A 72,089-nucleotide genomic window follows, 5' to 3' on the forward strand; every position below is an offset into this window, starting at 1 on the left:
ATTGTCATTGATTATGCACCGATGAGATGAGATCTTATGTCCAAAGACAATGTTCTTGGGAGTCTTCTTTTCCTTTGCTTTATCTTTAACCTCAACCCTCCTCTTCAGCGTTCACGTGCTTTAAGGCATCAATCTCTTTAGCGCTCTTTTTCTTAAACTTAGCAAACTTCTGCTGCATTTTCGCTTGAGCTTCTATGATAACTATTATGTTGGCCAAAGAAGGTCCTGCTTCTTTCGTTCCAGTCATCCTATTCTCATGGACACCATACATGTTTCTCTTCAAAGAATATAAGTCAGTTCCACGTAGGCGTTAATTGTTCCTACAAAATCAAATATATTATTTGAAGATTTCGACAAATACTCTAAACACTCTAAGCCTTCAACGTTAAAAATATTCGTCATCTTCAAGAGTACTTGTCCACTCTTATCAACATAAGAATTATGCCTGCAAAATATACTTCGACACTCAAGTTAGCCGGATAAATCAGAAGGTAATTAGTGTAGTAACAAATTAACGTAATTAATGTACTTTGTAAATTTTGCTATTTATATTTACTATTCATAGATTCTTATGTGGATGGATTAGACCATATAACCTAATTACTTACTAATATTAAGTTATTCGTAATTAATTATGAATTTTCTAATTTAATTTATAAATTAATATGACTAATAAGTATGACTGTAAACCGATTATGTCAACCTCGTATATAGACATGTATTAGACTAAGACGAAGTTATATAATTAATGTCATAGCAAAAAGCTACTGAACGTATTTTGGTCATCACTCACTATTTCACTCGCATGAGTCAGATGCTCCTTCATTCACATCATGCATTGTTTTCAAATCATATTTTATTTCTTCCTTAAAAAATTATTACCGTGGTACATAATATAACTATATACAATCAGGATAGATAAAAAAATTTCCACGTTCATAGTAAAAGAAAATTAATTATTTTATGAAAATGTAGAAGAAAGTCGTGAGAACAAATTAAAAGTAAACGCAAAAAATAAGCTTTTGAGCTATAATAAACTGTAAAAGGTTATCAAGTTATCTTCATTTATTCTACTTCCATTGGTGCTCGCTTATTTTTATTGTCACTATTTTTTTTTTCCTCCATTCTAAGGTGGGTCAACGGGGTTTATTGTAACTATGAAAAAAAGTTTCATTTACATGTTATTATTATTTATGGGGAAAATTGGTGAGTACACAATGATAAAAAAACTAATAATAGCAAAACCTTATGTACTTGTCTTTTTGTTCGATAGGTATATTCTTTGTGAATGTTAACAGAGAAAACTCAAAGAGTAAATAATAACGCTATTACTAAGATTATCTCCTCCACTTTCTACTCTTTCATTTAATTCATCCCTTATGTGTAATTTTTAAGCAAAATATTAATAAGTAAACTTTAAATTTATTTTAATCTTACAAAACCACCAAAATAAAATTTATATCATTTATATATTATAATTTTTTTTATTATATTGATATAAATTTTTAATAATAATATGATAAAATTTTGATAGTAAATGAATAACCACACAAACAAAAATTATTATTAGAATAAATATGAGATGACTTTGATATTAAGAAAATAATATTAAATCTAATTCATTCTTATAAAATCACATATAAAGAATTATACTTATGTATGATGTAAATATGATTTAACTCTAGGTGATATAGGCTCATTGTACTGAAGGGAATGTGAAAGGAGAGAAATTTATTGCTAAAGTAGTATATTTTAGAGAAATTTCACTCACGAAACAATCTCACATTATTATTTAATCACAAATCATCACAATAAATTTATTACATGTAAACAGGTATAGTATTTTTATATCAACAACGCATAACCATTAAAATACAACTTTTATAACATAAAAATTTAAAAAAAAATGTAGTATATGCAAAAGTAAAGAAAATTTTATTCGTGGCATTCTGCATTTTATTGGAAAGATGAAGAGGTAGAGAGAGAAAAAGATAGGAAGATCCGTGATGAGAAGACAAGAAGCAGCAGGCATGTGCGTATGAACAGAAGATAGAATTAAATTAAGAAGAGTGATTACAGAGGCGAAGGAAAGTGACTACTACAAGTACAGGTAGCAACAAGAGTATCTGTAATTAATATTCTTAGATAACCACGAAATCTGATACATTCATGTTTTCAATATCCAATAATTGATGCCTTATTTACCATACCAGAAAGATTCTGGAAAGTTGAGTAAGGAATGCGAAAGCACAAAAACTGAAAAGGATGGCTTATAGAGACATCACATTTTCAGTGTTTTTCTCACTTTTTTCTTTCTTAAACATTCTTTATCTTTCCTTAGGTTCATCATTCTAAACACATTTTGTACATTAGTTAGGTTAGTATTTTTTTTAATTAAGAATTAATTTGTCTTTTAAATATTTTTTTATATAATTTTTAATGATAAGTTAATTAATCTGGTTTGTGTCAATTAAAAATTATTATTTTTTAATTATTTTGATATGATGCATTAAAAATAAATTAGATAAATTTATAAATTAATTTTTTCTTTCACATTTGTTATAGAATATTTTGTAAGTATGAGTAATAATTACAAATACTTCAAATATTATTTATAGTGAAAATAATAATAACGAAATATATCAAACCATTTTTATGTTATGATATCAACTTAAGCACAATCAAACCACTTTTTTTCTCATTTTAGCTTAGGACCTTCCTAGTTTCGTAGTTCTTATTCCTAGTTTTGTGACCTTGTCCATTATTTTTGTTTGTGACCCCAGTTTGTGGTTCTTGTTTGTCGTTTTGTTTGGTTTCAAACCTCATTCTTTGCTCGTTCTTTTGATGGTCATTATGACTATGCCAGAGAAAAAAATAATTATTGTGTTTACTTCACTGACAACAGTTATTTTGCTTGGAAATTTCAATTCAAAATGTAGTCAAAGGAAAAAGATTATGAAGTCACTTCAATGTGATAACGTCATCACCAAGGAAGAAGCTTCCTTCGCTACATGGTATTGGATCCTTAGCATTATTGATCCCCAAATGATCAACCATTTGCACACATTTACAATTGTTCAACAAATATGAGATTATTTAAAGCGCATTTACAACCAAGAAAATACGACCAAGCGTTTTCAATTGGAAATGGAGATAGTCAATCATAACCAAGGTAATTTGTCTATTTAAGAGTATTATTCTTTCTGAATTTATGCACAAAAAATTATGCCATTTTATATGGTGTTGTTCCCCAAACTTCACTCCAACTATGCAAGAAGTGTACAACATTAGTAAGCACAATTAGTTTCCTATGAAATTTCGTTATGAGTTTGAGGCTATCATAAATGCTTTGTTGAATACAAGTCATGTTCCATCTTTGGATACATGTGTTTACATATGTTGGTGAACTTAGAGAAAAACAACATTTACTTACCTAAGGATCCATGACTTATGATGTTTCTCTTTTTGAACCTGCTCCGGTTGCATATGTTACCTATAATAAAAGTAAAGATTGTGGTATGCAACAAGTTCAATGCTTTTCCTACAAACAATTAGGTCATACTACTCATAATTGTCATAAGAAGTTTTGGAATTATTCATGCAACATGGTCATATCATTGTTGACTATCTCATGCATCCCTCACAAGAACACAACGCCTGTACAAGCGTTCCATGTCATTGCCAATGACCTAGTTGTCCTCCTACCCAATGTTCATATGATGGTGGTGCTCTCTAACTTGAAATGATTCAACAAATGATACTTTTTGTTCTCTCAACCTTGCGTATTCAGGTTAAATTCACTAATTTTTCTCACTGATGGTTTCTTGATTCTGGTGCATCCAATCACATGACAAGTTCTCCTAAATTTGAATAAAATGCATTTTTATAATAGTACTGAGAAAATACAAATTGTTGATGATAATACTCATTCTATCACTAATATTTGTGACTTGATTTTTGTAAGATTTAGAAATAGCTAAGAATAAAGATGGAACTTGAATACTTTTTTCTAAATTTTTTATCACTATCTTTATCCTTTCAAAGATCAAATCTCGTCATTCAGATCCTAACATAAATTAGAGTAATCCTAGTCGATCAAAATATTCTTTTGAGTAAGCTCATCTTTAACCCTTCTTTTGAGTGAAAATTTTAAAATTTTTGCATCTATGTGCTTTACAGCTATCACATGTGGTTCAAATAGGTTCAAGATGAATGTGTTCATTTAGAGTAGCTACAAGATATGTTTATATAATTGATATGAGTTTTTATATACAATTATAGTATCTCATGAGAGTTAGAGCCTTTGGATCTTAGTTAAATCAAAGCATAGTTTATGTAAGGAAGGCTAGTTGATTTTCTACTATTACGATAAGTTAAATGATTTAAATGTTTGGATGTTATAGCTATTACACTTGAACTGATTTGTTTGATGTCTTTTAAGGCATGGTTATTGAATATTGATTAAGGTGTTGAATTGAAATATATTTTATGACTTATGAACAAATTCAAGATAAATATATTAGTTTGGTTAAATTGACTTAATATACTATATTTTAGAACTAAAACGTATTTGTTGTGACTTGTAAAATAGATAAAAATATTAGTTGAAGCTAGCTTAACGTTAAAAAAAATGTAACTATGAGAATATTTTAAGTAGAAGGACTAAGTTGTAATGAGTTAAAGAGAAAATAGTTTTTTGTGATGTTGATTAATATGTATGTTTGACTTCTTGTAAATAGATGAAATTTTATTTTAAAAGATTTATTTAAAGAAGATTATATATATATATATATATATATATATATATATATATATATATATATATATATATATATATATATATATATATAATGTGTATGTGAGTATGCATATAATATAACCCTTAGAAGAGAATATTAGAATTTTCAATACATATATTAATTTATGCTTCTGATATTATTTAATCAATGATAATAGATAACAAAAACATACATTTGTATAATCTAAAATATATGAACAATAAGTCTACATGTATCATTATTTGATTTTAGGAAATTAAAATATAAGCCTATAAATTTTATAATATCTTCATATACTATAGCTCCATCCAAACATAGTATTTCGACCACTATAATTTTAGGATATTTTTGGGCTTTCCTAAGCCCATCCTAAGAAAAACTCAGCCGATGGACTTTAAAAGTTTGGACTAGCGTTGGGAATTTTGGATTATTTCGTTTGCACCACTATGATTTTCTTCTTTACTTCATAGAGTGGTAAAAGACAAAACTATTCTCTTATTGTTACCTTTACCGCTCTTGCCTCCTTATCCATCTAATGTGTCATGAACTCTTGCAAGAAACTTTTCCACTCTACTTAAAAAAAATTAACTTCAAATTGCATAAAAAAAATGACTTTCGAATTATATGGTATAAAAAAATGTATTTTGGATTAAAATGTAAAACATTTTTTTCTCATAAAAATATTTTTATATTATTAATTTAAAAGTACCTTTCAAATTACATAATTCATAAACTCTCCTTTTTATGAAAGAAAAAACTATTAGATTGTGTAATCTAACAAATACAGTATTAAATTTTAAATTATTCTTAAGTTTCAGATTACACAATAAAGAAAAAATTTAAACAAAGGACAAAGTAGAGATATTGATATTTATGGGGGTGCAAAAGAAAAACAAGCTGTGCAAAAACAAATTCGAGAATTTAGAAGCCTAAAATTTGTACATGGCCCAGATTGCGTACGTGAGCAAGAAAACTCAAACAAAAAACCAGAAAGGATGTTCTTCTTGCAGCCCGTTATTTTCTTCTTGCACCACAAAGTTTCCTGTGATTTCCATTTTACCCCTACTAATTAACAAGAATCGGATTATGTAATCCAGGTTTGCTTTGTGTACATGGGAATATGAAATCCAATTTCAAGCTCTAAATCCAGACATGATAACCGGTTTGCTTCGTAAACCGGAACACACAATCGGAGGTGATGTTTAGGACTACCGAACTGCAAAATCCGGAAAACATGAAACCTCATGCAGGGCAGCTGGAAATTATTATTACACAGCCCAATGCAGTGCTTGATAGACTTTTCCCAACCACTCAATTAACACGGATTGCAATCATAGAAAAACAAGTGGAGAACAGCTTCTCAAGGACCGAGAAGTAGAAAACGAAGAGGCAGCGGAGACTTCAAATTCTCCACTGGGGCAATGAAAAATTTGGAAGTGCAGGAAGCTCCCAACCACGATTCAGATCGCAGCACAGGTTGGTTACAAATAGAATTACATTTTTAACTTGGCCTTGTAAGGAAAAATTTTGTTTTTTTTTCTTTCTTAAATTTCGAGTGTGTGGAAACTTCTCAATAGGTGTTATGTCGCATCACATCCATAATCATTCGGATATTATATGGATACTTCAACTATTTTTCAATCTTTATTTTTCAACTTTGAAAGCAGTTGAAATTAGAACACTACAATTAGTAATTTTTTTCATATCTTTTCATGTATATCAAATCATTTTATTTTTCAGACATAAAATCTTTCTAGTGTGTTGTGTTACTAAAAAAAATTGTATTAAAAATTCTTATTAGATTAAGTTTACAAGTATATATAAACTTTTAAAAACATTTAATATTTTCTTAAATACCCTGATTTAACGTATAAAAATACACACATAAATAACTGTAAGATTGTACAACTAAATATGTCAAATTTACCTAAAACTTTACATTCGTAATGGCTAAGTTTAAAGTTATTGAATAATGAACTGAATGCCTTCAAAATTTTATGTAAACTTGTAGAACTTTATAATATCACAGTTAACAAAAGTGTAATGCGTACAAATTAAATCTATATGTTGTCTTGTTCAAAGCTATCTATATTTTGAAATATTTTATGAGTTAAATTACACTTATTTAATGAAATATTAACGAAAAAAATTGTTGTTTTAAAATATAATTATATTTCATCAACTAGTACAAGAAATATAAATTTTATGTTATACAAAAACAGAATGTCAATTTATATGTAATATATACTTATAAACCAACCTATTTTACACATGACTTTAGTTTGAGATTCAACTATCGGTAGTATATTGAATTGAAACATTTATTTATTAGTTACATTAACAAAATTAAATATGTAAGAGTTAAAGAAAGTAGTTTTACTACGATTTCTCCATGACAAAATATAATAAAACAATCTTTACAAAAAAGAAAAGTAATATGTAAATATAAATAAAAACTATTCAACCATCATTAAAAAAGAAAACTTCTATTAAGCTTATAATATTTTTATTTTATTTTAAACTGTTTTGGAATTTAGCATCATTTTAAAGTGAAATTTATTTAGATTTAAATTAAAAAAAATTGTAATTTTTTTATTTAAAAAAAAATTATAATTAAGTGAACTAGTGAGTTAACCCGTTTAATCCACCAACCCGTGGTGGGTCAGACCGGATTCGGATTTTTTCAGCTCACTAATAAATGAGACGGGTTGGGTTGACTCACTAAGTGACAAACTCGTGGTGGGCAGAGTCGGGTCAAGCTGGATTACTCGTTTTGACAGTTCTACCGATGACGATTATCACACTAACAACAACGACAACATTAATAAGGTCGATGAAACCAAATCATAATATTTATTGAAGAAAAATATTTTATAAATAATTACCCACAAATATTTATCCACGAATATTTATTGATAGATTTAAACCATCAGTAACTATCAATAAATTTATAAGGCTTAAATGCTTACTTCGTCCCTATGTTAAGATGTGAATTTCTGTTTAGTAACCGATTTTAAAAATAAATCTATTGAGTCCCAAAATTGTATAAATAAAGTCCCCTCCGTTAAATTAGCATAAACGGAGTTAAGTTCGTGCTGACCTGGATGCACTTTTTTTCTCTTTCCTCTGATGTTGCTGCCATCTTTCTCTCTCTCTCTCTCTCTCTCTCTCTCTCTCTCTCTCTCTCTCTCTTTCTCTCCCCAATCAAGGTTTCTTTGATTCTTCTTCGTATCTTTATCACCCAAAGAGCCTTCTTGAAACATTCAACCTCAGCCATTAATTCAACAAATTCATCACAATTTTTCAATTCCAATACCCATGCCCATATTACAATCCCTGCTAAATCAAAATGCAGACCCTCCATAAACTACACATTACTTTTGACTCAACCACTTCCATCATCAGCACCTAAAGTCCCTCAACACTACCCTTTTACTTCACGCCATGGTCAAGTCCAATCATCTCCTTTCTCACCATCTAATTACTATTGTTACGCTTTGCTACCTGAGTATTTTATCTCTGTTAGGGCGTTAGTACCCGAAAGAAAAACTCCATCACCGTGGAGATCATAGCTTTGTCATACTCAATGAAATTTCTCAACATTAAAACCCATCACCAGATCTCACAACAATAAATAACAAAATAGCAAAAACAAACCCTTAATCCCTGGATCAAAGTTAAAAGGGAGAAAGGGTTTCTCCTGGGCTGTCATGAGGGCGCGACATGCTTGCCGTGCTGTGGAGATGATTCACGTTTTTTATGGTTGTGTGATTTGGGATCTGGATTGTTTGGTTTCTCTTCTTTGGTGGTGCATCTGGTTCGTGCAAAAGATTGGGGGTGGTGCGTCTGGCTTGAACAACGGCGCAATTTAGGTTGGTGAAGGTTTCACAATGGAGGTTGTTGTGCGAGAATGATGGAGAAGGGGGTGGGTCGGTGGTGTCCTGGTTACGCGAAGCTATGGAGGTTTTTGGTGAAGAAGATGAGTGTGACGGCTTCGCAGTGGCTTCGCGATTGGGGTTTTTCTGATTGTAGGTATGTGTTGATGGTGGTGAGGCGAAATAAGGTTTGATGGCGGTGAAAATGATTAGCGGTGGTGCTAGGTTGCGGTGGTGGCTTGTGGTGGTCGACTTCCCACAACAGACCTCTCTCCATTGCCATCCTCTCCCTATTCCTCCTCATCCACTTCTACATCCTCGTCACCATCGCCCAGGACCACTTATCCCTCGTCACCACCAAACTGCAAAAAGAGAAAAAGAAAAAAAAATGTCCGTTTATGAAAATTATGAAAATCATTAATATAGAAAGAGAAAAAGCTGAATGTTGCAGAAAGAAAAGATGATAAAGAAGAAAAAAATTCAGATTTTATAGCCACGTCAGCGCGGAGTTAACTCTGTTTAAGCCAATTTAACGGAGGAGACTTCATTTATACAATTTTTACAACTTTGAGACTTAATAGATACATTTTTAAAACTGGATACTAAACTGAAAAAATTCACTTAACATAGGGACCAATTAAGCAATTAAGCCAATTTATAATTATTATTTATTGTTGAATTTTTTGATTTTTCAAATGATGAATTTTTTTAATGGAAGAGGTGGCTTGCTAACAAATTTATTTACTTAAAAATTAAAATAAAAAATAGACTATCATATTATTAGTAATGGAAATATGCAATAATATATTAACTTATATTATTAATACTTTCAAAGTTCAAGTTCTACCTATTCATCATAATAAAGTAATATAACTTTGAAAGATGATAATTATTTTAATTTATTAAGTTAGGAACATTAATTAATCAATTTAAAATTAAAAAAAATAGGTATATAATTAAGTGTAAATAATATATATATATATATATATATATATATATATATATATATATATATATATATATATAAACTAAATTTAGAAGAGAAAAAATAAAAAAATAAAAACTAAATTATCAAATATAATAAATTTAAAAAAAAATGGTGGAATGGGAGGGCAGATCAAAATTTCAAATCTGCTTTATTATACTAGATATGTTGAGACAAAACATGTTACAACGGATTGATCTATTTTAAAAGCTATATAATATAATACCTTTTTAAAAGCTTTTTATGATTATTTGTTTTGCAATTTGAAGTTTAAAATATTTATAAAATATGAAATCATAATATTTGAAAGGATTTTATGGATTTAGAAACATTCAAAAGATTGCTTGCATGTCTCTTTACGTTTCTACCATGAAATACATATTTACATATTATCCTATTATACAAAACTGTACTTTCATGGCACAATGAGAAAGATAACAAAGAAAACATAAAGTTTGGATAAAAAAGTATAAAATTCAAGTAAATTATAATGACTCGTTGACTCTAGTTTATTATTATCCTATATAACATTTGTCTACATATCTAAATTATAGTGGTCCTTCACGTATTAAATTATTCTCACTTTCTCTTGGATCTAAACAACAAGTTCAAAATTATAATCTATTTTTTATTATCTAATCATGCACATTAGATCTCCCTGTTTAGTAATATGAGTTTAACGAGGGTTGTAACTTACGAAAGAAATTATGGGTTTAAACATCATATCACAAATTTTTATTTTATTTTTCATGGTTTCTTGGATTTTCTTACAAATATTAATATCAAATTCTTGTAATATCAAATTTTAAATTTTAAATTGAAGCATAATGGAAAGAAAAAAAAAGAGTGAGAAACTTGTAATATCAAATACTTTACAAAAAACAAAGTTAATATGCATTTATAATGGATTAATTGATGAAGTAAGCATTTGTTTGATTCCATGTTAGGAAAAGAGGATTAGGTGTATCCTTGAGGGAGACAACGAAGGAAAAGGTTTTTGTTCTCTTTACCAAAAAGGTTCAGTGAAGGCTTGCTTTCATGGTCCCTACTTATTTTTCAGAAAAAGGCTGGCCCATGAGAGAGATTTGTTTAGTGACCCTTACATAGTGGGCCTCACGGTTGATCAGAGTATGATAGGATGAAACCTTCTTGAGGCCCATATGGTTAATATTTTGTTTAGAGTAGGGCCCAGAATGGCCCATATCTGAGCTCGTTACTCATCAACCCAGCAACCCTGTCTCCATAACAACAACCATAATTGAAGGAACTTCACACCTAGTCTACTCTACGATACAAATGGAATCTAGTTTGCTTTCTGATGCACCCCAATCTTTTTCTCTTGGAAAACTAACAAGGATAACTTATTTAAGAGAGACATTTCAAATAATGATATCTAATGTTTGGAGAGATTTTTATAGAAATTGTAGGCATTTGCTTTTTTATTTTTATGGCAATAATTGCAATATGGAATTATGAAAATTACAATGACACACAACAACCTACGAATCATGAATGTTTAAAAGGACTTCAAGAAATATTGACTATTGTGATTATGTTACGTATTTCATGTCTTGATAAAATTTGCATGAACACAATTCCTTTTATTATGTATTTTACTTCATAATGATGGTAAATTAAGAGATATTCTGGATCAATTCTCTTTCGTTGTATCTCCTGCAGTTGCTATTCAACTTTAGAATAACTGGAATCCACTATATTCAAATGTTTGTAGTACCACTCACACAAGCAATTACAAACTTAAGATAATAAACAACTACATGATCAACTCTAATTCAGATGTAATTTTAGCACAACACAACCTTTTGAATCTTGTAAACTTGGAAGCACTCTAATTTGTAAAGAAAAATAGTTCAAAAAGATCTCAAATAATTTTATTTATAACTAATATTTGTTGTTTAAATGAGTGAGACCAAGGTTAGAAAAATGCTGAATGAAAACTAATTCAAACATATGTAATAAATTATTCTTATTAAACTTTGAAAAATAGTTACTACGCATTCTTTTTGCAATTGATTATGCTACATGTTAATTCAAAAACAAAGTGAATTCATTATGTAACTTTTTCTCAAATTAATAAACACATAATTATTCTCTATGCTTTAATTAGTTAACCAAACTTATAATCAATGATCATTTTCTGAAACATCTCACGAACAATTACTGGTTACATTAAACTTGAACCAGTTAAGGTAATGATATAATCTTTTTCTCATATTTTTTAACTTTTCAAAGACAATTTTCTTTTGATTAATTTTTATATAGGTTTTTGTCATGAACTGAAAACCATATGAATATCTTGTGTGAAAAACTCTCAATCCTATAAAATGAAAGCTAAATCATCATTTTCGAACATCATAATCAAAACAACTTCTCTTTAGACTTGAGTCTACTCTTCAAGTTTAACAAAAATAATTTTGGTTGAGAAAAGAAAAGAAAAAGAAAAGAAAAAGATAATAATAAAAGATAATGATAATAATATTGGGAATAAATAGATTAGTGTTAGTATCTACATTTATTCTCAAAACAAGAATTTTCTATTTACTTTTTATTTATAATAAATTAAAATAATTTTAAATTTTTTATTCTCGCATAGAGTAATCTCAATGCAAAAGATTATACACCATAAGTGTATTGTTGCTTGTGAAAAAGAGTGTGCTGTCAGTAAATAAATTGTTACGTTGTGTGTAGGCGTATTCTAATATACACATTCCATATGTAGATAAAAATAAATAAAATTGATGTATAAGAGATTAATAATAAGATTTTTTTCTAACAAACTTGTATATACAATTTTAGTGAAGAAATCAATAAATTTATTTTACTCATAACATTTTTTCTTTTACAAATTCTGATTGGGATGATTTTTAAACTTAATTCTAGGTTTTCTTACCAAAAATAATTTACACTAGTACAGGCAGGTGAAATGGCAGCGGTTGTTTTTCGTTATAGGCACCGGTTCCCGAACCGAGGCATATGCAGGCGAGGCAAAAAGTGTACTACTTTTGGCCTCGTGCTTGAACCAAGACATAAAAAGAGACGATTTGACATCAGTTCAACCACAACCGAGGCTGTATGTTCCACCCTACTGCCTTGGGTTAGGTGAACCGAGGCCTATGTTCCACCCTACCGCCTCGGTTGTAGCTTGAACCGAGGCAGTAGAGGTCTTTTTTTTTTTTTACGCAGTACTTTCTGCTCAACCAAGGAGTCCTATCACATAACAAAAGTTCAAAATCATTAGAAAAATCTATGTAATATATATAACAAAATTAATGTAAAAATATAAGAAATGACATCTTACAATTCTTTCAGATATTTCTCTGGCAGACTCGGAAGTGTAGGAGCCCGATGGTCTTATATGGGCTAACTTCCACTTCTCGTGCCAAGATGGTGGTGAAGGAGGAGGAAGAGGGTCACCACCCTTAGAAAGTGGAAGTCTGCTATCTGACTTCTGCTTCATTATTTTTTCTTCGAGCTTCCTATATCCACCACGAGACAGTAGGTGTGGATTTTTATTCTGAGCGCTTATTCCCTGTGCTTTTGACCTTTTTTCCTGTGACAATATGAAACAATTGTCATAGTAGAGAATTATGAATGATGAATTGAATGATTTTACTGTACTTACCTGCCACGCCTCGGATGAACGAAGCTGTACAAACTGACGCCATGTTTCTTCGTCAATTGCTGAATATTTGGAACATGGATTTTCATTACTTTTTGGTCCAAATATATATCTAGACGTCAATTTTGTCTTAAACCCTCGAAATCTTTCTGCAATTGCAGATAAACACTTATTCCTTAAGCTCTCGACGTTTGGCATATCAAATGTTATCTGCAACAAAGAAAGTAATAACCTTATATCAATACAGATTTATCAATATAATGAATATAGAAGATGGAGCAATATTGCTTAACTTACCAATAGAGCTTGCCAGATGAGATTCCAATCAGCCTCAGAAACATGGTCAAAGGATGGAGTAAGTATAGAGATACGATCACGTGCCAATTCTCCAAGGTAAGACCTAAATACATCTGCATTTGGGCCAGATTCAACTTCAGTGACCACGTCAATAATGACAGGTGTCCTCTCACCTGCATTTCTTCTAAGTATAAGCTGTCGTAACCTCGTTGCTCCTCTCGTCCGTCTAGAAGTGGTGGGGACTTCTTCGCCTGACGAATGAGGTGACTCATCCATATATCTGTCACAATAAATAAGATAAAATATAAATAAAGCACTTATAAAATAACATATATTATTTAACAAAAGCCATAAATATTTACACAAACATGAAATTCATACATAATCATATGGATTGGTCATATATATATTCCCTCATTGTGATCTTCTCGTATTGCTTGTATATCATCAATTAGAGGGTCGTCATCCAAATTTATTGTCGTTTTAAATGGATGGCTGTCAGCGATATGAAGATTACTTAGATTCTCTTCTTTATCTTCAATTTGCCTTTTTCCTTGGAGAGCAACATACCAATGGTCAAACGCAGGATCTTTGACATAAAAAACCTGACTTGCTTGATATGCCATGATGAACGGTTCGTCTCTATAACCAACCTTTCGAAAATCAACAAGTGTCATACCAGATTCATCTATTTTGACACCACTCTTATTGTCTACCCACTTACATTTGAAGAGTGCAACGGAAAACTTAGTGTAATCAACTTCAAATATCTCTTCAATTCTACCATAGTATCTCATGGATCCAACTATAGGATTTTGATCTTTGGATGTGGAAAACTGTAGCGACTCAGCTTCTAGACTGACGCCACTATTTTGTACTGTGCTTTTATCATCCAAAGTCTTTGTATAGAATGTGCAATTATTAATTTCGTAGCCTGTACAACATACAACATCAAACTTCAAGCCATTTGCTAACCACAACAAAGTCTCAGAGGACCGTGATTCTTTCGAAACTTCAGATTTGAACCAGGACAAGAATGTTTTGTTATGCTCCATCAACTGCCATTTCTCTGATTGTCGTGGATAGTTGTCCCTTACAACGGCTTTGTGTGCTTCCAAAAATGGGATCACTTCATCTGTGTTGTTTAATATGTACAGATGTGCTTGCATCAATTCTTCATGACTTTTCGTCACCACATTCACACCTCGGATGCTTTTACTTGTAGAATATCTACTCAACCATGATGTCCGAGGGACTCCTATCGGATTTGCTTTAGTCATATACTCAGAGCAAAACTCAATACTTTCTTCAGCAATATATCTTTCAATCATCGAACCTTCTGGACGATATTGATTTTTGACGTACCCTTTCAAAATCTTCATATAACGCTCAATAAGGTACATCCATCTTAAGTATACTGGTCCACACAACTTTATTTCTCTGACCAAATGAACAAGTAAATGCACCATGATGTCAAAAAAGGATGGAGGGAAAAACATTTCTAGTTGACACAAGATGATGATAATTTCGCTTTGAAGTTCATCTAACTTTGTAGGATCGATGACTTTACTACAAATTGACGAGAAAAATGAGCACAATCGAGTTATGGTTAGCCTAACTTTTTTTGGCAAAATTCCACGAATTACCACTGGTAACAACTGTTGCATTAAGACGTGGCAATCGTGAGACTTCAGTCCAACAAGCTTTAAGTCCTGCATTGACACTAAGCTCTTGAAATTTGAAGAGTATCCTTGTGGTACCTTGATACTCTTTAAACAAAGACAAAAACTTATCTTCTCTTGTTTGGACATTGTGTAACATGCAGGGGGCAAATAAGTACGTTTACCAATCTCTCTTGGTGCCAACTCTTCTCGGATCTTCATGTCAACCAAATCCAAACGCGCATTCACTCCATCTTTTGTTTTTCCCTGGATGTTTAGTAGTGTACCAATCAAGCTATCACAAACATTTTTCTCAACATGCATGACATCTATGCAATGTCTAACATCTAACTTTGACCAATATGGAAGATCGAAGAATATTGATTTCTTCTTCCAAGGGGTCGTTACAGAAGACTTCTTCGACGTTTTCCCAAATATATGATGTACTCTATTAACTTTCTCAGCAACTTCAAGTCCAGTAAGTGGACTGGGTGCATTGTCTTTCTCTTGTTCTCCATTGAATGCTTTCTTTAACCTTCGATACGGATGATTAGATTGTAAAAATCGTCGATGACGCATATACACTATCTTCCTTCCGTGTTTTAATTGTTGAGCTGCAGTGTTTTCTTCACATATAGGACATGCTTTATGACCCTTCACACTGTACCCCGACAAATTACCGTAAGCTGGGAAGTCATTAATGGTGCAAAATAACATGGCATGCATCATGAAAGTTTCTGAAGCAAAGGCATCAAATATTTCAACCCCATCAACCCACAACAACTTCAAGTCTTCAACTAGTGGCCTTAGATAAACATCGATGTCATTTCCAGGCTGCTTTAGACCAGATATCAACATTGACAACATCATGTACTTTCTTTTCATGCACAATCCAGGAGATAAGTTGTAAATTATCAATATAACGGGCCAACAACTGTGATTGGTACTTAAATTACCAAATGGATTCATTCCATCAGTAGCTAAGCCAAACCTAAGATTTCTACATTCTTCACCAAATTGGGGGAATTCTTGATCAATAATTTTCCATTGCTTTGAATCAGCTGGATGACGAAGCAGCCCATCAGTTGTTCTCTCATCTGCATGCCATCTTAGGTTTTTAGCGTCTTTGGGATTCGCGAACAAACGCTTAAGTCTGGCAACTAGTGGAAGGTACCAAACTACTTTCAAAGTAGAACCATTCTTTTCTGTGTGACCACCATCTTCACCGTTGTTTTTTGACTTGTATCGTGATAACCCACACTTTGGACACTTTATCAAAACTTCATTCTCATTCCTATATAATATGCAATCATTCGGACATGCATGTATCCGTTTATATTCCATACCCATCGGACAAAGGATTTTTTTTGCATCATAATTACGATTGGGTAACGTATTTCCATCTGGCAGCATTTCATTCAACAACGACAACAATTTTGTAAAACTCTTATCACTCCATCCACTGCTCGCCTTTAAATTCATGAGCCTTAACACCACTGACAACCGTGTGAACTTAGTTGAACCCGCATACAAAGGAGTCTCCGCATCAGTGGACATCGTTTCATACACATGCGCTTGGGCAAAAGCTTCTGCACCAACATCGCGGATCATGTCCTCTAAGTTGTCTTCTTCTGCTTGATCTTCCATATCCATTGTGGAATCATAAACATTTTCAGTTGGAGAGACAGTTGGAAAGTCTGTTAATTCGCCATGCCATATCCATGTTGTATAACTTCGTATGAAACCATCATAGATAAGATGTTCCCTAATATCACTTGCGTTCAACTTCCTCCCATTCAAACAGTTCACACAGGGACATCTGAACTTCACTTCATTATCACCACTTGTACTCGCATTACGTTGCGCAAACTCTATAAATTCTTCTACCCCTCTCTCGTACTCAGTGCTGATGCGTGGTAAATTAATCCACCCTCTATCCGTACGCATCTTTACTGAAATTGTTTACACAATTTCAATAATCTTGAATGATCACTTTGATCGTGTTTGTATTCAAGGTGTGACCCTATCCTATTCAAGAAGCTTCACTTTTTTTAGTTTATTAAACATATCAATTTTAAACAACATATCTCATATTTCACGAAATTTTACCAGCATTTCGCATTGGTCTTCAGGTTACACGAAATGAAAGTGATTATAAATCACAATCAAATATGCACCCGAAGATCAATACAAAACACAACGACAAATTTTCGTGAAATTTAAGACATGTATATTAAAATTGATATGTTATAATAAACTATGAAAAAGTTATTACTCTTCTTAAACTGTCCAACCGGACAATTCAAGATTCAATACTTGTAAATTATTATTACCATCTCTATTTTCATTTGTAAAAAGTATGTTTGTTCAAAAAATCTAGAGATAGTAAATAATTTTTGTATTGAATCTCAAACGGGAAACTAAGGCTAATTCACAACAAAAATATATATTCAAGCAAAAAAATAAATACATATGCAACATGTAATATATTCAACCAACAAACAGCCAATACACTGTCAACAACAAACAGGCAATACACTGCCAACAGCAAACAGCCAATACTTCGCATACCAAAATTAAAAAAATCAAAACAACCAACTCATACAATTTGTTTCTCTTTCAGCCTCCACCAATTATTATCAGCAAAAACACAATGAACCAACCTCAATGTAGACAGCAAGATTGAAATAGCGTTGGAGGCAGTACCGGTGGAGGCAGCAGTGGCGGAGGCAATAGTGGCGGAGGAAGCAGTTGCGGAGGAAGCACCGGCAGGCCAACGGTGGCGCGACGATGAAGGCAGGAGGCGCGGCCAAAACCGAGGACGAGCAGCACTGAATGCGCGAGCACTGGCAGCAGCAGTGGCGGAGGTAGCACCGGCGAGGCACCAATGACGTGACAGCGAAGGGAGAGGGCGCGCCAAAAAAGGACGACGAGTATTGGCACTACAAGCACGGAAGCCGGCGAGAAAACTGGTAGCAAAGCGGTGGCGTGGCGAGTGAAGGAGAGGCACTGGAAAATGGATAAAAAACCGTGTACGAGGAAGAAGAAGAAGCTGTCGACGAAAAAGGAGGTTCTGCGCGATTTGAAAATATGAAATTGAGATACTACCTCGGTTACTCATACACCCGAGGTAATATCACAATACGACATCGGTTAAAAGCATCAACGCTGTAGAAAGTGTGGAGAATCGACCTCGGTTCAGTGTCTAACCGATGCCCTAGGCGTAGCAGCAGTTGAACAGGCGCGTAGTAGTAGTTGAGGCAGGTGGTTTGGGCCTCGGTTCATCTTCAGACCGAGGCAATAGGCTACGCTTTAGGCACTGGTTCAGACGTTTCAGTGACCAGCAAAGGCTTATAGGCTTCGGTCTCGTCCTAACCGAGCAATAGGTGGGCGTTTACGTTCCGTTGCCCTAGGCGTAGCAGGAGTTGAACAGGCGCGTAGCAGCAGTTGGACAGGCGTAGCAGCAGTTGGGGCAGGTGGTTTGGGCCTCGGTTCACCTGCAGACCGAGGCAATAGGCTACGCTTTAGGCACCGGTTTCCAAACTAACCGAAGCAATAGGCTATGGTTCAGACTTCTCAGTAACCAGCAAAGGCTTATAGGCCTCGGTCTCGTTCTAACCGAGGAAATAGGTGGCCGTTTACGCTTCGGTTGCTGGGCGAACCGAGGTAGTAGCGTGTTGTCAGACTTCCCAGTGGCTTTTCAGGTTTTTCAGACTGAGCAGCAGGGTTGTATAGGCCTCGGTTGTGTCGGAACCGAGGCAATAGGTCTGTTCCACAACGGGTTGACTAAGGACCGAGGTATATAACGTTATACGCTTCGGTTTTGGTATAACCAAAGCCTATATTGAGCGTCAAAATCTGCATTTTTTACTAGTGTTAATTCTTTGACTGAGAATCATCAAATTTTTTTTTTTGAGTAATAGTACCATGACACATTTTTAAATTCATTTGACATAGAGTACAAAGGTAAAATGGTCATAAAAGTGTAAATTTTTGTATTTTTTCAAAAAAAAGAAAATAAAAAGTAAAAAAATGATAGTGTCAAATGAATGTAAAAAATTTAGGTATGTCAAAGTATCATTTTTCTTTTCTTAAGTAGGAACTTGAGGCTCAAAGACCTAAGGAGGATCCTTGAAAGTAATTCTAGGAGAAGTCAATGTCATAACTTCATAACATCCAAGGACAAAGATTTGAAAGGAGGTCTCATATGAACATACACACCACAAGGCTATTTGAAAGGGGGCCTCATATGAACATACACCACAAGGCAATTTGAAAATCAGACCAATGAAGATTCCACACAGATTTGGCCCATTATAGAAAATAGCCCACACAATTTTCAAATATCAATAAAAGGCTAGAACATAAAAAATTAAATATCCTAAAGTGTTTCTTCCTACACCTCCCTAGATTTCTCCCTACACCCCAAATTCTTTTAAAATCTCAAAATTATCCTCTATATTTCAAAAAACCTTACACCCCACTTCTTTATTTTCAATGAATTTCGAAATTTATCGAAGAAAAAATCCTTCAACGGATTTTGAAATTCGTTGAAGGATTTTTCGAAAGCTTTAACTAATTTTGAATTTCGTTGAAGAAGGTTATTTTGGAATGTGGAAGTGTAGGAAGAAATGTGTGGAGGTGCAGGGAGAAACACTCAATATCCAATTATATTCAAAACTAAAAAAAATATTCTCCTAGGACCTTGCCATAGAACGAGATGGATACTTTTTAACTTGGTGAGTACTTTTCCCTACACCTCCCACGCTTCTCTTTACACTTCCAAGTAAAGGAATATACACTTTAGTAAATAAAAAAAAGTAGGTAAGCAACAATTACTGTTTAGAAAATGCCATTTAACTCTACCACTATATATTTACTACATCTTCCACCCTTAAGTTCACTTCGTTCTTCTACTTCTTCTTCATGGTGGTTTCTCTAGTTTTTTTCATGGTCCTTTCTCATGTTGAGTTTTGGTGGTGGTCCAAGATGGTCTATTCATCTTTTTGCTTTGAAATCAGATATAAACGTTCATTTAAGTTTCTTCCACTTATGATGCATTTCAAACTCTTAGGAAGAAAATCGGGTGTCAAAATCTGGTTTAAAAGGTCACTGAATTTTAAAATTTGATTAGGAAAATCATCATATTTCAAAACTAACCAGATTTTGAAATTCGATTTTGGAAGACATTGAATTTTGAAATTCGATTTTGGAAGCCATTGAATTTTGAAACTCGATTAAGGAAGCCATCAAATTTCAAAATTCGGTTAATGAAGTCACCGAATTTTGAACTCTGGTTAAGGTACTAGTTGAATTTCAAAATCTAGTTACTTAACAGGATTTCAAAATTGGGTTACTGCTTCGGATTTTAAAATTCAGTTACTAACTTCATCGAATTTCAAAATTCAGTTACTACCATCATCGAATTTTGAAATCTCATTATTACATTCACCAAATTTTGAAATTCAATTATTAGTTTGATTGATTTTCGAAATTCGATTACTACCCTCACAAAATTTTGAAATCCAATCACTTTAATTTTTTTTTTCATTTTTCTTAGTTTTTTGCTTTTAATTTTATTCTTAATTTGTTAGAAATTCTTTAATAATTTGTTAAGATATTATTATTATCAATGAAGTGAGTTATTAAGTAGTGGAGATGTTATGTTATAGGTGATTATATTGTAAGATGGAAGATTATCCTTTCGGTTTGATGGATTCACAAATAAATTTGAGTTTCGTATCAGATTTCTCTTTTTTCATCAATGAAATGGGCAAGGGAGATTATACTAATAATTTTACAACTGATCAAATATTTTTCACACATGATGACTTAATTGAATGAGTTCATGGGATTGCTTTTCATCTTGGATTTGTTGTCGTAATTATAAGATCTAATAAAGCTATTGATGAACTTGGGAGAAAGATGTTTATCTTGTTAGGATGTGAAAGGGATGGAAAGTAAAAGAAATACAAACCTAATGATCAACTGAGTATATACGACACAAGAAAATGCAAGTATCCTTTTAAGTTGACGGGCAAGCCAAATTATAATGAAGAGGGGTGGAAATTGAAGCTTATATGCGGATATTATGACCATGATTTGGCATAAAGGTTAGTTGGTCACTATTTTGTTGGGAGGTTAAATCCCACTAAACAGTCATTACGTGTTGATATGACTAAGAGTCAAGTGAAGCCTACAAATAATCTACTAATTCTAAAAGAAAATAATGATTATAATGTCACAACAATCAAACAAATATATAACGCAATGTATACTTACAAATGATCATTGAGAGAGTCGAGAATTGAGTTGCAGTAGTTGATGATGATGTTGAATCGTGATAAATACATCCATTGGAATTGTTAGAAAAGGATTGCCTTGTTTCTCAACACCAAATAGATTATGCTAATAATATAATCAATTAAACTGCGTTAGGATTTGAATTTTCTATATAAACCTGACTTGAGACCTATTTCATTAACATTCTAATTTTCAAATACTAACAAATTTGCTGAGTTTTGATTACAGGTGCTCTTAAGAATCGTTCTTGGAGAAATCAAACTTCTTTGGTGATCTCACCACAAGATTTTATTCAAGATCATTTGGACTTTCACTGGTTTTGATTCTTATGCACTTTGGGAGTGTGATTTGATCAGATCCTTTAGCAATTTGTGTAATTGGATACCTATGCGAGGATAGCCAGGGTTGCGAGCTGGGATTGCTCTTGTATGTTGTAAGAGGTTGAGTGATTCATCTCTTGTGTTTGTTATTTTTGATTTGAGTGGTGTGAGGAGTGGAATTGAGAGTGTTATTGTATTCTTATAAACTCAAATCACTATCAGTGGATTTCCCTTCAACTAAGGTTGTTGAAGGAAGACTGGATGTAGGCTTGTGATTAGCCAAACCAATATAAATTGTTGTGACTGATCTTTCTTTCATTGTTCTTTACTTAGTTGATTCATTTACTTTTGATTATTGATTTCAAGATTCAAGAACTCATAAAGATTTGAAAAAGATTTCGAAAAATTATAAATTCAATTCACCCTGGTCTTGGATTGAGATATAAGGCCTCTCTTTTCTAACACATATGGATGTGATACCCTTCTAAACCACTACAAGTATACCATTTACAATTACGTAATCTGCAGAGTGCAACAAATAATCATCAATGGATGCTATATCGGCCTCTAGAATAGCGTTTAGCGACCGTAAAATGAACTGCTCATACCCAAACAACCTTAACACGCATTCAAATAGGTATCAGTGAACCATTTGACCAACTTTGATCCAGCTAGAAAACATAGTCATGACCAGAAGTGGACGACTAGCCCGATGTGACTAATATGGGCACTAAATGAACCCATCATATGTTTGTTCATCCAAATGAGTCCTAGCCTCAAGTAGGCTGGAAATTTGCCTCTATGTCACCTCGCGTGCGACACGAGATATGTCTTCATCACAAATTGATAGCATGTGCCTCCTTCCCATCCCAAGGAAGTGCTCATAAATCTAAATCTACAAAAAAATTAATTAAAGGTTGGTGAAGAATATATAAATAAAGGAAATCAAAGTGGAAGATATATGTGTACTTGTAAAAGAGTTAGATATCTAGTCCTTTGCTTTGTCTCAACAAAGTTGGCATCTCCGAGCTGCTCATACAAGTGGGCCAGTTCAACAACTCCTCATGCATATCCGCCACATGTGTGAAAGTCTCTAAAGAGCACAAAGTAGGAAACATGATAAAGGTGGCACTCATATCCGTGAAAATAGTGCATCCAACGAGATGCAACAAGTATACACGTGCGACGCACTTCCATTGCTACTACTCATAGAACTCATTATAAACATCTCTCAACCAATTAAGCCTAACATTAGGAGCACATGCTTGTCTCATCTCAGTTGCAACCCTCTTGTGGTCCACGCCCAAATGCTCCACCATAGTAGACTGAGCTTATTCATATTCCAACACTTCAATTGGACATAATTATCCACTATAGGTAGGTTTAGCAGCAAAGACACATCATCTAGTGTGACACTCATGACCCTAATTCAGTTATAGATGATGTAAGTCTGTGAGCAATTATTTATATAAAATGGATTTATATATCAAGTTACTTATATCAAATGTAATTTTTGATTTCAGGTATATGTTTGGGATAAGTAACAATTTGGGGTACAATGATGTCTATGGGTTCGTTAATCCCCAAGTCACTCACGAAGCCAATAAATTTGATGACATCCAAACTTACCTCACTAGTTGCTTTGGAAGGGGGAATGAGATATATTTTGTCCCTTATATAGTTGGGTAAGTGAAGTTTGTTAACTTCAAAGTTTCATATGTGATTTTAATATATATGACAAGTTAGTTATTATAAATTTTAGGCATCATTGGCCCCTACTTGTGGTTTTCATACCGGAGAACACTGTTTGTGGTTTTTCTCATTGCACAAGTCTCCTCCCAAACATCTCAAAGAAGTAGTACATTGGTAACAACCTCAATGTTTGGACTTTCTTTGTTATATAAATGTATCCTAAAGCCATTTTTTTCATAGTTTCCTTGCAACACATATGATGTTGTCTAGGAAATCAATTGCTAAGACTAAAAAGCTTGCATGGTTGGCTCTCAAGGTTTGATATTTTGGTCCATACTTTCTTATAGTTGTTTTGTTATAACGATTTTCATTAACTGTTTATAACTATGATGATATTTAGTAGTGTAATAGACGAAGTGGGTCATATGAGTGCAGATACTACGTAATGTATTGGATTGCACACAATACTCGTGCCATATTACAAGTGGCTGAGAAACGGTAATATTTGGATGTAATGAATTTTGTTTTTCTCCATTGTTTGAAATTCATAACACTAATTAAAATCATGTGTTTTAGTTGAGTTGATTTATAGTTATTAGACTTTTAACATTCTTCTTTAAATATTATGTGATATAAATATTATAGTTGAGTTGATTTTGTGTTGTAAATATTATACTTTTTATATACAGGTCTACTTTTCTGATAGTGGATGTCAAAAAATAGACCCGTGTTTTAAAAAAAACTCATAATTTAGGCAACAGTTGTGACAAAAACCGAGGTAGAAAAGGGTTAGTGGCCCCGATTCAAGTCACAACCGCTGCCATAGAGTGCACCAGATTCAAAAAAAATAAATTTAAAGAGATATGGCCTCGATTCCTGCTTGAACCGCTGCCAAAGAGCCCCCTTTTTTTTTCTTGTTTACTACTTCAGTCTTTAAGGAACCGAAGTAGAAACCCTCAATGTATTACCTTGGTTTGAACCAAGGCCAAAAGTCCACGCTCTTTTACCTTGCCAGTATATACCTCGGTTCGGAAACTGCTGCACTAGTGTCATCTCATCTACCAGGATATGGAAATTCCTTGTCTCCCTATGACATCTCATAACAAATGACAATATCAAACCCTTGTCGACATAATCATATGAAATATCACAAAGGGGCATCAAACTAGAATTCAACACAAAATGTTGAATTGCCTTATGACATGTTCCAAATTTATTTATTTTTTCCCTATAGGAGGCTAAATTGATCACCCTTCAATCATAATTACATATAAAGTTTGTTCAAACAACTCATTACACATTAAAATTCAAGTACTGTACTAATCTGGCCTTTCCAGTACGCATATGCAACATGATCTGCATAGCTCGTCAATACTGATGTATCATGTGGACCCCCTAGAAATCAACCTACTTCATCTTTCTTTTGAGCAATATCCTCATGTTGTTGAACAACATGATTGTTAAACTGATATTTGGTCGCACAAAATCAGAACAAACTAAGTTTCCCCACTAATGAACTATAGGGACAACCTAGGTATCAATCCACGGACTCGACTAGAATTAAGTTTAAAGTGTTTGGTTAATTCTTGCTTTTTTTTAATTATTTACTAACTACTAAACAGGTGGGGAAAATGAAATTTAATTGAAAGAATGAAACTAACACTAAAGAATTAAAGAATTTAAGATGAAGAAAATGAGACTCTAATATGAAACCTAAACTAGACTAAGAAATTAATGCAAAAGAAAGAACCTAAACTACTGAACATTGCTACTTCCAGAACCTAAAATCTATAAATGCAAAATCTAAATGATGCAACTAAACTTACAAATGAATAGTATGCATATGCTACACTATACTATGAATCTGAATTACATTGAACTATGCTAAACTCTCAAGAAATCAGAATTGAAAACAAATTGAACAGAACTTAAAAGTCAAGATTGAAAAGCATCATATCAATAAGAATGTAAAGGCTGAAACAAAAGTAAAGCAGATTATAAATTCTAAAATACTCAAAGTAAACAACTAGAACAACAAAACTCAAACTAAACTTCAATTATGACTGTCAAAAGCAAAGAACAGATGCAAATATGCAATAGGTTGAAAGATAGAGTCTCAATTACTCTTCAGAAAGACATTTTGACTAAAGTAAGCCAATCCAGGGTCTTATAGTTCATATTTCAGAACTTGAATTGGCAATTCTCACTCAAATTTCCAACCAATGCACACTTTCACAAGAAACAAAAATACAACACTGAAATTGAACTTAGTCTGACAATTATGAAGCTTAACATCTCTTAAGAAGACCTCTTGATAAGTCATGCTCACTATGGAGTCATATTAAATCCAAAAAAGATGTAGAAATGTGGATGTCTTCCTTCACATTTGTCAAATAGAGTTCAATTACAGAATTAAAATCATACATAATAGAAATAATAGAAGAAAAAAAAATAGAAACACAAAACCGAATGAGTCTTTATGCATTGGACTCAACTCTGACTCGAGAAGACATCTCGAAAAAGAATGCTCAATACAAAGTCATTTAATTACAAAAGGAATTATAGAATGCAGAGATGCATAATCCAAATCATTTTCTCAAAACATAACAATGGCAAAAATAAAAAAACAAAGAACAAAATCGAAACACAAACAAGAATAGAACAAAAACACAGAACTGAACTTTATTAACATGACAAAGAAAATTACACACCACCGGAAGTCACCAAGACTCTCGCGGCCTGTCACCCTCGCGACCGTCTCAACAAAATCCAAAAGTCAAGAACTCTAGTTCTACGAAAGCGGAAAAAAACCCTAATCTATAGATAGTAGAACTATAAACTGAATGTGTATAAAGTGTAGTCAAAGTATCTATGTACATGCGCTTTTATAGGGTTAGAGACAGAGGGAAAAGGGAAAGGGGGAACCATGGCAACTTGGATGCTTCGTGCTTCCCATCGGACGGTCTCCGTTCTTTCTTTGTGAGCTCAATCTCCAACCATCCGATCATCTTCAACCTCTAAGCCGATTCGGACTCATCCACACGTGCACCGGTCTCTCAACATCACTCCGAGTAAGTGGCACCAAGGATATCTTTTCTTCTCGCACTTTACTCTGCCCTAGCTCGAGAATGTTCTTCTTTTCTTCTCTTATGCTCTCGCCAACTTAGCTCGAAGGAATACTTCTACCCCAATTGAATGTCTCGAGCAAAGACCCCTAAAGGTAGCAGCAAACTCAGCACCAAAATGTTGCGTTTCAATTATGCTCAACCTATGCAACAATAGCTCAATGATGCAATTAAATCAACACTGGCCCATCTGAATTTGGCCCATTTAAGCACTTATAGACTTCAGCCTCTGCCAGCGGATTGTAGCGCATCACACTTCTTTTCTTTTCCGCACAACATCATCCCCATTTGACTCTAACAAGCAAAGGCCCAAAAAAAAATCTTCATTCCATTCCCTCACAACAGGCTCGTGGGCTTGTGGTAGCTACTGCAGCCCAGCCATCATTACAATGGTGCAAATCTGCTCTCCAATCAGTGTTGGCCCATTAGTGACCTGACCCAATATATTTTCTTCACCATGAGCTCACTTTTATTAATTCCTGCAACATTATAATAAAGAATTGGTAAAAGAAAATGAAAAATAAAGCCTAGAAAAATGAAATTTTACTTTTAATTTTCTGAATATTTTTCTAAAAGTGAAAACACGTATTTTATTTAACTAAAAAGGAAAAATTAACACAATTTTTACAAAAATCAATTTTTATCCTAATTACTCTAAACTATATTATTTCTAATGAATTAAAAACTAAAATATCTTAAAAACATATTATTATCACACAAAAATGAGGAAAATTTAAGAGTTATCAATGATCTTGCTGCTTATTAAATTTGTTGTGCTCTTCTTTAACATCAACATCATGTAATGCCACAACTTCTTTGGGACACCTTTTACGAGCTGATGTCTTAGGCCTCTCTCTTCGTTCACCTTGTGAAGAATTATCACCTTGATATGTCGATGCACCCTGTTTTCTTGGCATATTCATGACAATTTTTTTTAACAAATACTAAAATAGAAAATTCGTCAAATATTAAAAGAAACATAAACATATAAATAAAAAATACATATATACAAATCAAATTTTGAAATTCAACAAAGGCTTAACCATACCTCAAAATTGGATGCAACCTTAACTGAATTTTGATACCCGCTTAAGTTTCACCAAATTTTGAAAGTGTACCTTTGGTGTCGTAATCGCATCGATGAAGAACAAGCTTTCCCCCATTGGTATAGTGGAGAATAAAGCTTCACTATGTAGCCTTGTTGAGGAAGTCGTGTAGAGGAAACGAGGTGCAATATGACAAGAGTTTCAAATTTTCAAACTAGAGAGTAAATATGTGTGGTGGGTGGTTGTCTTGAGTGTAAGACGAGAGAGAAAAAGTTAAAAACTTTTTACCTAAATTAGATACATTTTACCCTATGTGTTAGAAGGTTAGTGTTGGTGTTATTCAGAAATTTGGAGGTGTAGAGAGAAACACTCTAACTTGGTTTCCTTAGCATGTAAAGAAACTTTAGTAAGAAAAAAAAATTCACTTTAGCTCTTATAGTATAAGGGTATATATGGGTGTGGATTTAGAGAAAAAAAGACAATATTTACGCTCTTTTTTTATTTACCTTTTTATGTTATCTATGAAAGGAGAGTGAAAGGAGTAGAATTTTCTTCTCAATTATGCTAAAAAAATTTGTCATGAAACAGATTTTAGTCATATAATGAATAATGCTTGCAAAATAATCATTCTCTTATTTTATTTTGGTTGATTTTTGAGATGTATGATAAATGGATTTATGTTTGTTTAATCCATTCGTCTGAATGGATTAAATCAAAGAGCTTTGTTACATTAATTGAAAATTTTAATTTGCTACTAATTTAAGTATTTGGATTATTATTGAAAATTCATAATAAAAATAACATTTTAAAGGATAAATGACTAACTTATAATTGAAAATATTTTTCCTAGTAACTTAAGGCAATCAAATATTTTTATTGACGTAGAGATTTTTATTCTCACTACAAAAATTTACAATTTTAGTAGGGATTATTTTTAGTGTTACCGGGGGTTTTAACCCCCGGAAAATGCAATTCCCGCGGTTGTAAAAAACCCCTGGGAAAAGCTGCGTCGGTAAAGAATTACCGGCGGTTTTTCCAAAACCGTCGGCATTTGCAGGGGTTTTGCGAAAACCGCCGGAAAAGGTAGGGGTTCTTTGAAAACCGCCGGGAATGACAGGGGTTTTGCAAAACTGAGTTTATAAACCTCTAATACTAACCGGGGTTCCAAAACCGCCGGAAATGTATATATATATATATATTAATTTCTTTTAGTATTTTGATAAAATCTTCTTGGAGCTTGATTAACATCTTCTGTGATACTTTTATTGGGATTAGGTGTCGTAAGAATGAAACAATAGTGTCAGGATTGGTGCAACTGACCCAAATCGAATCTTTGATATCAATTACCATTAAATTGGATTAGATTTGTCTACATTTGTCCTTATCAAATAATAACACTTACTCATTTTTAATTCATTCATTAATGCATGATAATCAGAGGCAAATGTAATCAACCACTTTTGTTTAGTTGATAAAAAAATATATGAAATAAAAAGAATTAGCTGACTTTTCAAAATTACTAATATATGAAAAAAATAATAAACCACTTTAGTTGTCATGAAAAAAAAATGAACCCATGAATATCAATAATAAAATCAAAAAAATGAAGACCCAGAACCAGTTTTCTATCAGGGACAAACCAGCCTATAAAACAATCACCAAAATTGAGAAAATAATGTTAGTTACATTGTGATTCAACGTCCAAAAAGTTTATCAGAATAAAGATAACTAAAATTCTGATAAATAAAAATCAACTCATAACACTAGAACTGATTGACCAAGTTAAACATCAAAATCAACCAGCCAAGTAAGCAACTTTGAGATGAATTCTCTCTTTTTTCAATAGTAATTTCTACTTTTTTCTCACCTAAGTTCCCTAATTTCATTTCCATCATGTGTCTTTAAATGGTTAAATGGTACTCTAAACACCTGGTTCGTTAGGATCAGCAGGCTGCAATTCTTTAGTGGCATCATCATCTTCCTCATTCATCCTGCTATTGGACAAAGACTGACCTTCTTCATTGGACTCAGAATCACCATTAAAACACTCGAGAGATGACGAATTGGATGCATTCTCAAGCCAAACAGTTCCTTCTCAAGCAACCATAAACCATGTATAAGACAACATTCCCAATAATCTCTATTAAAACTTAAAAAAGATAAGTTGATATAAAGTCATTAACTAAATAAGAAAGCAGATGACCAATAAGAAAATTATTGATAAAAAATATGCAAAAGAATGCCTTAATGAAATATGCAAAAGAATGCCTTAATGAAATTATTGATCTAAATTGTTAACCTACATTGTACAATTTTCCTTAATGAAATATGCGAACATCTAAAATCAGAGGTTGAGATTCCCTTTGAAGCAATCAAGAAAATATATCACTACTCAATAACTAGATATTAAAGTAAATATATTTTAAAAAATAGCAATTGATATAACCCAAATCCTACACTAAATATATATATATATACATACATGGTTTGGTTCTTCACGTGCTCATCTAAAATTTAGAGGGATAGGAATCTTATATGCCATAAGATATGAAACATGCCAGACCAATTAAAAGCATGGAAGGTGTGGCCAATTGACACAGGTGCACGACTTAGGTGAAAAACATGCTAGACCAATTAAAATCAATAACTTTAATTGGATTAAAATAAATGAACAAAAGAATGCCTAAAGTATGGCAACATACAAAAGTAAACAAGGTCCAAGAAGGAATAACATTCTGCACTCTTAAAGCTATTTCATATCAGACACATGAATTAAAATAAATTTAAAGAATTATTTGTTAGAAATCACTCACCTGTTCTGGAAATGCACTCAAACCAAAATCTGAAATTTTAATATTTCCTTGTGAATCAAGTAAAAGATTTTCAGGCTGCAGCCAAAAAACAATACTAATTAGCATAAATCATGATAAATATGAAGACAGAATTCTAGAACCCATTCAACACAAACCTTTAAATCTCTATGATAAACACCTTTACTATGGTAATAATTTACACATCAATAAGTTGTTGGAAGTATCTTCTACAGTCAGCTTCGTTGAGACATGAAGAAAGCTTACCTACAACATTACTTTATTTATTAGCAACATCAATACTAAGAAAATTATTGATAAAAGTCACACTAAAAGCTTATAGCATAAATCCACCTTGAGCTACTCACAATTTTATCAAACAATTCACCGCCTATAATAAACTCCAATATGATATACATCTTAGTACGAATAGCTAGAACCTGAAAAAAAGTCATATATCAAAGAATAATGAGTTGTGAGTATTGAGTGACGATAGCCAACAAGAGAGAAATATTAAAACACTTATCATAGAAAAAAATGTACACATTATGCACCTTCTTCTGTAACATTCCAGGGGCAAAAGTGTACCAAAAAACCAAGACAGATTCTGAAATGATTTTCCAATATTATTCCTCTCTCAATCTATTAATGAACGAAGATTTCTATAATTAAAGATTATGTGTAAAAAATCACCTACATTGAACATAATTAGCAATTGATAACAGTTTTGACTTACCACTTCCTGCTATGTCACTGTTGTTCCTTGTGGTCTTTATTTTCCTATAAAAATCACAGATAACCACTCAAATCTTTGGTTACTTCTATTCAATTAGAATAGCCACAACAACACTCATTCATTTTAATAAATCCAAATATGTGAAATTACATGAAAAGGGAAAGGAAGGAACAATGTCTACATTGCACGCATCATTGGAAGTTTGATTAAAAATAAGAGCACAAGATTAGCATTATTGTACAAATAGCATATAAAGGGGAGTTTGTGATGTGTTATTGAACGTGATAATGTATCACTATGCTAGTTTTGTGTTTGTATTATAAATTTAACGTGATTTTCTACTTTTGTTATTAAAAATCGTGCTAGATTTCCATATATATATGTATGGCATTTGGGAACTTGTTTAGGTTCTTCCTCTAAGAACAAAAAATGCTAAAGGTGGAGCCAAATGAGTTGTGATGAACTAGTAATCCACAAACATATATATGAAAAAACCAGAAACCTACTACTAAGCAACTGTCACTCACTCATGATACTGATTGGTAATAAAAGTCTACCCCAGTATCAGGTTTTAGGTTGAGTGGCCCTTTTATTTAAAGTATCTAATCTCTTATACACAGTGCAGTTTACGAGAGTTTTCATAAGAGGGAATAATAGCTTATTTTCACTGCAAAAAATAGGTTAAACATTTGAATAAAATAATAAGATGAAGCAAACAAATAGTTTCTTTTGGCTTGAATAATCATGAAAATTAATTCAAGATACCAAAGAGCTCTTAAGGTGAAATTTAAACCCAAAGATATATGGTATGAATCTTTATTAGAATCAAGTTGTTAGAAAAAGGAAAAAAGCTTTGCCTTCACTTCAGAGAAAGATACACAAACCTTCTGTCAATTTGAGAATGTCACGCAAACCAAGAGAGAGTGAATCAGGCAAAGCTTCCAATAATGGTGCTAGAAGTTGCAAGTCTGACCTGCTGAACGAAGTAGCTGCCAAATTTCAGGGTTAAATACATTTCCCATACCAAATATTTTCTTGCAGTAAACTATATAATGGAAATCTTAGCTTGCTTCACCTAGAACCTATTGTTTACCTGAGAAAGTAGTGGATCATGAATATATCGTTTCAACTTCATCGTATATTGGTATCTGTTGATGAACCTTGCTAGAATGCTGTGATAGAAACATTTTTTTCCGAAATCACCACCAATCAGACCCATTTGATTCATCAACCACATGTTCCTCCCACTCACAGGCACCGATCCCCAACCAATCAGCTTCCCAACACCCTTGGAACTCAAAACCCCTTTCGCAACCTTAATCCTCGCATCCCTAAAGGGAACCAATTCTCCCTGGAGAAGCCAACACATTTCTCCTTAGCCACGACGAAACAATCCGCCATCTTCCACACTGCGTACTCCTCCTGTTCCTTTAGATTGTGAATGTGAGGCCCACTAGTTTGACCTAGTGGTTGGATTGAAGTATTTTACACAAACTTACAGGTTCAAACCTTATACTGCATACCAAAAGAACATATTGAAGAGATAACATGAACATACCAGGGAGTATTTGAATTTGAGGGGTTGGAGACGGAAGTGATAAAAATCGCCTTCAACAGAGTCCTCGACGCCTCGTCGCCTCAACCTTGCCGTCTCGACCTTGTCGTCTCGACCTTGTCGTCTCGACCTCGCCGCCTCGACCTCGACGCTTAGCCCAAGCAGGGGAAGACACTCCACGAACACGAAGCAGGGGAGGATTGTGGTGTGGGGAAAGGGTTTGGGGGAAAATTTGATGAATGCAGTGGGAAGAGATGCTCCACGAACACAAAGTAGGGAAGATTGTGGTGCGGGGATGGGGTTTGGGGAAAATTTTAATGAAGGCAGCGGGGAGGGAGGGAGAGAATTAGGGAACATTTAGGGAATTAGAAAGAAATAAAGTACAGAAGGGGAGGGAACAATAGTATTTAGGGATTACCGGCGGTTTCACTAAATAACCGCCTGAAATATTCGGGGTTTTTAAAACCCCCATAAAATAACCTCTCCTAAAATTAAATATTTTTGTAGTGTCTATATATTGAAAAGTCATAATAAAAATAACATTTTAAAGGATAAATGACTAACTTATAATTGAAAATATTTTTCCTAATTTAGTAACTTAAGGCAATCAAATATTTTTATTGACATAGATTTTTATTCTATATACAAGTAAACAAAATTAGGCGAGAATGGGTTTTGCTATCCCATATCCATGTCCAAAAAAAAGGCATTCTCATGCTTATACCCAAAATCAACGGGTATTAATTTTTTTTTCATCACCATCCCCACCAGGCAATAGGTATTTACTCATACTCGTACCCATATCCTATTTCTTTGAAATTGCTAGAAAACACGATAGGGGGATGAATAGTATTTTTAAAACCTTTTGCAAATGGCGTCAGTGACTCAAAAATTGCAAGTTTGTGCTGTCATATTCACTCAGCGAGCTGCCACCTCGCCCAACGAGTCAGTCTAGCACCCAATGGTGAATTTTTAGTCTTCCAACAGCGATCCATGGCCATATAACCTTATAGGTGAGACTTTTCTTCATGTTTGCCGCACTGGATTCGATTCTAGTGCCTCTAAAGTGAGTATTTGTCAAAAAATAATTCTTTCTAATCCAATCTTGCTTCCCTCAGTTCCAACTTGTTTTCCTCTACAATTTTTTTCCCATAACTTTATTTCACACTCTCAAAGAGAGATTAGAGGTAAAAAAATCTTATACTAACTAAAACACAAAAAAACATGAAAGCACACTGAACATGGGGATAAAACAAGGTAAAAGTTACAAAGAAGTTGATTCATTCATAAAAATATACACATAAAAACATGTAATATCAACTATTATCAAAAGGATTGATAACAAAATATATGCTCAAATGATGTTTAAAAAGAGCTTTAAGAAAAACGTTTGTAGGAGCAAAGCAATAAAGTACACTTTTTATACTGGTTCATTCAACCCGAGCTACATCCAATTCTCCCTTAAGAACTCTTAAGGGGTTCCATTAATCTTTAAGAACATTACACGAGCTTGACCTCTTCAAGTTTACAACGAGTATTAGCATCACTTATAGTATTCTAACTACTTATGGTATGCAAGTTGTTGATGAATGGTTAAATGATTAACAATGGTTTCTTGCACAGATAAAATGGCATAATAATTGTTTATATCTTTAACATGTTTGTGCTATTTGATTGAATCCATAAATGATAAGTGAATCAAGTCTAAAACTGATTAGAAATCTGGTTTTTGGTATAAATAATCGATTATATAAAATGTATAATCTGTTAAATTTAGCCAAAACACTTAGAGAGCTTAACAAGGGCAAATTACTTTGTTATAATTTGTTATATTAGTTACATAACCAATTAAAACAGAGAGAAAGTCATAATTTGTTATATAAGTGAGATAATCTGTTAAAGATGACAAATGGAAGACTATATGGTTTTGTATTAAAATAATCAATTACATAAGTTTAATAATTAGTTAAAATAGAGGACATAGTCTAATCCATTACATAAATAACCTAATGTGTTAAGACTGTTCGAAAAAGAATTTAAAGCCATAAGTTTCAAAATAATCCATTACACACATAGGGTAATATGTTAAAACAGAGAGAAAAGCATAACAAATTATGCAAATAACATAATCGATTTTTCTGCCTCACGATTTAAAAATCCTATATATATGTGACTTGAAACCTGTTTCAATAATGTTACAATTTTCAAATACTAACATTCATGTTTAGCTCTAATTAAAGGTGTTTTCAAGAAACATTCTTGGAGGATCTAAGCTTCAATTGATGATTTCACATCAAGGATTCATTCAAGACTTTGAGCTACATTGGTTCCGATTCAATCTGCGCTTAGAGAGTGTGATAAAGATCAGGTTCATAAAGAATTTGTAAATTATATACCTGTGTGAGGATAGTCAGGTTTGAGAGCTGGGATTGCTCTTGTGTTTGTAAGAGATTGAGTGTGTTCATCTCTTGTTTGCTATTTTGATTTTGAGTGGTGAGAGAAGTGCAATTGAAGGTTGTCATTGTATTCTTTCATACTCAATGATTATAGTGGATTCCCTTCAACTAAGGTTGTTGAAGGAAGACTAGATGTAAGCTTGTGATAGCCGAACCAGTATAGATTGTTGTGTCTTGATATTTTTTGTCTTCTCTTTATCTTTGATTGATTCATTTGCTTTTGATTATTGATTTCAAGTTTCAAGAATTCATAAAGATTTCAAAATGATTTTGAAAAGGGTTAAAACCAATTTCCCCCCTCCTCTTGGTTTGAGATATAAGGCTTCCCTTTTCTAACAGAAGTATTATAACCACTTTTGGTATCAACGCTAGACAATTGTCTAGAGACTGTTTAACTCAATTGAGCTAAACACCAAGTATTTTAATTCTCTTCAGAATGCACAACACAATCATTATTTAAGAGAAAATACATTTTGCTAACTCTCAAAAAGAAGATAAAAACAATACAATGAAATATGAGATTTTGCTAAGGTTGTTTTTCTAGAAATTTTACTTCAGACAATATATGAATAGAGTAAGAGAAAGCTTGTGTGATCATTCAAAAGTTATCTATAGTATCCTTCTTATCTTTACTTCCGTCTATTTATAAATTTTCTTGAGAAATCAGCGTTAGACAGAGAGGTTGACTTCATGTAGTGTTGATAGCCTTTTAGGTGAGAAGTCAGACTCAAGTCTACTTTGTAGATGTATAATGTTTTTTTCACAGCCTCTATCAAAACATAGCCTCTATGTTCTAAACAGTTTATCAGTTGTCAATTAATTAATGAACGCTTCATTGAGTAAAGCATTCAACATATATGATGATCAGATGGTGTAAAACATTAGATGCTTTATCAAAGATTGTTTGAGATATGCAGCATTTAACGAACTTTTGTTAGACGATACATTTCATAAGACACTTGCTTGAATTAACATTGTTTTGAATAAAACATATTTTAAGCTTCAATGTTAACATCGAGATAGATGCTTCTATTCATAAAATGCTTGTTTGTAAGACATTCGTTTAGACATGTCATCTATTAGATGATTATTTAATAAAGATGTTTTCTTCCATTATACATTGTTCCTAAAGCTTTTTCTATCAGTTGGTATAGTATAGAAAACATTATTATAAGCTTGTTTTGGTTTAGGAAAGATGTTCCAAAACTTTTTTATGTTAGACTCTTTTTCTTTAAAACAAACTTCATTCAAAGTGATATTTCGTTTAAAGCTCTTTGTTAAACTTCAAAACTTAAGTTGCTAGACGGTTTAGTTTCTAGACAATCTTGTCTTAACATTCTTATTATTTTAATATAAATTAATTAATTTTTATAAAAATAATAAAAAATTACAGCAAAAGAAAATAATATTATTAAATATTCAAAATTAAAATGGTGATATTTTCATTTCTTGTAAATCAAATATTTAGAAATAAATTATAATTCTATACATTTCAACTTATAGTACCAAATAAAATCACATGAGAAACAAATCATTTATTAAATTTGCAAACCTTAATGAAACCTAGTTGATAAATTTTAAAAATATTTTTAAAACATATAAAAGGAAAACATATATTTAAATAATAAAATATTTTAAATTTCTCTTTATTTCAGTTTTTGAAATTCTAATTAAATATCTTATTTCATAGACTAATAAAAATTATGATACATCACATGATAAAATCACTCACTCAAACAAAAAAGATTAAGCTATTAATATGTTAAATTCAACATAGATTTCTCATCTTTTGAACTTCAATATATGTTAGATAGTGATAAAAAAGATTCATGACAATTATATTAAATTATTATAATATATAGTAAGTAAATTTTATTTATACAATTATAGTAATAAAATTACACTTATAATAATAAGTTAGAAAATAAAAATAATAGTCTCAAAAATATCAAAACAATATTCTACTTGATAAAAATTAACAACAAATAAAAATATTAAAAAATAATTAAATGTGTGTCATAGAAACAATTTGATAAACAGATGAATAAAATCACACAAAGAAAAACATATGCATAACTAAAGGATATAATCAGATGAAAAATACTTTAGAGATATACGAAAACTTTTCAAATATTAACTTAGTCAAATTGTTGAAAGTTAACAAAAGATTTTTTTATCTTACTTAATAAATGAAAGATTTATTCTATTGAAGACTAAAATTGAAAGTTGAACATTCTCATAGATAAAAAAATATTTAATTGACATAAAACATTTAAACAAAATTTCACAAAAGTTGAGATAAGGGAAAAGTATCATGGAGATGTGAATGAATTTCATGACAAGCCAAACAATTAGAAGAATGAAAGAAAAAAAAGTGTGTTAAAATGTTGACTTTGAGTATTTTAATAACAACTTAAGACTAGATTCCACACAATATTAAGCCAGTTAAATAGGATAAGTGATCAGTTCATCCAACAAAAAACATAAATCAAGCAACCACTTTAAATCAAATAAAAAACTACATAAATGAAAGTGTCTTTGAATCCAAGAGAGTTTGAATCTACTACATCAAGCTCCAACACAAAGAGGTTTAGCTCCTCATGAATAATGAAATAAGTACATGCAAAGAGGAGGAAAACATCTTCTAATCCTCTAAAGATATGTCTTTGAATTTTAAGGATATATGTGAGAAGACTCACTAGAGTCTCTCTCCAAAATCACCCTAAGAAAGGATAGACCGAAATCTTTCTCTCTCTCCTTTTTCACTCTTTTTTGAATCTACCAAAGGTGCTTGTATATATAGACATTCATAGCACAACTCAAGCAGTGGTTCATGACTCCAACGCTGAGGTTTCCTATGTGGCTCAACCTATGAAGTTCTGGGTTAAAGCTACCTACAATTGCTTAATAATGAAGTACTATCACATGGCTCAGGCTTCGATTTGTGCTTAAGGAAACCTTCTTGAGTAGGTTTTCTATGTGGCTCAAGCTCTCAGGTGGCTTTATAGCCATGACAACAAAATTCATCAAAAAGTGTTAAATTTCTTTTATTTTCTTCTCAATTCACAGATTAACTCCTTCGATTCATATGTTCCTGCAAAACCAGTGGAATTGGGGTAGATATCATATATATTATGCATAATCAAAACAAGATAAGTTATATTTTACTAATATCAAGAACTTATAAGTAACGAGTATACATTTATACTCGTGCCCGTGCTTGTACAAACTTTCTTACTATTTCAATATCAATTAATTAATTTTTATAAAATAATAAAAATTTGTTGCAATGAAAATATATATTATCTAATATTCAATATCACAATGACATATTATTGTTTCTTTAATATCAAGTATTTATGAAGAAACTATAATTATATACATAACAAATTAGATAGCAAAATAAAATTTCATAAGAATCAAAATGTTTATTAAATTTTCAAATATTAATGAAACAAAGTTCATAAAATTTAAAAATATTTTTAAAAAATTACACAAACAATTTACATTTAAATTTAAAAATATTTTAAATGTCTCTTTACTCTCATTTATTAAATTATACTAAAATCGCGTTTTTTATACACTAATACAAATTATAATACACCACTTGAATGAAATCACACAAAAAACAAAGATTAAACTAATAATAATTGAAATTTAACATACATATTTCATCTTTTGACCTTCAATATATGTTGGATGGTGATAAACAACATTTATACCAATGACATCAATTATTATATTATAATAAACGAAATTTTTTATACAATTGTAATGATAAATTACAATTATGAAAATGAGTTAGAAAAATAAAATTATTACTTAAGAAATATCAAAACAATATTTTACATGAAAAATATAAACCAAATATAAAAATACTAAAAAAAAGAAAAAATAATCAAATGTGTCTTATAAACAACTTGATGCACTATTGAATGAAATCGTACAAAGAAAAGAAATGAATAATTAAGTGTATGATAAGATGAAAAATACCCTATAAAGATATCATATTAATAGAATTGTTGAGAGATAATAAAAATTGTTTTTGCAAAACAAAAAAAATATTATTGAAATAAAACAAAAATTCAGAATAAGAGACAAGAAAATAAAGTTTTCATATTACATAGTAATGAAGGGTTTATCCTATTGGTCAAGAGAGTTAAACATTCTCATATAAAAAACAATAAAAAAGAAATAAAAATATTAAAATGAGTATAAATATTCAAATATGTGACATAAAAAATATTTAATTTGCATACATCATTTGAACATAATTGCACAAAAAGAAAATATTTAATGATAAGTCAAACAATTAAAAATATCTTATGAGTATTAGATAAGATATTAGAAAATATCTTAAAGATGTAAAATATCTTAAAGATGTAAAATTATTTAATGATAAGTCAAACAATTAAAAAAGAAAAAAAAATATATTAGAAAAATATATATTAGATTACGTAATAGATTATGAGTATTTTTGTAGTTTAAATAGAGATGATAATAAGGGCGGAGATGAATATTAAGGTGGGTATAGGGATGGGAACAAAACAAATAAATCCATCTCCATACTCAATTGAAAAAATTAGATATTACCCATACACAGTCAATGCGGGGATTTCATCGTCTTGACATCCATTAAATGTTTTTCTTAATGTCTTATATGGAGGAAATTTTTTAGAAATCTTCATAGATATATAATCTTTCTTTCATATGTTCAATTTCTTAAATGATGTGTTTTTTTGACATACTTATGTTTTATGATCCTTCAAATGATATGTTAATAAGTTCTCACATACACAAAAGTAATTAATTATACAAAATGACACAACATGCAGTTGTAAAAAAAGGAGAAAAAAAAATCAAACTCATCAAACACTTGAATACCCTCGTCTCACAATAATCTTAAATCTTAAGTCAACAAATTGAGATAAATGTTTATATCATTTATAAACTCTCTTGGACTAGAGACATCACATCATGTTTTTGTTCTTTATACACAAACTTGGAGGTAAGTTGTAAATAATTAGTGAACCAGACTATGAATCATTATTAATACTTAAATTACCAAATGGATTTATTTAATTTGTGGCTACTTTGAACCTTAAATTTGTTAATACATTTCAAAATTACATAATTTTTTTATTGTACTATATATGACTAAGTACCTCTCGTCCTTGGAAAAGTACATGTCGGACTACTAAGTGGACATGTACTCGGCTCATTCTTATTCGACCAGTTCAACATCACACAAGACACTTAATCACCACAGTCCATAGTTAACCAAGATGAATAAAAAACCAACAAGTATTTAGGCCAATGGGACTAGGCCCATTCAAGTAAAAGCTCATAAACAATATGTATAAATAGCAGATTTTATTTGATATATTGATTACGTTTTCATTAATTACATAGTTATTGCTTTATGACATAAGACACTAACTTGAGTATGAGAGTGTCTTCTATAGGCATAAGCCCATTTTGTCTTAAAGAGAATGAGCACTTAGGAGAAGGACAAGTACTCTAGAGATTAAAGTTTGGAAATATTTGGAGAGTCTTTGAAGTTTTTGCATGGTACATTCTCGACTCTATGAGAAAAATTGACACTAGTCATGGGGTCGACTTGTATTTTGTGAATAAATCTTTTATGGTATCCATGAGAAATAGGATGGTTGGAGAAAGATATGTGAGACCCTCCTCGACTGACATAGCTACGATCCTAGAAGCCTATGTGTAGATGCAATAGGAGTCAGCCGAGTTTAAAAAGAGAAGTGTTAAGGAGAAGCACGCTCTAGGGGAGGAGAATACAAGGTTGAAAAGGACGGTTGAGGCTGAATTAACGACTTAGGAAGAAACTGGGAAGGAAACCCATGAAAGCATGCAATTGGTGTAGAGAACCCCACCTCGCATTAGTCTTGTCCATGGAAATGAAGAGGAAAGTGAATACAACCCTACCCCTAAGACACACAACTCCTCGACAATAGTAGGGAGTCGCCAATAACCCTTCATAGACAGCACAACTGATACCCCCTTCCTAAGCATTGGAAAGCTTTTAACCTGAACCGGTATGATAGTAACACTAACCTAGATAAGTATGTTTTCGTCTACACCACTTAAGTTATTTTGTACTCGACTAATGACGACATCATGTGCAAATCTTTTTCCACCATTTGAAGAGGGTAGCCTTGGAGTGGCTCAACCACTTTCCCCTATATTCCATCGATTGTTTCAACACATTGGCATTGTCTTTTAGAACACAGTTCGCCATGAGCCACCATCATTACCTTACCTCCTCCGCATTCCTCAACATTTGGCAAGAAAGCGGAGAACCTTTGTGAACCTTTATTGAAATGTTCAGTAAAGTGGCCCTAAAGATAAAAATCTTGAACCTTAAGGTGGTTCTTCTGTTTATGATCATGACGCTAAAGTTGAGCCCTTTTGTTGATGACTTGTGTATAACCTTGCCTGCGAGTACGAATGTGCTAAGGCAATGAGCCACTAAGTTCATGCGGCTAGAGAATGTAAGAGAATGTCAAAACAAGATAAGAGTTGAGACCATGCTAGTTGAGAAGAAAGGTGTCAAATAGGACTTGCATAAAAAAGGTAGTTCCTGTTGTAGAGAACCTAGACATGCCTGATTCTCACCTTACACACCCTTCAACGATCCTAGGTCCCATGTGTTGGAGGAAGCGTTGCAGGTACATCTCATAGCACCGCCCAGGAAATATCAAAACTTGTTGAATGCTAACATGAACAAATACTGCAAGTACCATTGCAACAATGGTCACATAGTAGATGAATGTGTCGCGCTTAGAGATAAGGTCAAAGAATTTATTCGAACAAACACCTGAAGTGGTTTGTAAGGCACAATAGTGAAGAAAGTTTGTGTTTTGTATATCGAAGGTCCAATGACTGAAGAAATGGTAGGAAATATATGGAAAATGAAGAGAAGAGAAATGAATAAACCCAACATGAAGACAGGTGTTCTGATGCTAGACCCCCTTTGAAGGGTACAATAAACACAATATATGGAGGGTTCACTGAAGGGGGATCCTCATGCTCAGGCGGAAAAAGACATCTAAGGTAGTACAATTAGTGGACATGGATACGATATCCTGAAACTATCGATGAATGAGGATGTCGTCTATCACGTTCATGGACGTGGACATTCAGTGAGTAGATCAGGATCAAGATAACCCTGTGGTCATAACATTTGAAACAAAGAACTTCGCTATCAAGAAGGGCATAGTCAACCAGGGTAGTTTAGTTATATACTCTACTAAAAGACCTATAAGAAGTTGGAGTTACCAAAGGAAACAATAACACCTTATGATGAACTTGTATACAACTTTTGTTGAGAAAAGGTGTCTACCAGAGAATACATCGACCTTCATACTACTTTTGGCAAAGGAAGTTTAACCAAGACCATATCAATTTGGTATTTGGTCGTAGATGCCAACACGTCCTATAATGTCTTGTTGGGTTAGTCATCACTTAACCTGTTAGGTGCCATGGTGTTTACCCCTCACCTTGCTATAAAGTTATCGTCTTTGTCCGGAGATATTATCATAGTCCACTATGACCAGAAGACGACCCAAGAATGCTACATTACAAGTCTACGACTATTGTTGAGTACTATTAATGTTTAATGATAGAGAGCAAATGGCACAATCATAGAAAGAGATTAACTTGGCCCCAAAATAGGCAACCATGCAAGGACAGAGCCTGTAGGTAAAAACCAAAAAGTTGGCTTTACTAGAAGACCAAAGTTTGAAGATAAGAGTAACAATGGGAGAAGAATGAGAAAATGTAAATAGGCAAAGTCCTATATAATAATGTCGACCTATTCGCGTAGATAGGAATTAACCTCTATTAACACATTGGAAAGTATACCAAATCGTATCAAGTAATATAAAATGGTAAGACCAAGTATCGTATCCCATAAGACTCACGGCACTAGACATTCATGTAATACCTTAACTAATTAAGACTTAAGAGCAATTTCATTTGTTTAGAATGAAAAATGCAGAAAAAGTAAATATGAATGCAATTTGATCAATTGGGGCAAAATACAAAAGTGAATGGATGATTTTGATAATACGAGATGAGTATGTTGTTGGGGTTTAGATTTCACCATCCTTACTCTCATGTATATAAGAATTCATCTTCTTCATTCAATTATTAACGTCACTATCTAAATTACTTAAAACTCGATCCCTCGGTAAAGAAAGCCTATCCTTGATTATTAGACCACAATCCCTTTCATCCCTAATAATTAATTCTGCATTACGAATAGAAGCTTAAGACAACCAAACCTCCTATCCCCATCCTTGGACAATATTGCTTTTGGTAGAAATTCTCCAAATCGTGGTTTCTAGGTATTTCCCAATAACAAAGAAGACCATAAAATCATGCGATGAATGATCAAAACATAACAAGCATAGAGCAAAGGAGAAAATCTCTAACAATTAATGAAAGAAGCATATAATAATTCAGAACAAATTCAAATACATGAGAGTTTAGAGGTTACATTTTCCCCAACAACAAATGAGTTTAGTTCTCCATAATCATGGAGAAACTAGGTGTACAATGGAATGATAGTGATAGAAAAACCCTAGAAACTGAAGAGGAGAGCTCCCGCATCCAATTCTGCCTCCAGAGAGTGGAAAAATGTGTTTATGCGTCTCTGCTGCCCAAAGATACTCCCTCTAGGACGTCCAAGTCCTTATATACAGCTGAATTGGATCATGGGCCAACGTTGTCAGCGCTCACCACCCCAACTTAGGGCGCCCAAGCGAGCTTGCGAGAGAACTGGCACTCAGTGCCCTAGGAAGGGCGCCCAAGCTTTGAGCGATACATGAAACTGGCACTCAGCGCCCCTTTCTGGCGCTCAGGGCCCCTTTCTGGTGCTCAGCCTTGACTGCTGACGCTCAAGGCCCCTTTCTGGCAATCAAACAAACTCTACTCAACTCAAGGCAAGGATTTAAAAAAAAAAAGGTTTTTTCAAATTTCAAATTTAGGCTCAAGGTTCAAAGGATAGAAAAAACATTGTTCTTTGTTTGGTTCACATATTGGCATTGCCTTATATGGGAGAAGAACAAATGGCCTTGATCATGTGTAACAAGCAAGCAAGAGGTCTAATAATAGAAACTTAGGCAAAATCAATCATGCTTCGAAAGCAATAACATTCAATCAATCAAAGACTCTGGAGTCCAACATCTCACAAGTTAAATCAAGTTCCACAATTTAATAAACATCCTCCCAGCATATTAATCACAATTTAACTTCATGCATCTGTTTTTAAAACAACTATGAGCAACCACCATCTATGCTTAAAAGCTAAACCAATCATTACTCAACATGCATCATAGAACAATAGAGCAAACACAAGAATATTACTCATCACAAACAACAGTTTATCACATCATACCAAACCATTGCAGCACAATTCATTAAACCAAGTACATAAGCAAGCTAAAATAAAAACAAAATAAATAAAATTCAAATAAGCAAAATAAAAATAAAGCAAAATAAATCCTGATCTAGTAGCATCTATCAGTAGATGCTATCAGTAACATCCATCAGCAGATGTCTAGTAGCATAGTATCCATCAGTAGATGCTTTCAGTAACATCCATCAGTAGATGTCTAGTAGCATAGCATCCATCAGTAGATGCTCAATCTAGTAGCATCCATCAGTAGATGCTCTCATCTTAATCATCCTAACATCCATCAGTAGATTCTATCATCTGAGTCCTCCTAGCATCCCTCAGTAGATGTTGTCCAACATCCATCAGTAGATGTTGTCATTACTGCAAAGCAAAATCAAATCCAAACCACACAATACTCAATTAGAAAGAAAAAGTCAGAAACTGGGTTGCCTCCTAATAAGCGCTTGTTTAACGTCACGAGCTTGACACCATTAAACACAATCCGTATTTTTGATGTTGGTTCTCTTCTCTCTTTCATCACACCAACATAACTTCAAAGCTTCCTAGTGACCATCTTTACTCTCCTTGAATAAAGATCCTCAATCTCAATAGCTTTAATCACCCATAACCTGTTCTTGTAACTCACTAGTGAACTAGCTTTTCTTCATTATCTACCTTCTTCATCTACTATTAGCAGTCTTCTCTACTTCCATACCTAAAAAGAAAAATTCTGATGATGTTGTGCTCCTAGTACAGATTTTCGGATCTTATCCTGCAGACACTAAAGAACGCTGCACTAGAGCACCCAATTAGCCCAAAAATAAAAACAAAATCAAATAAAAAACAAAAGTTAAAAACAGAAAAATTAAAGATAAAGTCTAACTGGTTAAGAATCACACAAAAGTATAGTTTAAACCACGAGTCCCCGACAACGGCGCCAAAAACTTGTTAACACATCGGCAAGTGTACCGAATCGTATCAAGTAATAATAAATGGTAAGACCAAGTATCATTCCCAAGAGATTCACGACACTAGACAATTGTGTAATTACTTAACTAATTAAGACTGAAAAGATATTTTGTTGGTTTTTAAATGCAAATGCAACGAAAGTAAATATGAATGCAAATTGATTAATTGAGGCTAAAATACAAGAGTGAATGGATGATGTTGATAATATGAGATGAAAATGTTGTTGGGGTTTAGATTTCACCTAATCATTCTCATGCATATAAGAATTCATCTTCTTCATTAAATTTTTAACATAACTCTCTAAATTACTTAAAACCCGATCCCTCGACAAAGAAAACCTATCCTTAATTATTAGACCACAATCCCTTGCATCCCTAATAATTAATATTGCATTACAAACAGAAGCTTAAGACAACCAAACCTCCTATCCCCATCCTTAGGCAATATTGCTTTTGGGAGAAATTCTCCAGATCGTGGTTTCTAGGAATTTCCCAATAACAAAGAAGACCATAAAATCATGCCATGAATGATCAAAACATAAGAAGCATAGAGCAAAGGAGAAAATCCCTAACAATTAATGAAAGAAGTATATAATAATTTTGAACAAATTCAAATACATGAGAGTTTAGAGGTTACATCTTCCCCAACAACAAATAAGATTAGTTCTCCATCATCATGAAGAAACTCGGTGTACAATGGAATGAAAGAGATAAAAAAAAGCCTAGAAACTAAAGAGGAGAGCTCCCGCATCCCCAAATCTGCGTCCAAAGGGGCAAAACATGTGTTTCTGTGCTCAAGCCATCAAGAGATACCAACCATAGGGCATGCAAGTTCTTAAATAGAGCAAAAATAAAGTTCAAGCCCAATAACGTTGGCGCCCAGCACCTTAGGTGGGGGCAAGCAGGGGAAACTGCGAGAGAAATAACGCTCAGCGCCCCTGGAAGGGCGCCTAGGCAGTGTGCGATACATGAAACTGGCACTCAGGGCCCCTGGCTGACGCTTAAGGCCCATGAGGGGGCCCTCAACTTCAGCTTTACTTTTCTGCACTACGTCTTTTTCTCTTTTTCTGCATTCCAACTCCTTGGTATTTTAACTCTCTTTCAAATCATTCCAATAACCTACAAAATCAAGGGAATTTAGTGATAAAATCATCAAGTACACTCTCTACTCACTTATTCAAAAAACTAAACTAAAAACACAAGTTCAAGCAAGCTTCTAAGTCTAAAAGGGTTGATTTAGTATCTAAATTGCATCACAAATAACAGTATTTTCAACCATTTTCACCATGGCAGCATGAATCCTACAAGTTGGATATGAATCTTTGGTCAGACAATTAAGTTGTGTTAATATGAAGTGTTGTGACATAAGTTCCAATTTTTTAATGAAATCGGACTAGTCCAACTAACTCATAGGACTGACTTGCAAAACTGTTGAGCTTGGCAGATATGATTGAATTCGGACACCCAGATTGAAAATGTTGTCTCGACCCACCTTTTTTTTAATGGACTAACGGGCTACTTGACTCATTTTGCCATATCTAATTTTTTTTCTATCTTTTTCTTTATATAATCATTTAGATTGAATTTATATAAGCTTGTTTAGTTCATTTATATATAAAATTGCACACATAATATATATATATATATATATATATATATATATATATATATATATATATATATATTATTGCCAACATAAAAGACATAAGGTTTGTTATATGACATTACATGAAAATCTTATGTCTAAATACATTTTTAAAATTTAAAAACTTAAAAATAATTTTTTTATAAATAAAAATGATTTATTTGAAACTGTATGATTATTTTCTTCTTTATATCTAATAATATTATTCTTGTGCCTTTCTTTTTTTTCTTCTAAGATTTAGTTGTAAAACGCACTATATATGTCATTATTTTTAAAATTAAGCAGATTGATTTGAAAAAGAAATTGGAGGCCTATTTTGTATTCATTTTAAATGCATTGAAATTGGTTTTAAGAAAAATATCAAAGAACTTGGTCAAATAAATCAGTAAATCCGTGGAAAACATTATTGTTGAGACTTAAATCTAACTATTATCATACATTTTACATGGTTTTTTTTAAAAAGAAAAAGAATGAATTGGTGTAATGTTTTTGTTTAAAAAAAATGATAGAAACGTTGTGAAAACAATACCAAAAATAACAAAATTGGACAATAGAATGATAAAGCCAATTATGTATATTTGATATGGCTCCTGTGTGTATTTTAAGATTAAGAAATTATAAAGTAGTGTATTTTTGTTTTTTTTTTTGCAGCTTATGGTAGTATAAATTTATGTTTATTATGAGTAAAATATCATATAATTATTACTAAATAATAATAATTTGTCTATGTAAAAGTTGTAAATAGTTATTTGAACTATTTGAACAGGTATCGAATTTGAAAAGTTGGAAAATAAACAGAAACATAACTTTTTCATGTAAACAAGTTCCAATAACGTGTGTTGAGGGGTAATTCTTTAGGAATGAATAGTTGGAAACATAAATGCAGCAGAAGGTTCAACGTCATGTCTTAACTAATACATGAAGATGCATGTTAACGTGTGGATGATGTTGCAAGTGGCAACCTTACCTCAGTTTTGATTTGACCTTGTCGTGTAGTAAGACAGTGTACCACTATTATATTATTGCTTCTTCCCTTACAATTACAACAACTCCATCGAACAGAACAGTGATGGTACCACTCTGCTGCTAACAGTGTTCATCGATCCATTCAGCCCAAAAATGATCAAACGGATACAGAAAAAGAGAAAGGGAATGTATGACCACCTTCTTCTACTGTTGTAATCTGTAAGCCATTCCACGACATGCTTTCAACTTCAAAGACAACTGTTACTACAGTTCCAAAACTCAACAACAAATTTTAAATCATGCCAAAATATTATAAATAAATCAAATATATCTCCTCAAATTTATTTATTTATTTATCTGCTGCTATTAAGTTCATGCATGTGTCCTAAACCTAAATGTTCCCAAGTTACAATGTCCGCTGCAGTTGATCATATATAGTTTTATGAACAAACTGTTATGATCTCTAAACAAAGCTGAAAGAATGAATAGTTGTTTTATAAAAAGAAATCTGGATAGCATATCTATGTTCATTTACGAGTAATTAAGGTTATTTTATGATAATTTTCATATAAACACTTTTTTTTCTAATTTAAGATATTGTTTGTTTATTTCCTCCTTTCTCTGAAAATAGGGTTGTGACGTGTTTAGGCGTATGACTGAATCCAGAATACTCCTACTAAGTCAAGTATATGCTTTAAACAAGTCTGGTACATGTTTTTAGTGTTAAAAGGAGTAAGTTTCAGTGCGTTAATTACACATCCAACATACATAAATTAATATAACTAAAATAGTAATAATAATAATACTTATTACAATTAATATATATGATTTTTGTACTGTAATAATTTCATATTCTATACTTGTTATAATCTGAATAAATATAATTATTGCTCTTCATATATATAGAAGTATGGACATAATAGCCTTTCTATTTTTTTCTTTTGGTTTTGTTGAAGCTGAACCACTACTGTAATTTATTTTCTCTATCCTTGCTTGTGTAAAAAACTTGCAGGAATGTTAACAAATATTAATACCCTTTCTGTATTAATTTATTTATCCCCAAGTTAACCACAGTGTTTCAGTTTATTATTGATGATTTCATATTTTTAAGTATTTATTTGCTTAATAAATACACATAGTCACTTTTTTTTAATTGTAATGCAAATTTTAACATATAGCTTTTAGTTAAAATTAGTTCAAAAATATATATAACGAAATTAATTTTACCCAAATTTAAAAAATAAGGAATCTTGAGGATTAGTAAAACTCACTTACAACCATTTCTGTATTTAACCTTTCAAATTCAAATTGTTTCTAACTCTGAGAGAAATATTTCTTAGTTCAGTGAGTTGTTTTTTCTTTTATCTGAAGGTAACCCACCAAAAACCTTTGTATGTATACAATAGGTAAGAATTAATATCCACTATATTGAGCTTGTTGGAGTGATTATAAGGAGATCACCAGTAATTCATGATAAGTACATATCCATAACTAAGCGAACCGTAGCAAAAGGTAGCAATAAAACTCCCATGTGCATGTTACGAAACCTCACTAGATTATATATAAATCAAGATTTATACTTTGTAATTATGTTAAATTAAATTGAAGATGAAGGTGGATTTATTTTTTATTCTGCGACTTATAATTTAGATGTAACTATCTATGTAATTGATCCTCTCTTTATCTGCATCACCCCAAGCTTGAGCTTTCAAATGCATGTAAAATAGAAGCTTCATTTTCTTTTTATTTACACTTTTTGAAGTCTTATTTAAAGTTGATCTTTAACAAACTGACCTTGAGGAACTAATTCGATAATTCAAGAGCTAGGAATTCATAAAGTCAACTTCATTCTTTGTTCAAAATGAAAATCATCACTCAAACAGTAAAACAGTAATAAACATCAGCAGTTTGTTCAGCTAAATTTCGAAAGGAAAAATGATGCCAATCAAACTAATAAGATTTTTAAATTAGTCACAGAATAGAATCAAATTAAATCAAATTTAACTTATTTATTTTTAGTTGTTACATGCATAATATAAAAATAACTTATTTTTTTAGATTAAATAAGTTTTAATATCTAAATTTGAACATGAAATTTAAATTCTGTATCCAAAAGTTTGATATATTTTAATCCTCTACTTTAAAAATAAATAAATATAATCATTAACATTAACTTTTTCTTTACATGCTATATACTGTTATCTAAACTATGTCAAATTGTATAAATAGTTTAAATGTAACATGAAATACAATATAACATGTTAAACATTATTGAATTAAAAAGATTATGTAATATGAAAATCAAAATGTATCGTAGCTTTAATATTTTTCTCATAAATAATAATGATATGATAAAAAATCATAACATTATTATTTATAGAAACAATTAAATATACATTTAGCTCACGTAAAGTTAACAAAGTTTATTCCTACAAAATATTTTTTTAATTCATCCCTACATAATTTTAAATCACTATTTTTAGTTTTGTATTTATTTTAAAGCATGTAGATAATTCTTATTTTACGAATCTTAAGACATTATTTCAGAAGTCAGATGCTCACTTTCCTATATCAAAACATCAGTATATATTACTTAAAATAATTATTTGACCGTTTATTCCTTTAAAAAAGAATAATTAACCAGTATCATATACACTAAAGATAAAAAACAAAATTCAAAAACGAAAAAAAAATGAACTTATTTTCCCGACAATAAAAACATGTTTAACTAAAAAAGAAAAATGATGGAAAATCATAAGTATGTTAAGTTTATGAAACCTCTTAAAAGGGTTTTGGCTTAACTAAAGAATGGCATTTTGAGAAAACATAAATAAGACAGCATTTGACCTGTAGTTGTAGGTGGATAATTTTAGTAACAGAGGCAGTAAAAGAAGAAAAAAAGGTCGATGTAGAGCAGTGAGGAAAGGAGAATAAAAGGATTGGAAGAAAAATAAAAATAGAAGAAAGAGGTTGCATGCAATATTAGAGAGAAATAAATAAAATATATTTAATTTGATTATTTGGAAAATGGGAAATGATAATGGGAAAAGGGGTGGAGGAGGGTTCTGCACTTCTGTTCTGCAAGTCTGTAATCTGTGCATGACCCGACAGACTAACACTGTACGATATTGCCGCGTGAATACCCACCCACTCCCTCTCCTATAGTTTATTTTCTTCTTTCATTACTTTCTCGCTTTTCACACCGCACTAACCAAACATATACGAGAATGGGATTGAATCATCGAACCCTCACCAATTCATTTACCACCCTTTTCCCTTTTTCCCTTTTCCCACTAAAAAAAATGCCAAACAATACAACAACAAACTCTAACTCAAACTCTCCCACCAATTAATATCCATCTTCCTCATATCTCTCACTATATTTATCGATTTCTCACCCTTCACCCTAGGTTGAATAAATGTGTCCAAAACGGGAACAAAAATGGTTGGTGGGGACTTTCAGCTGTTAATGCAAACAACAAATTAAAAGCTGCTGGTGCAGTGAATCTCATCCAATGCACAAAAATATTACAAACCCTCAATTAATCACTCATAACATTTTCCATTTGCATGTCTTACACGTTCGCTTTATCTTGCTAAACCTCATTTATCGCTTCTGCTAATCTTTCACATATCATATCATTATACAATGTACAAACGCTGTCTTTTTTTTTTCCATAAACTTCGCTGCCTTGTCTTTATTTGGTCTCGATCTCTTTACAGACAAACTAATCACCAGAATTAATTCGCCATTAATGTACAATAATAGTACATGTTAACCTAATCATGCACTTTAAGCACTCCTTACTTCGGCAACACGGGAATAAACTCAAACTAAAATTAACGAAAGGAAGAGCCCTAGCTTCGTCTCCATTAATTAAATTTCAAATTACAGTTTTCTCTCTGGAAGCGAACGGAAAGATCGAGAGAAAGAATATTATATATTATATTAATAACAATAATTCCGAAATTAGGGTTTCTTACCGAGAGTGTTCTTGTTATTGTGCATCCAAACTTTGAGAACTTTTCTCTCCACATTGGTCTCGGCACAGAACTGTTCCACAGCAGATTCATCGTGCTTCTGGATTCTCCACCCCACCTGTTCCGCGAATGCCAGCATCTTATCCTTCTGTTCCTGCGTGAACTTCGTTCGGAACCGTTTTTTGGATCCTCCGCCACCTCCGCCGCCGCTGCTGCTCGGATTCGAGATGTCTTCGTCTTCGCGGCTGAGTCCTCCGCCGGAGGCCGCTGCCGGGAGGGCGAGCGGGCGGTGCTGCGCCATTGGAGGTGTGGCGAGGTGGTGGTGAAGGTAGCCGCCGGCGCCGGGGTGCTGCGGGACTCGGTGGTGGTAGTACGGGGAGAACTGATGGTGGTGGTGCAGAGGCGGCGGTGGCTGCGCTCGGTGGTGAAAGGAGGTCATCTCGCCGTCGATCTCCTTGCGGTGAAAATTCCGGTGGCAGTTGCAGGCAGCGCAAATCACGGCCTCCAGAGTGCCGTCCTCGCCGGCCGGCATGAACTCGCAGCATCCGTCGACAGCGTGGCCGCCGAAGCTCACGGCGTGGTTCTTCTGGCATTCTCGGTATCGTACCGCGGCGGCGCCGAACGCGCCCTTCCGTCCCTCGGCGCCGACTTTGGAGCGAGCCGCGGAGTTTCCAAGCGAGTCGTAACTTGCGACCGGCGCTGGCACCGGCGGGTCCGGCATCCCCATTTCCTCCTCCTGCTCCTCTTGCTCGTCGAATTCCATATCGCTCTCCACCTTCTCTCCCTAAAAAGATGATTTTTTTTTTTTACCAACGAAATTGAGTTGTGTGTGTTAGGGTTTCTAGAACTGAGAGGAAGTGGAAGTAAGTGGGGGAGAAAGTTGAAGATCTATTCTACTATACTCTACATGTGAGTTTGGGCAAGGGAGTTTTGAGTTTCACCAAGACAGAGTTTAGGTAGATTTGAAGATAATAATAAAAACTAAGCTAAGTAAGATTGTGTTTGTGTATATATTTATATGGGATTTAAATTAATGAATATATTTAATATATAATGATGGTAAGAATTATTTAATAAAATAATGTTATTATTGTTGTTTGAAGATAAGAGATTGAAGAGGATGTGGTCATGAATAAGCGGTCTGAAGAAAAGAGCTGTTTCACTCAGAAAAGGGTTTCAAATACTTGCCATTACATAATTAACACCTGTACCATTCTTGTTCAGACATTTACTTTTTACTTTAACTGACCATAACCCATTTCTGCACCCTTTTTCCAACCTTGTGTCTTTTTTTATTAAAGATATTGCAAAATGCAAGGAAGCTACATTATTAAGAATGTAGAAGAGTGGAAGGCATAATAATAATAATAATAATAATAAAAATGCAGAGATTAGAGAAAAGGTTTTATTGTGGGTAGGATGTTTGGGATGATAAGGGTAATTAGTTGAGTGGAGAGAGAAGAGATAAGAGAGAAGAGAGAAGGGAATATGGTTGGTGAGAAAGCAGGAGGAGAAAAGGAGGAGTGGAAGTGGAAGAAGGAGAAGTGAATGTGGTTGAAGAATTTGGGAGCAGAAATGGAACCATAAAAATAAAACTTAAGACACGGACTTAACATCGGACCAATTAATCTGTCTACATTTATGGGAGCTGCCTACGTGCCCTCCTTCTCCGACAGGACATGACATCACTCTTCCCTCACACTCCTAACTCCTAAATTCTCTTATTATCATTATTCTCTCTTTCTCATTCTCATCCATTACCATTAACTTAATTACCTTATCCTCCTCCACTTCTCTTCTCTCTCATTTCACCTCCTTCTTTTCTTTATCCCTCTCAATCTCAATTAATCATAAATATACCACTTAATCACTGCTTCTTTCATTATTCTAAAAAATCTCCATTTATTTTATTAACTGCTTTTTTGGTTTTTGCTTCTCACAATTTCCGCTTTCATGTCCATCCACAACAATCTCCATTAATGTTGTTATCTACAATCATGAGGTTCTACTACGTGACAACAATTCTATTCCAGCACAAATGAAGGAACCATGTTTTTAGAGAGGGGCTGAGGATCATGGACTTTATGGTGCTTGTAGGCTTTGTTGATTCAACTCTATGGTATTTCTGGAATACACCTTTTCAATTCTTCATAGCTTCAATATGAAAAAAACAAAACAAAAAATCACGGTTATAATGTAAGTGATTAAAACTATTATAACATGTGTTCCATTGACTCTGGTAAAGAAAGAAAAACAAAGGAAGATCTTGCAAAGGGTCACGTATATAGATGTCATTTCAAAACATTAATTAGTTGTTGTTTATCTTGGATTTAATATGTAACACTTTGAATCTTTATATTAGAAATATATATAGTATATATTAATTATACTGTATTGTATATAATTGCAGCATCTCTAAAGGTAAAACAAAAAAGAATTTTAGAGATTGGATCTTGATTATATATATAGTCTTTATATTTAACTATTAGTAGGTGTTATAAAATAACTATTTAAATATAAAAAAATTACAATCCCCTATTTGGTAAGTATCTCCATGTCTTTTTTGGTAAGTATAGCAATCAAACTATTTTTCTTTCTCTGAAACCAAAGCACATGGTGCCCTAACCACCTATCCCAGCTGAATCGTTTCGTTGTACATGGCTTTTCGACAAAAACTTCAGGTACAAGAAATTTTGCTTTGGTAGGATTCGATGTTGATTAAGTAACCTTAAAGAATTAGTTAGATGCCATATAGATTTATAACACTATTTAGATATTCTATCTCACTTATTTTTTGGAACCACATTAAATGCAAAGAACATTCTTAAAAAATGTTGAAATAGAAGAGTAAAAATTGAAGTATAAGAAAAATTCAACACAGAATCTCCATTTATGTATGGAGTATATATAAGAGATGTGAATGATACATGATTGAATTAGGAGAAGAAGAAGAAGAGAAAAGGATGGAAAGCAATTATGAATAGCAAGAAGCATTATTGGTGTGGACAAAGGAGGCCCAAGTTCAGAGAAGCTGACCCTCGAAACATGTTCAAAATAATTCATGTGAAGAACTCAAACAAGATTTGGTCAGATCTCGAGGAGCTTCAGGTGTAAGTTTTCCCAACCTACAATTTATCAAACAGTTTTCATTTTTGAAGACCAAATGTTGAATATTAGGGTTTTTCTTTTCTTTTCAGAGGAATCTTTTTTCCCTAGACAATCTCATGGGAGATATCCTCATCATGCTATCAAAAAGAAAAAAATTTGCTTAATAATGTGAAAACAATAAACCAATTAATAAACAAGTATTTTGTACATACCTTCGTAACACTTTGGACTGAAGATATAGTTTTATAGAATTTGTTCTATGTACAAGTGATTAAAAGATAATATAATTAAGTTTCAACTCTCTATTTAGTCTATTATGTTTGTTTTGTGTATTGAGTACTTACATTTTTTTTATATTTTTAATTAAATTTTTTATAGTTTACTTTTTTTATTAATTGGATGACGTTTTGTCTCCTACATAAAAATCATTAACAAATATGATAACTTTGTTATGTAATGTGTTTTCAATAAAATAATAATAATTATTTATTATCTTATTAAGTGTGATATTACTTTTATATTAACTTTATCACCTTGTAATTTTTAAGATGTAAATAAATAAACAGATAACAGGTCAGAATAACATCAACGTCATAAAAAAAAAATTGAATAATATAAAAAGGGCAATAGAAACTTGATTAAATACATTAGTTTAGAAAAGACTTTAAACTTAATAAGTCTTAAAAGTAAGTTATGTGGATGTGCTATACTATTTCTTTGGCTAGAAATTTCTTGAAAGGGACTGCACGACAAGAAATTGAAAATGAAAAATGATTTGAGTTCTTTAAATTAATTTAAGACTAGTTTGTATAAACCCTTTCAGATTACTTTTCAAAGCAAAACAATTATTTTTCTAAGAGAAACTTGTCTATATATATAAGTTAAAAAGAAAAATTCACAGAAATAAATGTGATATTTTTATAAACTAATTTCATAAACTAACTTAACTCACGAAGAAACCTATTTAAATATTTTTCCTCATTCCTTGTTGTACAAATGTTTTTGGGAAAAATGATTCGAAATAAACTCTAATTCAATTATGAATGCTTATAGAAGTTAACTTTTTTTCAAAAGTTAAGATGCATGTAACTTTAACTAACAATTAAAAAAAACATTCAACAGGGCAATGCTTTTTATTTTTTAAGAGGAAAAATTGATACTTTTTTTTTATATGTTTTATGCTTTTGTCTTTCTTAGAAGTACTGGAGAACACCTAGAGTTGGCTTGATTTTCTTAAAAGGAATGAACATTTGGAATTGCTTTCTTGGACCATACCTGATGGATGAGGGATCATTCATGGTGCATTTGATTTTCTGTTTGGAATAGTTTGGACAAAAGCTGTGTATTATAACAAATAAGCTTTCTAGATTCTTTTTCTATTCAATAAAAAATTCTAATTTAAATATATAAAAATTAATTTAATTATTCAAAAAGAAAGTAATATAATATTTTATAAAGATAAATAAGGAATAATAGATGGAGTGATGGTGAAGGGTAAAAAAAAGTTTGAAATGTTAGAATTAATTAAGACGGAAAAGAAAATGAAGATGAATGAGAGGGATGGGAGGGTTTTTGTTTTATGAGTGGTGACCGTACTCCTGTCACTATCATGTCAGCGGGACGGAAACCACATTTGGCCTCCATTTTCCTGAAAAAGAGACACCAACCAACACAGTAAATTATGCTCATTACTTTTCCTTTGCATTCAACTCAATACTCATTTTAATATATTAATATTTTAATATATTTTAAAATATTAAAAAAAGTTTTTTTTTTTTTTAAGAAATTGCACCAAAAATCTATTACAAAATTCAAATTCCATTCTACTCTTCTTCTGCTCCAAGAGAGAAAAATAAATGTACTAAATGTTTAAAAATTTGAAAACCACTCGTATAGTTTCTTCTATTTAATTCCTGTATTATTAAAAATGTTAATTTTTTATCTTTTAAATCAACGTCAATTTTGTCAATATAGTGTGACAGTGCCATTTGTACCCATTAAAAATAATTTAAACATTAGAAAACTTTAATGAGGAATTTAATACATCCAACTTAATTAAATAAGATATCAAAGCATAGAAATTAAATAATTGATTTAACCTTATTTTTTCAGTTTTCATAAATTAAAAGATTAGTCTAACACAAAATTTACGCTTATATTTTTATAAAGGGTGAAGCTCGTTGTTCTCTACACCCAAAATCTATTTATTTATTTTATTTTAGGTTAATTCAACGCAAAAATCTAAGTACATTAATTTTATTACGTAATTATTTGATGAAATAGCTTGTTGTCATAAAGATTAGAAATTCCAGTCGAACAAGACAGACCCTGTACAATAAGTGATTTTTTTTTATTATTCACTTATATGTCACTTTGGTTTCTTGTTGTAACTGTTAAATTTTTATGTAGAAAATTAGATGGATTTTAATGTAAATTTACATGCAATTGTTTTATATAAATTTTGCCCTAAACTCCTAATTGAGCCGAGAGCCTTACACTAGATGGGTGTCCAAAAATTAATTAGCCAAATTTATGTCATTTGATTAATTAGCTATTGACTAAACAAGATAAAAACTTGTTTTGAACCTCATGCAAGAACTCATAAACAAGTTTTAGGTTGTGTACATTTTCGGCCCAATAAAGATGTTAAGTAAGATAATTTAATAAAATTCATTCAACATTATTAACTTAAATGATTACGAAATATTTTTATATATATTTATTGATGTAAACATCTATATAATGTTTTATTAATCATGCAAGGTATCATATTTTTGTTGATTATCCTATGATAAGTTATTATTTTTATTGATATTATTTTATGTCATCTTGATATTATTTGTTTTTATCATATAAATTATAAAATTAATGAATCTTATAAATATATATGGTATTTTATTAAAAAATATATATTCTTTTATATTCTTTTTTGTATAAGAATTCAAACTTTTTTTCTAATTTGAATTTCGAAAAGCAGATGAAATTTTTTGTGTTCTAATCCTTAAGAATAAATTAAGAAAAAAAGTTAAGATTATTCGATCATTCATATTTTGCTTCTAAAGGTCTATACTCAGGGTTGATAATAATAGGTTGTAAAAGCCTAGTGTTAAAGAAAGGTGAGTTTAGGAGAAGAAAAGGTGAAACCTTGAAGTTCACAAAACTCAATATAAGTTTGTACTTTATTGGAATAAGAAGAAAAAGAAAGTATGTTCTTAAGAGTTTGGGAAAATGAGTGTTGCAATGGAGTGAAATGAGAGAGTTATAGCGTGGTTGTATATTTACAGAAGATTTTTATATTTAAATTCTCTATTAAAGAATATTGTTTTTATCTGTTTGTTTGTGTAGGGTGTTTTCAAAATATATTAATTTTAATATTTTAAATTATACTTAAAAAGTTTAATATATCAAAATCAACGTATTTTAAGGATATATTTAAAATAAAATAAGATTTTTAAGTATTTTAAGATGAGATTGGGTGCAAAAATATATTTAAATACTGCTTAAGAGATTAGTATAGCATAAAAGCTCTAACTAGTTAATGAGAACAAAATTAGATCAAATTTATGGAGTAATTTCAGGCCAAAATTCATAATATATATTGGTACGATTCTATGGAAAAGCTCTCGTAACTTTTACTTTTATATATTATTTGAAATAATACAAAAGTTAACATAAATTAAACTAAAATACATTAAATTATAATTTTTCAAACATATTGACTCTTAAACTATCTATAAAACTGTGAGCAGAGTTATCGTGTATACTACTAACTTACCAAAACTATCTTAATTAAATATAAGAAATTCTTCTTCTAATAATTATTTAAAATATTTATAAAATTTTTACAAATAAATTTTCACTTTAACCTGTTACAGAACTTTCTTTATCATTATAATAAAATATTAAAAATATAAATAAGTGGGTCTCTCTAAATAAATCATTGTATATGAAGATCAGAAACAGATCCTTTCCTGCTTTTTCTCCCAATAAAGTCATTTTATGGTGTATTTTCTTGTTTACGTTATCTTAACATTGTTTAAGGCTTATAATCCATTAAAACGTCTATTTCTTCGAACCATGGCACAAAGATGTCAGATTCTCAAGGTGTCTCCTTTGCATGCATTGGTGAAATCTCTTTTTCTTGTAAGAAATAAAGTAAATATTTTGTCTTTTGTGTTGACTTGGAATTCGAAAAATATTTTAGAAAATCCAGTTGTGTTTTATTATCACTCTGTCAAGATCCTCTTGCGTTACTCCCCATATAACGTTCGTTTCCCACGAAAATAAATAAATAATATTTTATCTATAATTAAATTCTGAATTTCGAATTGATTAAAATATATTAACCAAGCTTAAATCATCACAGGTTGGATTGCATGGAACTGTGTTCATTTGCTAGATCAAATTTATCAAATGCTTTGATGATAATAAACATTATGTTCTCGTTCAACAAGACACTCAATACCATTGCTCTTGTGAACATGATTTTAGTTAATAGATGACAAGATCAACCCTTATGAAATTTTGATAAAAAGCTAATTTTGTTCCATTCACTAGAATCATTAAATGCAAACACATAATCAAGTTTTGACTTATTTTTTATTTGTCTATGGTATTAGAGATCAAATCTCAGCTGGTTAATGTTCTTTTCAAATCATGAATCAAGTATATTTAAGTCTATATTATAGATCAATTATGATAATGTTGTTAAAAGACTTAAATAACTTTTGTTAAAAAAACATAGGAATCATAATATTTTTTTTTTAAATTTTTAACAGAAAGAACTAATTTTTAATTTTTTTTTCTCTCTCTTAAGGATTGATATTCTCTAAAGCAAAATTACAATCTTTTCACTCCTTACCTCTCTTTATTCAATTATAAACCAAAGTACACCTTGAAATATTTTATGAAGATAATAAGCTGACACTTAGTCTCCATTAAGAATTTCTTGAATAAGTAAAAGTGTAAATGTATGGTACTAGAAATATCGAAGCAGAAACACAATAAAGTCAAAACCCCCTTGTAGGTTTCTAAACACTACATGTAGGGTAATAAGCATTACAAGAGCAGCCATAGAAAAACCAGAGCAAACTATCTTGCTGAGAATGAGAAGATTTCACCCACAACATTCCTACATAGTTGATTAACATAAGTAACCAATTTTGGTAAGACTAAGTAAAATAATATGCGTTTAAGAAGTGGAATTGTTGGTGTGTGAAAGAGGGTGGTGGACATGATTATGCAGAAGAAAAAGAGAGTGAAAAAGGTGGGGGTATGGTTGATTTTCCATTTAAAATATATTGTTGATGGCAGCCTTATAGTTTGTTCCTTCTCTTGTGTGATGTAAGGATTCTATATCTGTGATTTCCTTCACACTAACACTAACAGACACTCATCTTCTGCTACAGTGGGCCCTCCATTTGTGATGCCTCCATATTCCTATTACCTAAAACCCTTGACCCACTCAGATTAGATTCTCATATCTTGTCATAATCAACTTACGATTTATCTACCCTCAATATTTCCAAATGCTCCTCTCGTACATACATATATGTCAACTCCAACACCATGTGCACACACTCAAACAAACATCCACTTCTTTCTTCATTCTTAAGGCATTAGGGTTAATATTTTTCATTTTAATTATTGCCACTCATCATACCTACCACATACGTTGTCCAACCCAAAAAGGGTGCTAGAGAATAACCTTTCCTCCTCGCTTTTTTTTCTTCATCCAAACTATTCCCTCCTTTTCATTAACCAAAACCTCCCAATATAAGCTCATTTCAATTACATAAATGTTTTTCAATTGTAATTTCACATAGGACAAGTAAAAGACACCTTGTAGGTGCTCACTAAGTTCCCAATAATGTCTCGTTTTGTCCATTGTCGATTCTGTCATCTCAGACAACAAAAGCTCCAAATTATGCCTCGGATAAAACAACTGACCAAGTCTTATTCTGAGCCATTATTCATACTATACGACTTCAACTTATGATATACATGCCCAACAATTATTTTTTTCCCCTTTGGCGCTCGTAATTATTCGCTACACTGATCAAAGTTCGTAAATTTCTAAATATCACAATCTTTTGTGTTAGTGATGGGAGTTTGAATTATATTATAATATCCCAAAATATAGCATACGGTAGATTTATCACATATAATAATAATATGATAGATCAGTTCTTCAAGAGTTAGTAAAGTATTTAACATTACAGCTATCTAAAAATAACCATAAAACTAAAAACTTTACAGAGTAACATAAGTCTGATACAAAACATAAGAAACTAAACCGAACGGTTCTACAAACAAACTTATACAATTCATTACATACCGAATGGTTATACAACACACCGTATAAACCGATCAGTTTACAAAAGATGAGTTAAGCCTAAAGACCGAACGGTCCTAACTAAGCTGCAGGATCTTCACCTTCTAGCGCTTGTTTCACTGAACACTCATCGCCTTCTGCTCACATCCAAAAAATGATCATTGCAAGAGAAAAGACAATCGAACGGACAATACAAGATAACACAAGAAAGTAGGGTAAGCTAATGTAATTTAATTATAAATACATTTATACATTTCATACAAGTTCGAATCATGTGAAACCGAACGTTACCTCATGCCAACAACAAATACAAATAATCACATACAAACCGAACACCACAATATATATATATATATATATATATATATATATATATATATATATATATATATATATATATATATATATATATATATATATATATATATATATATATATATATATATATATGGAACACTATGACTTGACCATCCGAATTGTATGAATATGTAGCTACAGTCGTCCTTGCACTTGTGGTAGTGTAAAACCTGACACCAATCAAGCTACTACCCAAGGTTAATCCCATAATACCTACCTCGGCACCCTCAGGTGGTAGGACCTCTTGCTATTCTCACAAATGAAATATCTCTCTATGTAAGAATGATACTCATAGAATTTCAGGATGAACGCCAGCTTAGCATATCCATATTCATACTTTAAAATTCAATAACCATCCACGAGACATTCTGCCTTGGAATTCTCTTCCACAGTATTTGAACATTAAAATTCTCTTCCTCTTGATTTTTGTAACTCACCATCTACCGATTGCTTCTCTCGTATTCGGCTCAACAGTTCACTTTCTACTATTAAGCGACAACAGCTGATATTGTTCGGTTCTAACTCAACTTGTAGCTTCAAGTATCTAAAGCTCTCAATCAAATTCCATTCTCGGACCATCATTGCAGACACATGCACGGTCTTCCTGCTCAAGGCATCAGCTACTACATTAGCTTTTCCAGGATGGTAAAGTAAATCAAATTCATAATCTTTTATGAATTCCATCCATCTTCTCTGCCTCATGTTTAGTTCCTTTTGATCAAAAAGATACTTCAAGCTCTTGTGATCACTAAACACCTGAAACTGAGCACCATATATAATGCCTCCAAACCTTCAAGGCAAAAACCACTACTGCCAACTCCAAATCATGCGTCGGATAATTCTTCTCATGAGTTTTAAGTTGCCTTGAAGCATACGCAACCACCTTCCCTTCTTGCATCAGTACACAACCCAATCCTTGGTAAGAGACATCACAGAAAACTTCAAAGGACTTACTCGTGTCTGGAATTACTAACACAGGAGCGCTCGTCAACCTTAGCTTTAACTCTTGGAAACTATCCTCACACCGATCGGTCCATGCAAAAGGTTGATCTTTCCTGGTCAACTGAGTTAACGGTGCTACTATCTTAGATAATCCTTCAATAAACCGCCTATAATAGCTCACTAATCCCACAAAACTCCTGATCTCAGTGACCGAATGAGGTTTCTCCCATTGAAGCACTTCCTACACCTTTGCAGGATCCACCGAAATACCGCCCGCTGAGATTACATGCCCTAAAAATTGCACCTCATCCATCCAAAAGTCACACTTGGACATTTTAGCATAAAGCTTCTTCTCTCTTAACACACCGAGCACCTTCCTGATGTGGTCCTCATGTTCTTCATGAGTTTTAGAATAAATAAGAATGTCATCTATAAAGACGACAACAAATTTATCTAGGAATGGTCTGAAGATACGATTCATGTAATCCATGAATATAGCGGGAGCATTAGTAACACCGAACGACATTACTACATACTTATAATGGCCATACCGAGACCGAAAGGCTATCTTCTGCACATCTCCCTCCTTAACTAAAATCTGATGGTATCCAAACCTCAGATCTATCTTAGAAAACACAGTAGCCCCATATAATTGATCCAACAGATCATCAATCCTTGGTAAAGGGTACTTATTCTTAATTGTCAATTTGTTCAGCTGCCTATAATCTATATAGATCCGAGAATTACCATATTTCTTCTTAACTAGCAGCACAGGAGCACCCCATGGTGATACACTTGGCCGAATCAATTGTTTATCCATCAACTCTTCAATTTGCTTCTTCAGTTCAGCTAGCTCCGCTGGAGCCATTCTGTAAGGTGCTATAGATACTGGTTCTGCTCTTGACACCAAATCAATTGAGAATTCCACTTCTCTAGGAGGAGGCAAACTAGGTATATCTTCAGGAAAAATGTTCGGAAATTCATTTACGACCGAACGATCTATCCTCTGCTTACACTGCACCGATCGGTCCAAACTCTGCTCACCCTTTACCACTTCCAAATGAGATAGTATCAAGAAGCAACTAGCACCTTCCATTTTATCCTGCCTCAACTGACCGATTGCCAATGACTCATGTTGCTCTTCATCTGGAAACAATAATTTCTTCTCACCATAATCTATAAGAATGCGATTGGCAGCTAACTAATCCATTCCCAATATTACCTCTAAACCTTGAAGAGGTAAGCAAATCAGGTTCACTTTGAACCGACGACCCTCAACCACTATTGGACATTTAGAACAATAAGTAGTCATCCTAACCTTCCCAACTGCTGGGGTTGACACCACCAGATCAAACTGAAGCTCATCTACTAACAATCCCAACTTCTCAACACATTCCTTCGAGATAAAGGAATGTGTTGCCCCCGAATCAAAAAACACACAACAAGATATTCCATACAGCAAGCAAGAACTGATAATAAGATTACTTGAACTTGCTGCTTCTGTTCCTGTTAGTGCATATACTCGACCAACAGCCTGAGCTCTTCCACCACCACCATCACCTCTTGGCTGAAACCTTCCTGCCTGTTGTGGTTGACCACTGGCTCTTCTTCCCAAATTATAGTCTCTCTCATAGTGCCCTACACTTCTACAACGATTACACCATCTGCTACTATCCTTCTAAGGACAAACTGATTGATAGTGTGGACCCCCACAAGTAAAACACCTCACATTCACAGGAATGTTTTGCTGCCCGAACGGTACTATAGGTCTTGGAGACTGACCTCTATATCTTGAAGAAGAAGGTCGTGTGTAAGGAATCTTCCTAGTACCGAGACCACTCCTGGAGGAAATTGATCCTCCAAGTTTCGTCTGTTGCCTTTGTTGTCTATCCAATTCCATCTTGGTCTTCTCTAAGACCTTGGCTCTTTCCACCAAAGAGGGAAACTCCTTGATACATAAACCAGCAACCATCAACCTGAGATCCCCTCTCAATCCATTCTCAAACTTTCTACATTGTCATTCTTCATCCATGGCCAGCGTATGAAACCTCAACAAATGTTTGAACTTATCTACATATTTAGATACTGACATCCCTCCTTGAATCAATTCAAGAAATTCCACCACCTTAGCAAACCGAACACTATCAGGGAAGTATTCGGCATAAAAGTTCATCTTGAAAATTTCCCAAGAGATGGGAGTATCGTTGCTTTCTAGTAGCATCCTCATGCTACTCCACTAGTGACTAGCTTCTCCCGTCAACATGTACTCAGAATATGCCAACCTATTGTCGTCCAGACACCTCTTGGCATTATAAATTTGTTCCATATCTCGGAACCACTGATCTGCTTCATCTAGGCTGCACTTGCCATCAAACTTGGCCGGATGGTGTTGAAGAAAACTCTCAAGACTCCACTCTGGCTGGTAATTGGCAGAAAAAGTAGATGGTCCAGCTGTAGCTCTGTCGATCGCCATCAAGTCCACATATTGTCTCTAAGACACTTCAGCTAATAACCGAGCAGTTTCCAAATGTTGTAACGCAACAATATTCTGTAGAACTAATGCAACATTATGTTGTTGCATTGCGTGAGTACCGACTCCATCATCCGCATCAAATCCGATGTATGAGAATTCGCGGTTGGAGAAGAAGGAGGAGACCGAGATGCCATCTCTGATCATTCATAGAGAAAGAACCATCAGTCTAAACCAAGGAGACAAGGATATTTTCTAAAACTAACACTGAGTACACATCACAAGCATGACATACTCATAACCTACAGGATTCTAAGGAAAGAGCTACTCTGATACCATTAATGTAACATCCCAAAATATAGCATAATACTATATCATAGATTTATCACATATAATAATATGATAGATCAGTTCTTCAAGAGTTAGTAAAGTATTTAACATTATAGTTATCCAAAAATAACCATAAAACTAAAAACTTTACAGAGTAACATAAGTCTGATACAAAACATAGGAAACTAAACCGAACAGTTCTACAAACAAACTTATACAATTCATTACATATCGAACGATTATACATCACACCGTATAAACCGATCGGTTTACAAAAGATGAGCTAAGCCTAAAGACTGAACGATCCTAACTAAGCTGCAGGATCCTCGCCTTCTAGCGCCTGTTCCACTGAACACTCATCGCCTTCTGCTCACATCCAAAGGATGATCATTGCAAGAGAAAAGACAATCGAACGAACAATACAAGACAACACAAGAAAGTAGGGTAAGCTAATGTAATTTAATTATAAATACATCTATACATTTCATACAAGTTCGAACCATGCGAAACCGAACGTTACCTCATGCCAACAACGAATACAAATAATCACATACAAACCGAACACCACAATTCATATATATATAGAAGGAACACTATGACTTGACCATCCGGATTGTATGAATATGTAGCTACAGTCGTCCTTGCACTTGTGGTAGTGTAACAGCTGACACCAATCAAGCTACTACCCAAGGTTAATCCCATAATACCTACCTTAGCACCCTGAGGTGGTATGACCTCCTACTATTCTCACAAATGAAATATCTCTCTATGTGAGAATGATACTCATAGAATTACAGGATGAACGCCAGCTTAGCATATCCATATTCATACTTTACAATTCAATAACCATCCACGAGACATTCTGCCTTGGAATTCTCTTCCACAGTATTTGAACATCAAAATTCTCATATTTAACATAAACAATCATTCATCAGTTATATTTTCATTCATAGAACAAAGAGAAAACCTGTGAACGTTGGAACCCGAACACCTTCACACTACCCAACCGAGAGGACCAAACGGTTCATAAGAGACAAAACAGAATAAATGACCGAACGCTATTATTGACCGACCACTATAGAAAACCAACTACTAGAAACTTAGCCTAAACCCGAAGAGCTTAATCCGAACACTCATAGCTCAAATCGAACTCTTAAAAGCTTAGACTGAATGCTTATACTAGACCGAGTACTTAGAGCGTACTGGATACTCTATCCAGACCGAACACTAGTTTAATATCAAAAAACTGTGATTAGACCGAACGATCATAAATAGATAACACCTCTAATAGACCGAACCGAGTTAATGACTGAGTACGTGACACGACCGAACAGTCAACAAAACAAGATTCTGAATAACACTTCTTAGACCAAAACAAGATATTTTTTTTCTTAATTTCTAATCCTCCAAACTTGATTCATAAGTTATTTTAAACCTTTTCCACTGAACCTATTTCACGCTGACCTCAACTCACATTTTCATATACTCTCTTTCCCAAACCAGAAATGACTGAACGTTCTATAGCAGGAAACTCCAAACCAGTTCACAGGTCTCGGCCAAACACAAAATTTGAATATAATTCAATCAAACATACCATTATTCATACATGCAAGTGTTCAAACATAAATTCCAAACACAGAAAAACATAATTAAATTACTAGCTTCCCTTACCTCGAATAAACCAGACACTTCCTAAGCTTCCACCGTTCAGACTAACCAGCAAACAACTTCTAAGGCAACCTACTAAATTTCTGATCGGTGAAAAGGGACAAATTAGAGGATCAAAGACAGAAAACAGATTCAGAGAGATAAATGATGAACACATGCAAGCTAAACAGTGCTTGCATGTATCAGAAAATATAGAACTTCAAAGAACGAATGAATTTACTTACCCACTTCACACAACAACTAGATTGATGGAAAGGGAAACTCTTGCCACCAAGGAAGAACTCAGACACCGCCTAGATGATGATCAGAAGAAGGAGAAAGGGAGAATTTGTAGAGAGAAGAAGGAGAATTGTAGAGAGAAGGAGGAGAAAACTCAGAAAGTTTGGAGAGAAGAGGTGCATACAGAAAGTGGCTCCACATTTTAAAAAATTTACTTATATACTACCGTAAAAAACCGATTGACCAATCAGCTACACACACCTGTCTTCTTCTTTCTGGATTTCTAAATCTTTACACGTATACCTGACTTTCACTCATTGCTGAATTTAATGATCCTGACAATTATCAGTGTGAGAACCTTGTTGTAAAAAGCTTTCCTAGCATTCGGTAAGCAAAGAGACATTCTGATCTTGGTAAGTATAACATACTTAAACTTATATCTAATTCAATCTCAATAAGATAAGATTTATCTCTATTTATATAGTATAATTTTGTTTTAGACATATTAATACGAGATATCATATACACTTTCTTACATAGAATATCGAATATTAAAATCGAGAAGAATTAATGATGATACGATAAACTCAAATATTAATTAACTCATAATTTTAATATCAAGATAAACTTATGCTGGAATTAAACTTATGCTTAACTTAACTTCATTAAATCAAATTAATAAGATCATATTTATTTTCCATATATAATATTATTTTGTCTTATTTCTAACAAATATGTTCCAACAAATTTATTATAATTTCAATTGACTTGTAATATATGAGTGTAAATTTAATTTTATAAACTACTTTGAGATTGTGTTAAACTTAAGCTTATTTCTATAAGATATTATTGTAACTTGTATTGACAAGGTTTATCAAACTAATGGTATTATTTGTTATCAGATCTCCTTTTAGTTGTTTGATGTGTTTGACATGGTGAGATATGTGAAAGATTTTACATCAACAAAAAATTTAATGAAATTAATTATAACAACTATCCCATATATATATATATATATATATATATATATATATATATATATATATATATATATATGTATGGCATGTATTAAAAATAAGTTAGACTATATTTTTAGAACTATCCTATATTATTGAAGCGTTTGAATTTAACCATAATCTGACAAATATGTTTTTAAGATAAAACGTCTTTTAAAAATAGTTCAACAATTTAAAAAAAAAACAATTCTGTAAATTTATTTTGTTCGCATAAATTATGAATTATGTGGAATCCATTTTCACAGCTTAATTCAATTTTAATATGGTTATAACATTTTAACCCAGTCTTAACTTCACATGTCAATATGAACTTTTACATTTGATAGGAATAACTAAAATCGAACAAAAATAAATGAGAAAAACTCAAATAAAATGCCTTCAAATTTACCTATTGGTTGGTGACTCAATTGTGAAGAATTCTTTGAGAGTTTTCTTCTCTTTCTAAAGAATATGGAAGTGACGCATACTATATAATAATATTTGGGACTTTCTTTCTACACCTTCAAATTTTTCCAAATTTTTAAATTACCCTGAAACTTTTTTACCAGGATAAAAAAACAAAAAAAAATCTCTCTTTGTATTTATCTATCCATTTACTTTTTCTCACATTTTATTTTCTTAAACCTAGCAGCAGGCTGAATCTTCACTCTTCCTGATGACAAATCCCTTAGTCATGGCACTAGTGTAGTAAAGGGAAACGACCTCAGTTATTTTCGCTTATAGACACCGGTTTCGCAACCGAGGCATATAAAGACGAGATAAAAAGGGTAGACATTTTGCCTCGGTTCTGAACCGAGTCAAAAGGGTTCGAATTCTACCTCGGTTCACAGACAACCGAGGTAGTAGAGTTTTTTAATTTTTTTAATCTCAACTGAGATCATTTTTTGGTTTCTCGTTCTTTTATGGTTTCTCGTTCTCGTTCAGTTATGCAATCAAGTGGAAAAGGACACTAGAGTTGCTCTTCTTTGATGTTATGAAGAAGTTCCATAACATTGTTTCTGGTGATGACTACGTTTCAATAAAAAGTGGATGGGATGAGTATGGGATAAAATTTGCGAAAGACATATTTGTGAAAGGAATGAACCTAACAACCATGAAGTATGTGTTTCGGATGACTGGCGCTTACAAATCAAACCCTGATCTAAACTATGATCCTAAAGCACTACCCAACATTACTAGGATAAATTACAGAGACGTTGTTGCAACACAGGTCAAGATGTCTACAAGACTCCATGGAATTTCTAACAACCCTTTCACAAATATTTGCATCTCCAATGTTACCATCCAATTCAATGAAAAACCAAAGAAGCATAAATGGAATTGCACTGATGTTTCTGGAGTCACAAACAAGGTCACTCCTCCTCCTTGCGAATCATTGCCAGAGAAAGAGCAATCAGAAGCGGACGGAGGAGACGAGAATGGAGGTTCAGAGAAACACTATCCGAACCAAAAACCAAAAACGCAGATCCATTTCACCATCTACCTGCAGAGAAACAGAACCAAAAACCAAAAACCAAAAACGCAGATCTAGCGCCTAACCGCCACCACGCCACTACCGCATCCTCGCCGCTCCGTCATCGCAGTACCGTCGATGCTCTCTCGCCTCACCGTCGCGGGCTCTCTCGCCGCACCGTCGCAGGCTCTCTCGCCGCACCGTCGCGGGCTCTCACCGCACCGTCGCAGGATCGCAGACTCTCTCACCGCACCGTCGCGAACTCTCTCTTCTTCATGGCCGTGGGCATCGTCCTGAGGTACGCCGCGGGGTCCTATAGTGGCCTCCACCTCTGAGCGCTAAAACCCTAAGAGCCGAGGTCGTTTTGGGGGATGCGGAGGGAGGAGAAGAGGGTGGTGAGGGAATGGTGGAGTTGAGGGAGAGGGGAGTGTTGAAGGGAAGGGTTGCAGGAGAGGAAGGAGGGGATGAGGGAAGAGGGAAACCGTACTTTTGGAATGGGGGAAATGAAAATACGAAATGGCTATATGCCTCGGTCCCTGCCTAAACTGAGGCATAACCGTGGTTTTGCACCGGTTCTGAATGAATCGAAGCCATAGGCTTTGTGCAGACTTCAAATTTCAGACTTGTCAGGTGAAAAGGTAGACTTTTAGGCATCGGTTTTACTATCAATCGAGTTAATATTCCTTATATGTTTCGGGTCCCCTTAAACCGAGGCATATAAGTTCGCCTAAACTACAAAAATGCCACCAACTTCGGTTTTTCCTAAACCGAAGCCTATAGGACGAGTTAAAAAGCAACTTTTTTACTGGTGTGGTCAAGCACTTTCAAGAGAGTGGAAGCCATCCACGAAGATGACATCAACTCTACCTTGTGGGCCACCTTTGGAGCATGGATTGAAGAGTAGTGTAGGAATTTAGGCCATTGTATTAGGCCATGTAGTGTAGGTTTGTTTAAGGTTTGTATTAAGGCCTAAGTAGCATAGGATTTTCCTTAAAAGTTGGACATCCAAACCAAGTAGAAAGTGTGTGCCATGTTTCATGCTTCCATTGGAGATGATTTACTTTTTAAAAGTTAGCCACATGGCACCTTAGGAGTGGAGATTTTTTGCTTTTAGTAGTGGCCACATGGCACTCTAGGAATTGAGATGATGGTGTTTTGTGATTGGCCACATGTCCTCCCATCATTGGAGAGAATTTATGGACACTTGTCCACTCCTTAGAAGGCCCCATTTTTGGCCAATGAGAGCAAAGATGGGAGATCATGCTTTTAGGGTTAGAAGGAGACACCCTTGGCCTATAAATAGAGGTGTCTCCACCTTTGTATTTCATCTTTAATGTTGAGTAATGTTATGCTGCCCATTTTTGGCCATACTACTCATCTTAGACTAAGACTAGAGCAACCCATGAGGCCCCTCTAGTCACCTTCCTCCTTGAGGTTGCCTAACCTCTCTTGGAGCCACCAAGCACTATACCACCACCACCATATCTCGTAGAGGCTTTGAGCTTCTATACCATTCATACATTAGCTCATCATCCTTGGACCATTTACCACCACATTTTCGCACCATACATCCAAGGAACACCTCTCCATGCACATCTCCTAGCTTTGGCCCAACCTAGCCAAGAAGGTTGCCATCACTTCCTCACTCCACTTTCCCTCGCCTCCTATACAATGCAAGTCTACACATCCCTTTCTCACTGTAGTTAACTGCATTTACAAGTTCCTGTTTTAGTGCTGTGGATGCATCTACTTCTTGATGATTTGATATGAAACTGTACATCACTATGTCAAAACTATGTATTGGATTTTCTGGTTGTTTTATCTGAATCTATACATTACAGCCAAGTAATCCAACCAAAACTTATGATTCAATCGCTTGTTTGTTGCACAATTTGTTAGTCTAATTTACAATTCCTTATTCAGAAC

At 32.9% G+C, this 72,089-nt stretch overlaps 2 protein-coding genes and 1 long non-coding RNA gene across 7 annotated transcripts; all 3 read right to left on the reverse strand.

Annotated features, from left to right (window-relative positions):
* Nucleotides 1–29,386: 29,386 nt before the first annotated feature.
* LOC128197946 (uncharacterized) lies at nt 29,387–30,984 on the reverse strand. Of its 2 annotated transcripts, XR_008250695.1 has the most exons (4): nt 30,901–30,984; nt 30,691–30,799; nt 30,536–30,610; nt 29,387–29,813 (listed from the first exon to the last, which is right to left on the reverse strand). It is a non-coding gene; the product is annotated as an uncharacterized LOC128197946 (long non-coding RNA). The 2 variants fall into 2 exon arrangements; XR_008250694.1 differs by lacking the exon at nt 29,387–29,813 and having other exon boundaries at nt 30,216–30,610.
* Nucleotides 30,985–48,172: 17,188 nt separating this feature from the next.
* Nucleotides 48,173–53,267, reverse strand: LOC108337355 (zinc-finger homeodomain protein 2). 4 transcript variants are annotated; one of them, XM_052880973.1, is made up of 2 exons: nt 52,270–53,267; nt 48,173–48,549 (listed from the first exon to the last, which is right to left on the reverse strand). In XM_052880973.1, exons 1-2 carry the CDS (start codon nt 53,027–53,029, stop codon nt 48,443–48,445), a joined length of 867 nt encoding a protein of 288 aa, XP_052736933.1. In that variant the 5' UTR covers nt 53,030–53,267; the 3' UTR covers nt 48,173–48,442. The 4 variants fall into 4 exon arrangements, with proteins under 4 accessions (XP_052736933.1, XP_017429352.1, XP_017429349.1 ...); XM_017573863.2 differs by having other exon boundaries at nt 48,174–48,531; XM_017573860.2 differs by having other exon boundaries at nt 48,175–48,502.
* Nucleotides 53,268–61,789: 8,522 nt separating this feature from the next.
* LOC108336877 (uncharacterized) lies at nt 61,790–65,234 on the reverse strand. The gene is made up of 6 exons (XM_017573322.2): nt 65,098–65,234; nt 64,790–65,016; nt 64,326–64,645; nt 63,312–64,208; nt 62,503–62,827; nt 61,790–61,845 (listed from the first exon to the last, which is right to left on the reverse strand). Exons 1-6 carry the CDS (start codon nt 65,232–65,234, stop codon nt 61,790–61,792), a joined length of 1,962 nt encoding a protein of 653 aa, XP_017428811.2.
* Between the last annotated feature and the right edge of the window lie 6,855 nt (nt 65,235–72,089).

This window comes from Vigna angularis, chromosome 7 (genome assembly GCF_016808095.1).
Source record: "Vigna angularis cultivar LongXiaoDou No.4 chromosome 7, ASM1680809v1, whole genome shotgun sequence".
NCBI lineage: Eukaryota > Viridiplantae > Streptophyta > Magnoliopsida > Fabales > Fabaceae > Vigna > Vigna angularis.

Bases quoted from the DNA above. Each gene is read 5' to 3' on its own strand.
- LOC108337355 (XM_017573860.2), bottom strand. From the start codon at position 53,029: ATGGAATTCGACGAGCAAGAGGAGCAGGAGGAGGAAATGGGGATGCCG. The intron at 48,503-52,269 runs GTAAGAAACCCT...AATGGCTTACAG, and splicing joins CAATAACAAGAACACTCTCG to ATTACAACAGTAGAAGAAGG.
- LOC108336877 (XM_017573322.2), bottom strand. From the start codon at position 65,234: ATGAGGATGCTACTAGAAAGCAACGATACTCCCATCTCTTGGGAAATT. The intron at 65,017-65,097 runs GTCAGTATCTAA...ATGACAATGTAG, and splicing joins GAATTGATTCAAGGAGGGAT to AAAGTTTGAGAATGGATTGA. The intron at 64,209-64,325 runs GTTAGGATGACT...GGAATGGATTAG, and splicing joins CAACCCCAGCAGTTGGGAAG to TTAGCTGCCAATCGCATTCT.